Here is a 72,089-nt window from a genome sequence, read left to right as displayed (position 1 = left end):
CGATGTCCAAAATTCCGAACCACCCCTTTAAGCGCCGATTGCTGTTTTCAAACCCTTTTCGAATGTAGTGGTTCACCACATGCAACATCAATATATAGAGGACATGGCTAAGTGCTCCACTGATGTAAGTAATGAGTTAAATCTGCACAAAAAAATAAAATAAATAATATATATATATATATATATATACACACACACATAATTTAAACTTAAACATTACTGCAATGTCATCTATTATTTCTTCTTCTCGAAGTACCCTCTGGGACTGCTCTTCAAAGACGTGAACAAAACGTCAGATTTGGTGGACGTACTTCGCCACCTTCAGAAAGAGTAAGAATATTATCATGCTCCACTGTCACTTTTTTGGCAGGAGAAGGGCTTTATTGCAGCTTATAATTACACCGTTTGCGTGTAATTCATTTAGGTATGTGCCAAAGGGACCAGACGGGGTGTCAAATGTATTAGTAGGAGGTGACCGGCTGACTGAGGGGAACTGCCGAAACATACAGTGGGCCTTCGCAGATGGTTCTACAAAAGAGGGCAGACTGGAAGGTCTCATCTTTAAGTTTGAGGTCTAAAAAATATTGTTGTTAACTCCAATGAATGTATGTACTTTGTGTTGACCATCCTTTCCACAGTCGTTTCACAGAAATGCAGTTCACATGTGTGGATATTTCATGAATTGGGTTATTATGGGATGGGGAACTCAGTCCTGCTATCAGGACAGTAGCCCTGCTGTTCTCTGGGGTGCATTAGTTCAATGAATGCACTGGTATGGTATGTTTTCAACTTAATGCATGTTTTCACTAACTTTGTGTGGGCAGTTGAGGCTTTGTCAAGATGGTTGTTGGTTAGTTTCCGCAGTGCTAAAGAGCACACTGGACACAGAATACTCTTACTGTCCCTGTACAAAAGACTGTTTTTAACACGTTAACGTGTGTGTGTGTGTGTGTGTGTGTGTGTGTGAGAGAGTGTGTATGAGTGAGGCGGTGGTAGCGTAGAGGTTAAGGACCTGGTCGTCATTCAAAATAGTTGTGGGTTCAGTGCACTTATTCAAAACTTTGGATAAAAGCGTCTGCTAAATAAATAAATGTCTGTGAGAGATAGACAGAATAACACTGAGAAAAATATGTCAGCCATTCGCTAAACTTTATATTTCTGTTACATAGGTGCAGCAATGCAAAACAAGGTACCCATGCAGATTACAATGCCTATAAGGAATTTGTGTGTAAGGACACAACTGCACTCTTCCTTGCTGGTGCAATGGAGCACTTTGGGTTGCAGGATGTCACAGGTAAATTGACACTTGGCATCACCTTCAATAGTTGAGAATTAGCATTTATCACATAAATCGTCTCAAGGTCACCATTCTCCAGGATGAGGCTGAGACGTGAAAGCTTGTCGCTGCACAATTCAGGGTTCCCGGAACATAATGGCTCGAAGCGACCTCAGATGCTTCTGACTCCATAAGAGGAGGTGGCGAGCGAGTTGCGTCAACCGGTGAGAGCGTAGACCACCTTGTCGCTAGATGTACGCCACTGTCGCGTTATTGTCTGATTGGACTAGTACGTGCTGGTTCTTGAGCAACACATGGAAGCGGTGCAGAGCGAGACGTACTGCCAGCAACTCGAGGCAATCGACATGCCAAAAGGCGCTGGGGTCTTGTCCAGGAGCACATGGCACCCCAGTCCGTGGAGGAGGCATCTGTTGAGACAACAACATGCCTGGAAAATCGTTCTAAGGGCACTCCGGCCTGTAGAAAGCTGAGGTTCGAAGGCGGAAAGCGGGGTGAAGGTCTGACGGCAGGTCGGAGTAACAGGTACTCGGAGCATGCCTTATTGCCATGCCCACCTTGGGAGTCGATCGCGAAGCCAGAGCTGAAGCGGTCTCATATGAAGCAATCCGAGCGGCATTGCAACTAGGAACAGCCAGTCGTCGAGTATCAGGATGCGAACCCCATGTTGCTGAGCGGCACAAGGGCTGCCTCGACGACCTTCTCGAAGGCACGAGGAGACAGGGCTAGCCCGAATGGGAGAACCACGTACTTGTATGTCCGACTCTCGAAAAGGGAATGGTCTGTGTCAAGGAAGAAAGGAGACATGGAAGTAGGCGTCCTTCAGGTCGATCGCTGCAAACCAATCCTGTGGCCGCACACATTCGAAAATGCGTTTGGCCGTGAGCATCTTGAATGGAAGCCTTTTTAGAAGGGAACGGTTCAAGACGCGCAGGTCCAGGATTGGTCGAACCCACCGGTTTTCTTGGATACAATGAGGTTGGGGCTAAAGAAGCCAGACTTAATTTCAGCTGGAGGGGTGGTCTTGATCGTACCCTTTGCCAGTAGGGTGACGTCCTACGTACGCATGACAGGGGCATTGCCACCCACCACGGTATAGCGGATTCCCCAGAGCGGGGAGGAGACTGTGCGAACTGAATCGCAAAGCCGAGCCTGATGATTCTCATGAGCCAGCGGGACAGATTGGAAGCTCCAAAACTGAACCAGCGGGGTCATGTGAACCATAGACGTACCCACGATGGGGCAGCGAGGCGGAATGACGGGCCCAGACGTGGGAGGCGGAGTGTCCCAATGTGGGGGCACGGTCAAATGCCGCATCCTGACAGAAGTAGGCCAGGGAAGGACCAGCGTTCCACGGGGGCCTGCTCTGTCAGGGGTCTGGCGACAGAGGGGGACGAGAGTGGCGAGGCTCTTAAGCGGCGCGCACTGCCATCAGCGCCCTCTGGGGGCTCAGAGATGGGATCTCACTTCTTTGGAGAAGAGGTTCTCCCCTGGCCCTCCACCGGAGTGGCCCTGCAACCACTTCCTGAAAGAACTGCAACCGACCTCTGAGCTGCCCGTAACGGGAGCGCCGCATCGGCAGGCGTTCGGCAGGCTGCGGGACTGGTACGGGCAGGGGCGTCTTCCTGCGACCACCTGCACATTGCGGCCCGGTGCTGCTGGGGGCGGAAGTCGCAGGAGGGCACGTTCGGTGGCAAGCAGACTGAGGCGTCTGAGCCGGTGGCTGGGTGGCAGAAGCTGGCCGCGGGGTCAGAATATGTTTGGTAGCCTCAGTCTGCTCAGACTCGCGCATATCAACCAGGTTAAGCCAGAGATGTCTGACCACGCATGTGGACATCACCTGACCCAGGGAGCGTGCAGTCACCTTCGTCGCTCGTAGAGTGAGGTCGGTGCCGTCAGTCAGCTCTTGGATGAGCCCTGAATCAGCCCTACCCTCGTGCATGTCATTGAGCACCCTGAAGGATGGCAATAACATGCAGTGAGGCGGCAGCCTGCCCCGCAGCTCTATAGGTCTTTGCCACCGGAGTAGACAAAAAACCTACAGGCATTGGAGGGGTGCTTAGTGTCACCACGCCAGGTGGAGGCGCTGTAGGGACACAGATGTGTTGCCACAAAACACTCCACGGGGGGGACCCCAGTGTACCCTTGGCCACGGCCTCTTCGAGGGCAGAGAAGGCGAAAGAGGCCGCTAAGCAGTCGCGAAAAGTCAAAAAAGATTCCCACGATCTCATGACCTGTTCATGCACGTCCGGGTAGAAAGGATTTGGGTTCGCCTCCCCCAAAAACCAATCATCAGCCTTAAGTGCTCGGGATATGGCGGATGGTTCCACACAAGCCCGATACTCGCGGCAGCCCGGGAAAGCATAGCTGTCAACTCTGGATCAGACTCGTTATGCTAGCACACCCGAGGGTGGCAGCACAGACGAGCCCTCATCTCCAGAGTACTCCAGCTCACCTTGTGATACGGCGATATACATGATTTCATCAGCCGGGGAACCGAATGAGCCGCTGGGCCCGCCGGCGTCCTCTGACACGGCTCTGGTCAGCGAACTCATTCGGAACCGCATGGGTTGCAATGTGAAAGACAGGGTGTGGACCAAGGATATTTTGTCGGTTTAGTTCCAGACCTGCCGTCTTAGGTCACCCTGGCCACCAGGCAAAGTATTCTCTCGCGTTGAGAAAATAGATCGGGGTGTGGATGAGGGGACTCTCGCTCAATTGAGCTCATCGAGTCTCGACCGTTACATTGCGATGGTCATGTTCCCGCTGGGAGAACACTGTCTGAGCGTGATCGAAGCCCAAACACGTCAAAACAGCGCTCGTGCCCATCAGCTGAATCTATCAGAATACCGCACTCAGAAATACACGGCCAGATTGTCTTTAGAAAGACGTGCCGCGTGCACGCTCTTTTTGTGAGAGAAAAGCTCACAGCAGTGCTGTAGCGCCCAGGGAGAAACACACACGCAGTTCAGCAGGCAGGAATGTGAAACTCGCTGGAACACGCCATCACACCAACACCGACTGGAAGCTGCTTGTCTAGAAGATTCTCGAAGATAGTCAGAGAATAGGCTGCAGGAGTGAAGAGAACTTCTTGGCTCCGAAGCAAAAGCATATCTGCATATTGCCAGTATTCTTCCTTTATACCCACGAGGTGGGGTGGAGTCACGCTATGCAAAATCCGCAGACCCATGGCATTTCTTTGCCATTGGCTCGTTTTGTAATACTCGAAGTTGATAGGCTTTCTAAGCGAAACCCCATTCGTCGTCATTCGACGCAACTCGAAGTGACTACGAAAGGGAAACATGTATCTATATGTTACTACTGTGTTATAGTTAAATGTTAAAACTGTAATTCACTTTGATAAAAGTTACCACTCAATATTAGAACCACACCTTCAATCTATGCATTTACACTACTGGTGGTTAGAAGTTAAACATTTTATTCCATGTGCAAAACAGAAATTCCAGATGCGTTTGTCCCAGTGGATGTCAATGATGGATTGCCACAACTGAAGAGGAGCTGGCTGCATGACAAGGTTGGACAGGTTGTGGACACCTTAATCATGCTGACAGACGTCACAGAAGCTGCAAGTCAAAGGCAGGCTTCGACAGAGTGCAGGCAGAGGCGGCAGTTTCCATGTCGTGCGGACAGGTGTGGCAATACACATACGTCAAGGCAAGGGAAACACATGAGAAAAAGAAACACAATCTTGTGGCTCCATCAGACTCTTCTCCAGAACATCAAGAAACCAAGATCACCAAAAAGAACACACAGAAGCCAGACTTGGCTTTGGCTTCTTCCTGCTAAACATGCAGGATGCAGTAAAAGAAGGGGATGGTGAGAGGCTAATGAGACTTTACAAAGTTGCCCTGCTTTTCTATAAAGCATATGGGCACAGCCATTATGCCTATAGCACCTTTCTAGTAACACTGCAGGTTAACGTAACACTGTCCGTAACGGTACCATGCCGTAACGGCATGGCACATAGTGTGATATGGAACAGGTTTTGGAATGGTAGAAGGGGAAAGGGGAAAAATATTCCCCTTGACCTCCACCTAGAACACCTGAACAATTTCTTGAAATCATTTATGAGAGGCTTGGGGCGAAACGTCGGCAGCCAGAATTAGTAAGTCCATTAGCATCCTCAAGGAGCTGTTGGACAAAACAGACACAGAGCTGGGGATGTCAAGGCCAACTGGCATTCACCATGTAGCCCAGGAGGACGTTTTAACCCTCTGGGGTCGGCGGTATCGCCGGCGATACCAGCTCACTTTTTTTCTCATCAGTCCAAAAGAGACTAAAATAACTCTGTCAATTTTTGTGATACAGGCAAGTGTTATACATCATTCAAAACTGTTAAATCTCTACTTTTATTTGTGTACACTAATAATAAAAACAAAATGTTGTGTTTTTCGTAAAATAAAGAAAATAAACATGATGCGCGTTCTGTCGTCTCTCTCAATGTGAAGTTCATTCTGAAACGCAACATAAAATGATCTTTAATTCAGCAAATACTTGCCACCCACACGTGAGAGTTATGTCTTTACAAAGCTTTAAGTCTCCATTTTTAAATGATGTAAATAATACCAAAAACAAATATTCTCTGTTTAAGTAATCCGTATGAAAGCAACGACATGTACAGTTATTCAAAGCTATTCAAATGATCCACGTGAAGGAACGCAACGCCCTCATCACCTCTAAACAAAGAATCGCGACTTCAGTCCTGCTCTGCTTTTCACCGAGTTTGGAAGTGTTTGGTCTGTGCACCTTGGATTTACCTCAGAAGAATTAGAAGAACACGATTTGTTTATGAGAACGATTTTTAAGGTAGGACACATAGGCTAATAAGCGTCTTACGATTGCATAAACTTTACATTGTAGCTACTAGTTAAACTGGAGCCAGACTAAAATGTTATGAAATGAGATTGGAGTGAATATACATGTACACACAAGAATGTTTTTATCTTTGATAATTAAACACAGCATGATATAAAGTAGGCTTATTCTTCAATGATGAATATTATAATGTTTAGACCCATGTTTACTGTTAAATACTGTGTTTGTGGATATCTGCTCACACATAGATATGTATAATGTATCAATAATGTTTCATAGTTTGGAGCGGCTCGATCACTTCAGTAAATGTCCTCTGCACGCGCTGAGTTTGAGTCACTCGCGCTGTGGGTTTGAAAAGCTAAACACGCCAAACATTAGGCTTCATGTTTTTACTCCAATCTCATTTCATAACGAATGGAAACGTTTGAGGTAACATATGATAATCCATATATTTTTGTCTAGTGTAGCGTTACTGAAGTGTTTACTCTTAATGATTTATAGGCTGCCTGCTATCTAGGCCTATCTGTTATTATTTTATGCAGCCCTACACATATAACAATGCACAACAAACTTGCTGTTTATATATACAGGGCTGCCAACTTTTGAGTTCAGCTTAGAGTGAGATTTTGGGGGGCGGGGCTTGCGTTATGGGGGAGGGGCTTATCGAGGGGCGTGGCTTGGTGTGGGGAAAAATACAAACACAAAATCCTTGCATTAGCAGAAGTGTATTAAATATATATTGATTGTCAAAGTATTTGGTATCTGTACAGAATTTCTTGGGAGATTTACATTACATTTAATTTTACATTTAACATTTTAATTGACATTCTGTTCTTAGAAAACAATAATTAACATTAACTACTAGGCATGTCCATATTTGTCATCTGGAAATGCTTTTGTACTGTTTTTATGATAAAGTTATGTAAAATAACTGCTCAGTGCTGCAAAACAAACAACTCTGCTATTGCTAACTTAATTCTATATAAACTATATAACAGGCCTATTACCAGCCTAAACTGGATGGAGACAAGGAGCGCCCTGTAACTCACTGACCTGCCTGCATTCACAATTCACACGGTGCAGATGGGAGGGAGAACGGCTGACTACACAGTTTATGGGAATAAATTGTGTATTTCCCTCACAATTGTCACAAAAAACTCACACTGTCTGTCTGGTCTCCAGAGCCGGTCCGAGCCTTTTGGGGGCCCTACGCAGAATTTGATTTGGGGGCCCCCTCCCACTACGCGAAGTCCCCTGTGCTTGACGATTATTGACACAAATGTCATGCAATAATGATACATTATGAATGAATACAGTAAGGTTATGTATTAATACAAAATAAATAGGCCTACTTAATAAAAAATAGATGCCTACTTAAATAAAAAAGTTTTAACTTTTACTTTACTCTTTTACTAACTCTTTAAAACTTCTTAAAACAAACCGTCTCAAAACATATAAAATAAATGATTTGCTAAAATAATGACAAAACTGATAAATCAGAAATATAATAAGAGCAAGGGTTCAACAATGACAGTTATTGTTGAAAACTGTAAAAAATATTATTATTTCTCAACTGTCTCAATACAGTGTAACTGTCCACTGGGTTGTGTTGCGAAAGACACGCAAGCTCGCTTAATCACCTCTCTGTCGTCGTGCGCGTGCGCGGTTAGGAGCGCGCCGTTAAGAGCTCAACACATCTGTCTCGCATGCACGCTCGCTCGCTATAGATTACAGGATATTTTAACTAATTTGCGGTAAAACTAGTCGATCACGAATGGCTCAACTGGTAGATCTATAGATAAACTTATCTTTCAGGCATTTGACCGACCGGGTTGACACTTCAGCATGAGAAATCGGGGGTGTGGCGTGAGAGCGTGAGAATTGGCTCAATTGCGTGAGTCTCACGGTGAATGCGTGGGAGTTGGCAGACCTGTATATATTTAATAATAATTTTAACCAGAAAAATCTAAAAATGTATTCCCAAAATCGTGCAGCCCTATAGTTTCTCTTGATATCAGCATGTTCACAGGTGTTTATTTATTTTATTTTATTTTTTTACAGGGACCAGATGCCCCACTGATGAGTCCTGCTGACTTCAACATTCACAAGAGACTAGGTACATGAACATGGTTAAGTGAAAAATCAAACACCTTGGAAATGACAGGTATGTAGTATGTTTCAGGGATGGCACAAAGTCGTGTGACTGTTCAAGCCTCTGTCTTTAGATCAATGTGTTTACTAATGTGTTTTTTTGTCCTTTGTTGTGTATCTTTGGATTATGTTGTGTTGTAAATAAACCCAAACAATCTAAAAGCCATTCTTTTTTAAATCTCCTCATTCTTTGTGAAGGCTCCTCATAATGATTGGGCCTGATAGGACCTAATAGGGCCATTAGCAGTAATATTAATGAGATCACGCCTCCTTCGCATAAAGCTTTCTCACACAAAACATGTCTAAGAAATCTAGAATCACTTTATTGTCTTATCTGAATGAGTAGTCGGGATGATTTTCACATAGATTTGGAGCAAATACTCTAGGCTATGTGATACAAAGTCTTGTGAAGAAATAATCAGTATGGGTTTCATGACCTTATTTCAGTGACAATTTTTTTTTCACAAACCACGCATAAACGTCATTATCTCAAAACTACAAACTTTTACATTCATGCTGCTGACATATTACTGTAGCAGAGTTTGTGCTGAATACAATATAATCAGACTCTAGCCATGAAAATGTCATAAGTAACAGAAAAAAGCACAAATCTCAGAGCATGTCAGAACACCTCCAGGACCCAGAAAACACCTCAGACCCCAGAGGGTTAACACTGGTCAACGTTTTAAGGCAGGCTAAACTTTTCCAAAATCAGCCAGGCAGACAGTTTAGTTTCACGCATTCCCAAATTTCAGAAAAAACTATTGGTAAAGCTGAAATACTGGTAATTATGAAAGTAGATGAAGTCCAAAATAATGGACTGGAGAAATGTCCCTATTTAAACAATTATGGCGATGGCATTACATTTGTAAATACCTTTTTTTGTAAGGGACAATAAATAAATTTGTTTTTACAATATTTGTTTAATATAATTGTAAAGGATCCACTGAAGGCAAGTTGTAGAGAAGAACCCAAGTGCAGTTTATTACAAACAAAACTAAACATGAAACAAAAACATGGCTTGAACTCAAAACAAAAAAATGAATGTGACGCTTACCAACAGTGGTTACAGGTAACTACACATTTTAGTCTTGGCCTTTTATTGTGGCCAGCCTAAGGCACACCTGTGCAATAATCATGCCGTCTAATCAGCATCCTGTGAGGTGGATGGATTATCTCGGCAAAGGAGAAGTGCTCACTAACACAGAATTGTGAACAATATTTGAGAGAAATAGGCCTTTTGTGTACATAGAAAAAGTCTTAGATCTTTTGAGTTGAGATCATGAAAAATGGGGGCAAAAACAAAAGTGTTGTGTTTAATTTTGTTAAGTACTTATAATTTATTCTTATTATATAATTTATTTTATTTATGTATGTTTTTGTGCACTAAAACTTAATTAATTTGAACTTAATTTGATAGTCTAGATTATTGATGACCTGTGTATACATCATTTTTTTATTTTTTTTTATAGAAGTGCTCTGACTGGAGAGGCTTATGTTGTTCCATAAATGTTTAATTTAAGCAATTTTCTGTATCACTTTTTATTAACTAATTCACTAATTTTATTAGATTAAAAAAGGGAAATCAGCCCCCAAAAAAAATCGGCATTATATATTGGCCATCGGCTGCCCCGATTTCTAAATATCGGGATCGGTCAAACTCTAGTATGGAGTACCACAAGGCTCAGTACTAGGATCGTTGCTGTTCACTCTGTAAATGCTACCCTTGGGAGATATCATTAGGAAGCATAGCATTAGTTTTCACTGTTATGCTGATAATCCTCCCAATTCACAAAATTAATGGAATGCATAGCTGTTATAAAAATTGGATGATTAGTAATTTCCTACTACTTAATTTTGAAAATTCTGGCTTTTTAATTATTGGACAAAAAACCTCTGCATATATTAACCTAGAATACTGTCTAACACTTGATGGCTTCCCTGAAAAATCTTCTTCGTCAGTTTAGAACCTGGGTGTGCTCTTTGATACCAATCTTTCATTTGAAGGCTACGTTTCTACCATCTGTAAAACTGTATTCTTCCATCTTAAAAAATGTATCTAAATTACAACATATGCTCTCAATGACAAATGCGGAACAGATAGTTTATACGTTCATAACCTCAAGGCTAGATTATTATTGTAATACTCTACTGGGTGGTTGCCCTGCACGCTTAATAAACAAACTCCAGCTGGTCCAAAACGCAGCAGCTTGAGTTCTTAATAGAACCAGGAAGTATGACCATATCAGCTCGGTTCTGTCAACACTGAATTGGCTCCATATTTAACTTTGTACACGACAATTCACCATGTCACAATAGTAATAGACGTTCTTCCGGGTGGCAAAAGCCGAAGCGTTCCTATGGCAACGCTAGTAAATTGCTTGGAAGGGAGACCCACCGTCGACTGTATAAATGTAATAAAAATAAAAAATGTAATTAAATATAATGCGTTTTTTATCATAATAACAACTGTGTTTAATGATGTAAGTAAAAAAATATAATAAATATGTAATATAGTAGGCCTACACATTATTAGCAAAATACTAGCTCTTTTTTCTAGCCAAAATAACGTGCTATATATACAGGTCCTTCTCAAAAAATTAGCATATTGTGATAAAGTTCATTATTTTCCATAATGTAATGATAAAGATTAAACTTTCATATATTTTAGATTCATTGCACACCAACTGAAATATTTCAGGTCTTTTATTGTTTTAATACTGATGATTTTGGCATACAGCTCATGAAAACCCAAAATTCCTGTCTCAAAAAATTAGCATATCATGAAAAGGGTCCCTAAACGAGCTATTAACCTAATCATCTGAATCAACTAATTAACTCTAAACACCTGCAAAAGATTTCTGAGGCTTTTAAAAACTCCCAGCCTGTTTCATTACTCAAAACCGCAAACATGGGTAAGACTGCTGACCTGACTGCTGTCCAGAAGGCCATCATTGACACCCTCAAGCAAGAGGGTAAGACAGAAAGAAATTTCTGAACAAATAGGCTGTTCCCAGAGTGCTGTATCAAGGCACCTCAGTGGGAAGTCTGTGGGAAGGAAAAAGTGTGGCAAAAAGCGCTGCACAACGAGAAGAGGTGACCGGACCCTGAGGAAGATTGCGGAGAAGGACCGATTCCAGACCTTGGGGGACCTGCGGAAGCAGTGGACTGAGTCTGGAGTAGAAACATCCAGAGCCACCGTGCACAGGCGTGTGCAGGAAATGGGCTACAGGTGCCGCATTCCCCAGGTCAAGCCACTTTTGAACCAGAAACAGCGGCAGAAGCGCCTGACCTGGGCTACAGAGAAGCAGCACTGGACTGTTGCTTAGTTTTGCATGTCATTCGGAAATCAAGGTGCCAGAGTCTGGAGGAAGACTGGGGAGAAGGAAATGCCAAAATGCCTGAAGTCCAGTGTCAAGTACCCACAGTCAGTGATGGTCTGGGGTGCCATGTCAGCTGCTGGTGTTGGTGCACTGTGTTTTATCAAGGGCAGGGTCAATGCAGCTAGCTATCAGAAGATTTTGGAGCACTTCATGCTTCCATCTGCTGAAAAGCTTTATGGAGATGAAGATTTCATTTTTCAGCACGACCTGGCACCTGCTCACAGTGCCAAAACCACTGGTAAATGGTTTACTGACCATGGTATTACTGTGCTCAATTGGCCTGCCAACTCTCCTGACCTGAACCCCATAGAGAATCTGTGGGATATTGTGAAGAGAAAGTTGAGAGACGCAAGACCCAACACTCTGGATGAGCTTAAGGTCGCTATCGAAGCATCCTGGGCCTCCATAACACCTCAGCAGTGCCACAGGCTGATTGCCTCCATGCCACGCCGCATTGAAGCAGTCATTTCTGCAAAAGGATTCCCGACCAAGTATTGACTATTGAGTGCATAACTGAACATAATTATTTGAAGGTTGACTTTTTTTTGTATTAAAAACACTTCTTTTATTGGTCGGATGAAATATGCTAATTTTTTTAAACAGGAATTTTGGGTTTTCATGAGCTGTATGCCAAAATCATCCGTATTAAAACAATAAAAGACCTGAAATATTTCAGTTGGTGTGCAATGAATCTAAAATATATGAAAGTTTAATTTTTATCATTACATTATGGAAAATAATGAACTTTATCACAATATGCTAATTTTTTTTAGAAGGACCTGTGTATATATATATATATATATATATACACTCACCTAAAGGATTATTACGTTCAATTTCTCATTAATGCAATTATCTAATCAACCAATCACATGGCAGTTGCTTCAATGCATTTAGGGGCGTGGTCCTGGTCAAGACAATCTCCTGAACTCCAAACTGAATGTCAGAATGGGAAAGAAAGGTGACTTAAGCAATTTTGAGCGTGGCATGGTTGTTGGTGCCAGACGGGCCGGTCTGAGTATTTCACGATCTGCTCAGTTACTGGGATTTTCACGCACAACCATTTCTAGGGTTTACAAAGAATGGTGTGAAAAGGGAAAAACATCCAGTATGCGACAGTCCTGTGGGCGAAAATGCCTTGTTGATGCTAGAGGTCAGAGGAGAATGGGCCGACTGATTCAAGCTGATAGAAGAGCAACTTTGACTGAAATAACCACTCGTTACAACCGAGGTATGCAGCAAAGCATTTGTGAAGCCACAACACGCACAACCTTGAGGCGGGTGGGCTACAACAGCAGAAGACCCCACCGGGTACCACTCATCTCCACTACAAATAGGAAAAAGAGGCTACAATTTGCAAGAGCTCACCAAAATTGGACAGTTGATGACTGGAAAAATGTTGCCTGGTCTGATGAGTCTCGATTTCTGTTGAGACATTCAGATGGTAGAGTCAGAATTTGGCGTAAACAGAATGAGAACATGGATCCATCATGCCTTGTTACCATTGTGCAGGCTGGTGGTGGTGGTGTAATGGTGTGGGGGATGTTTTCTTGGCACACTTTAGGCCCCTTAGTGCCAATTGGGCATCGTTTAAATGCCACGGCCTACCTGAGCATTGTTTCTGACCATGTCCATCCCTTTATGGCCACCATGTACCCATCCTCTGATGGCTACTTCCAGCAGGATAATGCACCATGTCACAAAGCTCGAATCATTTCAAATTGGTTTTCTTGCACATGACAATGAGTTCACTGTACTAAAATGGCCCCCACAGTCACCAGATCTCAACCCAATAGAGCATCTTTGGGATGTGGTGGAATGGGAGCTTCGTGCCCTGGATGTGCGTCCCACAAATCTCCATCAACTGCAAGATGCTATCCTATCAATATGGGCCAACATTTCTAAAGAATGCTTTCAGCACCTTGTTGAATCAATGCCACGTAGAATTAAGGCAGTTCTGAAGGCGAAGGCTCTAGCCCCAACAACAGGACATCCACCACACAAAAAGAAAAAAAAAAGAAGAAAAAAAAAGGAATTACATAACGTCGCTGTCGGGCGGAAACCTCGTATGTCCAAATTTGGTCAATTTAATATTTTTTCACAAATCGATGCTATTGGTCAGTCTCCACGTGGGTCTGTTATTTTTACAAATTATTAACCAATCGAAAGTGTTGAAAATAGCTTGTGAGCAAACCTCTTAACTCCATTGGACACTTCAACTGTCTGAGAAACCTCGTAACTCCACCCCTTCTTCACTTGGCGCCGCCGCGCTGGACCTTCGCGGCATTTTTTCTCCTCAAGATTGGAAGTCGCAATCCTCGTTGAGCAACACGTCCTCTGAGGTAAATGTCCTTATTCATGATTTAGTTATATAAATTATATAATAATAACAGTTTATATATTATATATAACAGTTTTATCTCGATCGAAGTAATGGTAGTGCTAGTTTAGTGTAATGTATCATTTCTGAGGATGCTAGATTTTTCTTTCTGCTATGTCTTGCATTGGACGGTAAGTTAGCTAAGTTAACTTATCATGTTGATTGAAATCTTCCATGGTTTTGTTTCTGACGAGGACATTTTATTTAAACCGCAAAAATTGCCTGTCGTTGACTTAGTTAGCCGCTATGTAACGTTATTGGTTTTGTCATCATGTTAGGTGAGATAGGTAGCTAACGTGATTTTCGTGGGGCTTAAATAAAAACCTCTCGACCCCCGCTAACGCTAGTTCTGGCACTCATCTGAGGAACAACATAATAATTTAATGTACTATGTCAGTATTGTAGCTTACAATGTCAAGGCATTCCGTCATGTTCAACAAGTAGCTACCTTTTACGTCATGTTCATCACTTTAAGCAAGCTAGCTGGCTTCTTGCCTTGTTATCATACGTAAACATGTCGTATAACTTAGTGAAACGATCATTTGACCTTTATTTATTTTATTTTTTGCAGCAACCATGTCTGTGTCCTTAAAGGAACTCTGTCAGATGGTCAATGTGCCATATGATCAGGCAAGGGCCCTATTAGACAGTGAGAGCTCTGATGGAGAGAGTGTAACGTTAGAGAGAGAGGAAGCAACAGTGGTGGAGGATACAGTGGTGGAGGATACAGTGGTGCATGCTGGTAGAGTGAATTTCTGAGAGATAATCATGATTTCACATGCCAAAATGAATGAGTTTTAATGCAGATGTATTTCACAACAATAGAAATAATAAAAAAATCACACTATTTGTATGATGTGTTTGAAAAGATTTCTCTGGTGGTCTGGAGGAAGAGGAGGCCTCACTGCTGGCTCCAGAGCAGGTGCAGTTTGACACGGGTAAGTTTGATGCTTTTCTACATTTTCTCATTAAATTGGATAAGGTCCTTCAACTATAGCCCTCACTGTTGACAGTTTATAAAGATGTAACTCATTCATGCACGTTTGGTTTGTGTGTGTATTTTGAAGTTTTCCATGGTGGAGGCGATGAGGACTCGGATGCAGAGCATTCATGCTCAGATGCTGAGGAAGACGCACCTCCAAGGAAAAGACTGAGAGCTGAGAACACCTGGAAGAAAGTCATCAACAAGAAAAGAAGAATGGTTGGAAAGTCATACATTGGAAAACAGAAGCAGAAGGAAACAATGAGGGAGCCACGGGCTATGGGGCCTAGATGTTCATCAGCAGCATGTGCCAGGTCAGGTAAACATCACTGCAGTGCAATCGGCGAGCCTGAGAGGAATACGATTTTCAATGACTTTTGGCAACATGTGACCTGGGAGGAGAAGAGAGTGTATGTGCGTGGTCTAATTGATGTGGTCCCCGTGCAAAGGAGAAGGGGGGCTGAAAATTCCCGAAGATCAAATTCGCTGTTGTTTTTTTTACGGGTCAGCGGGCAGAGAAGACGCGTCTGCAAAAGTATGTTTTTGTCTACCCTAGGAATAGGCGAGTGGTCTGCTCTTAACTGGGCAAAGGAGGGACACACGCAAGCAGAGACAGAGGGACAAACACACAGCAATGCACGTCGTTCAGTGGCAGGCCATGAATTCATTTGCAGTTTTTTGCACGACCTCCCAAAGGTGCCCTCACACTATTGCAGATCCACAACATCCAAACAGTATCTGGAACCTGTGTTTCAATCGATGGCTGATCTGTATGCAGTGTATTGTCGTGCTGCTGCAGAGAAGAATGTAACACCTTTGTCAAGGCAAGTGTTCACAAATGAGTTCAAGCGTCTCAACCTAGGCCTTTACCACCCAAAAAAGGACCAGTGCAACATCTGTTGTGCTTTCAAGACCGGCAACTTACCTGATGACGAGTGGCAGCACCATCTCCTTCAAAAAGAAGAGGCCCGCGCCGAAAAGTTGTCCGACAAAAGCAAGGCCAGCAACAACACTATGGTCTTATGTATGGACTTACAAGCCCTCCTTTTGTGCCCAAAGCTAAAAGCCTCTGCCTTGTATTACAAAACAAAGCTTGCTGTTCACAATTTTACCATGTACAACATGCTGACACACAGTGCCACATGTTATGTCTGGCATGAAGGCGAGGGATCCCTGTCTGCCAGTGAGTTTGTTTCATGCATTGTCGACTACCTCTCTGCACACACTGAGCCTGACACATTTATTCTGTGGAGTGACGGCTGCGGGTATCAGAACCGGAATGCAGTTCTAAGCAATGCACTTCTTCTGTTCTCCATGAAGAATAACAAAGTCGTCATTCAGAAGTACCTTGAGAAAGGGCATACTCAGATGGAATGCGACTCCGTTCACAGCGTCATCGAGAGGCGTCTGAGGGACCAGGATGTTTATCTCCCAGCAGAGTATGTTAACCTGATGAAGAGGGCCCGTGTAAAGCCTCATCCATATGAAGTCAAGTACATCGACCACACCTTCTTCCAGGACTTCACCAAGCTGAGGCTCTGCAAGTCTCTGCGCCCTGGAGGAAGACCTGGTGACCCAACTGTCCATGATATCAGAGCCATCAGGTAATTACCAATGCAAATCTTATGTCTTACCAATATACTCATGACATTATGATGTTGCATATTGTTTTATGAATACTTACAGTGATTATGTTGTTGTGTTATATTTTGTGCTATTAGGTACAACAACAATGGAACGATGGACTTCAAAATCAACCACTCTGATGACTGGCATTCACATCCAAGTCACCAACTCCGAAACTCCACCTCAGACAGCCACACAGTCACCCCACTCTATTCAGACCGCCTGAAGATCAAAGAGCTGAAATTCAAACACCTCCAAGACCTGAAGGAAGTCATCCCAAAGGACTTTCACAGCTTTTACGACAATTTACTTCACTAGCTTAATATAGGATGCAGTATTAAAGGAGAACTCCTGCACAAAATGAACCTGGGGTGTAATAACACATTGGTACCGAGTCGACCGTTCTCTGGGATTTGTTTTCATGATAATCGAATGTAAAGAGTTCTATCTCTAAAAACGGTTTAGATTATAATGCTAGTATATGTTGGCATATAATAAGTAAAAAGAAATTGCTAGTTAATACCACTAACAATGCTCAAAATAGCCCCACACTAACACGGTAGCATAATGAGGGTCCAAACCGAAGCACTGAGAACTTTGTAAGTGTACAGACAGTATAAAGTATACAGACTTTATAAAGACAGTACCATCGCGGAGCCATCTTTGGGAAACAGCCTCGACCAGTCGAACCACTAACGCCATGCTAAGTGAGCTGAACTTTGAGATTCCAAGTCACAGTTCAGCTTGTAGCACGGCGTTCGTGGTTCGACTGGTCGAGACTGTTTTCCAAAGATGACTCCGGGATGGTACTGTCTTTATAAAGTATATTATTATTAAACTGTCTGTACACTTAAAAAGTTCTCAGTGCTTCGGTTTGTATGTAGGGACCCTCATTAAGCTACCGTGTTAGTGTGGGGCTATTTTGAGCATTGTTAGTGGTATTAACTAGCGATTTCTTTTTACTTATTAAATTATTTTACTCTTTACACTCGATTATCATGAAAACAAATCCCAGAGAACAGTCGACTCGGTACCAATGTGTTATTGGTGTGTTAATGAACCCCAGGTTCATTTTGCGCCGGAGTTCTCCTTTAAAGGAGAACTCCGGCGCAAAATGAACCTTTGGTCTAATTACACATTGTTACCTAGTCAACCGTTATCTGAGATTTGTTTTCATGATTATCGAATGTAAATAGTTTTATCTCTAAAAACAGTTTAGCCTATAAAGCTAGTATAACGCTAGTATATTGGGCATAGATCAATGACAAATAAAAATCGCTTGTTAATACCACTAACAAGGCTCAAAATAGCCCCACACTAACACGGTAGCATAATGAGGGTCCCTACCTTCAAACCGAAGCATTGAGAACTTTGTCAGTGTCCAGACAGTTTAATAAGAAGATATTTTAAACATACAGTCAACTTCGCGTATACAGGCAGAATCCATCTTTGAAATACAGTCTTTACCAGTCGATCTACGAACGCCGATCCAAGCCTGCTGTTCGCGCTCACCTTATCACAACTTATAGCTCGTTCACATCTCACCAGCGCACTTGGATCGGCGTTCGTAGATCGACTGGTAAAGGCTGTATTTCAAAGATGGATTCTGCCTGTATACGCGAAGTTGACTGTATGTATTAAATATCTTCTTATTAAACTGTCTGGACACTGACAAAGTTCTCAATGCTTCGGTTTGAAGGTAGGGACCCTCATTATGCTACCGTGTTAGTGTGGGGCTATTTTCAGCCTTGTTAGTGGTATTAACAAGCGATTTTTATTTGTCATTACACTATGCCCAATATACTAGCGTTATACTAGCTTTATAGGCTAAACTGTTTTTAGAGATAAAACTATTTACATTCGATAATCATGAAAACAAATCTCAGATAACGGTTGACTAGGTAACAATGTGTAATTAGACCAAAGGTTCATTTTGCGCCGGAGTTCTCCTTTAATACTGGTATGGCAGTAAAATATGATGGCAATGTAATGAATGAATGAATGAATGAGGCATTTATATAGCGCTTTCATATGTACTACTGTACACCCAAAGCGCTTTACAATCATATCAGGGGGTCTCTCCTCAACCAGCACCAGTGTGCAACAACACACACAGAGCCTCACAGATACATGCACACAGACAAGGGCTAACCATACTCACAAACACAAATACACAAGCCTTAACTGTGATTTTATTATATTATAAATATTATTTTATATTAATATTATATTTTTTTTATTGTTAAACTATGATATTAGTTATTGATGTATTTTAAATGTCTACTTATTACTAGGCTTATTATAAATGTGCATTGAAGTTTTAAAATGTATATAATATAATACTTGAATTGAATGTTTTGGATACCACCATTAAATTATTGTTTTTATTATTATTTTACTGACTCAAAGTTCCCTCTCTTGGCACTGTGCATGTAAAATACCCCAATTAGTGTTTTTATGGGAGAAAAAAACGGCTGTCTACTGGCGTCGAGTAAGCCTATCTTTGGATAACTCTGTCTGTTTTTTAGGTAATAACGAGTGAAAATAGTTAGGTTAGATACATTTGAGTAGGCCTGTTTTGTTAAAGATCGAAAGCTGTAATCGAAAGCAGAAGGAAGCCCGTGAGCCACAAAGGTAAGTTTGCGTGCAGATTAGGCTAATTTCCGCCTATTAGACAGCCTAGTCAGCTCGTTTTTTTTGTTGTTGTATTGCATCACTTATAGCTCATAAACTTTTAAAATAGAGTTTAGGAAGATATATGTAACCACAACCATAAGCTTTGATTAGCTCTTAAAGCCTTGTCTCGTCAAAAGGCTCAACGCGACCGCGGACTTTAATGAACAATGCTGGCAGCAGCGAAGTCTGCGTCCGTTCCATTCTTATCAATGACAGCGTAAACTCGTATCTCCCTGCTCCCAAGTCATAAACCTCGTATCTCCGATTAAACATGATTTTGGGGAAATGTTGTGTTAATGTTGGTACACAACAGTATATAATTGCAATATAATGTATAATACCAACTTTAACGATACAATGTTTAATAACTAAAAAAATATGCAGTTTTTTTTATTTCCTGAAAAATAATGGTTTTGGAGATACGAGGATTCCGCCCGACAGCGACGATAAACATATACAATACACCCTTTTTCAAAAAAATCTTAAAAGGCACTCATACCAATGCTTCTATAGGTGTGATTGATATCGGACCGAGCTACACCTGGGACTTGTGAGCCTTACTATAATAAAGTTTCTTGACTCATCAAGTCGACCCATAAACTTAAACATTAGGTTCCTCAAGAGGGCCTGTAAACAGCTTAGCCTCAAGTCACAAAAAAGCTTACTTGCACTGCTGCTCCTGGGCTTCTTCAGCAGTATCCTCAGACAATCATTATATGCTACCTGCAGTTTACGCATTGTCTCCTTTCTGTAGTTGACCCATAATGGGGCTGCATACATAGGGGTACAGTAAGCACGAAACAAGTGCACTTTCACATCATCAGAGCAGTAATGAAATTTCCTGACATGTTCGCTTGTACATACAACATTCGTCTTTGCCTATACATGTCAGCATCATCTTCCATCTTGACAGTAATGATATGCCCAAGATATTTTGTACAGTTAGATACACAGATACATTGCCCTGACAGGTAAAACATAGGAAAGTGCAGCTTCTGATCTTCTCTAGTCCTACAAACCAACACAACACTCTTCCTTGCATTGTACTACAGCATATATCCAACAACTGCTGAAACCCAACAGTACTGGGGGACATAACAACTAAATCATCTGCGTACATCAGGTGGTTTAACAGAGTGTTCCCTATTACACATCCCGTCTTACATATCCCAAACTGCTTTGAGAGGTTATCCATATATAAGTTAAACAGTGCCGGAGACAACTGAATGGTGACGATAAGCTATTTCCCCATTTAACCTGCATGCTTTGTTTTGCATACCAGTAAGCCAGTATACGTATGATGCATGCCGGCACACCCCTAAGCATAAGTTTAGTAAAAAGCTTCTGATGATTTACTCTATCAAATGCCTTGGACGCATCAATAAACCCAATAAACATTGTAGAGCCCTGCCTTCTATAGGATTCAACAGCTTCTTTCAATGCATAGATACATAGATCAGTACTGTGTTTAGACTTAAAGCCAAATTGATTTTCCGTGGTGAAAATGAGCCCACTTAGTCTATATAGTAGCATCTTTTCTAACACCTTTGAAAGAATGCTAGCTAGAGCGATGGGTCTATAGTTATCCATACTCCCTATTTTCCCCGTCTTATCCTTAATGACGGGCACTAATGTGACAGTCATCATGGTCTCTGGCAGGACACCATGAGTCATCAGCCCTGTCAGGCAAATAGATAGAAGGGCTGCCACTCTGGGGCTGGCTAACTTGAGATGCTCCGCAGTGATGTTATCCTTGCCACTAGCTTTGTTATCAGCTAATTGCTCTATAGCATTATAAACCTCATTGGGAGTAAAGTGGATTACATCCTCCTTTAACTCCCCCACACAATAGGGCTTACTTTAAATGCAATTAAACAGAGTTGCATAGTGCTGCATCCACAGCTCTGCTATATTTTCTGCACCAGATACCCTTCAATATGGCAAGGCAATATTGCCTTGGCCCTATTTGTAACTTTCACCTCCTTCCAGAACTCAGTGACATTGTTGCCAATCAAGTTTCCAGCCATAGAGTTAGCTCTTAAGATATTTATATCTAGCCCTGGTTAGTTTTTTATGTTCTAACTCTGCCCCCTGTCTGGGTTTACCAGCTATAACCCAAGACCTATGAGCCATCTTAGCAGGTTCATGGTGGTCAACCACATACTTATTCCAGCCAGGTTTGATATTCTTAACCTTTCTGGGGTGTGTGCGTAGAAGACGACTAGCATCATCTATAGCCCTCATGCTAGTCGTCTACTACGCACACACCCCAGAAAGGTTAAGAATATCAAACCTGGCTGGAATAAGTATGTAGTTGACCACCATGAAGCTGCTAAGATGGCTCATAGGTCTTGGGTTATTGCTGGTAAACCCAGACAGGGGCCAGAGTTAAAACATAAAAGACTAACCAGGGCTAGATATAAATATGCAGTGCGCTTTTTCTCCAGCTGTTATATTAACCTGTTTGCGCGGTTGAAAAACACTGATTGGTCGATATTATGTATGAGGAATATACATTTCGGTAAGTTGCGTGAGAAAATGGATGTGTGGCGTGAGAGCATGTAAAAAGTGCGTGAGTCTCACGGTCAATGCGTGAGAGTGGGCAGCCCTCTTTTACTTCAGGCAGTGACTGGCAATGAGTCTGATCTTCAAAAGAGACAAGTTTACTAATATTAGTCTCGAATTTTCCCGGCTGAAGATAAATGCTCTGCTATAATTTTGTAGATGGACCGTTTTGAGAATACACGAAGCAGAGTTGAAGGGCAAGCAGGGTTGGCAGCAGAAATGTAAACGTTGGATAAAGCATATAATTTAGGGCATCATTAAGATCTCCTACTTTTGACGACACAACGTCCACTCGCTATAACCTCCTCACCCACAAGAAATCGATACAACCCCTACACCTTTTGCTGTATATCTGGCAGTGCAACCCCAAACACAAGACGTTTTCATCATCGTTTCAACCCTGATCAACAACGTGTTTAACTATGTAACCGTTACAGTTGCCAGCTGGATCTTTTCAGTTAGTCAGTAGAAGCCGCTCGCGTTCTGCCACCGGAAGTATCTTGGTGCCTATTGTTTACAAACATTCTGAAATGCCGTATAGATTTTTAAATCTTGCTGATAACTTACAAAGGTTTTATTCCGAGGTTTACTATAGTCAGCCAGATCCAGGCCGTATTCAGATCAGAGGTTGGGCTTGACCCTAACCCTGACCTGTAATGTTGCTGTTCGTTGGCCAGAGGAGAACTGCCCCACCCCCACTTAATATTCACCAATATTATTGATCTGCCTGCATTGACACCAGGGACGTGCACAGGGGGGTTGCTCAGGTTGCCCGGGCAACTGCCCATATGCCCTTCTCACTCAAGTTGCCCTTCCGAGAAAAAAATTAAATCGTACAATGGATGCAGAATTTCACATAGGCCTAGATTAAAAAAAAAATCGCAAAGCCTCATTCACTTCCATTCGGGCACCGAAAGTGAAAGTCAGTATGAAGGGCAAACGCTGCACGCGACCATAGACTGCACGCGACCGGCGTAGGGCCACGCAAATTACTTAAGGCCACGCCTCCATCTCGTGTCATAGTCATAGCGCGCCGTCAAATGTGTAGCTACAACATCCACGACAAAATGAAGCGAAACTTCACGAAAAGAGGAAGAAGAAAAAAACCATGAGAGTGAATTGCGGGAACAACAATCAGGTAAACGTGTGTTCTCTCCTCTCTAAGTTTGATGTCAGCAAAGTTTGATGTTTTTCGGTCTTGCTAACCTAGCTGGGCAGGCAGTGCATCTCTTGAATCACTTTGTGGCTGACAAAAGTGAGAGTAAAATACAATTATTTATTACGTTTGATTTTGATAAACGACAAAGTGCAACGGTGTTTGTTTACTGCAGCTCGGAAAACATAACCGCGTCGCGTGTGTTATCGTGCGTTCAAATGCGCGTGCACGAAATGAAACTCGCATTTTTCAAGCAGAAATATGTGGAGACCAGACATACTGTACAATACATGCACGTGAATGATGGCACTCCCAATCAAAGTACACATTATACTTTTAAAACAAGACACTGATTATCTAGTCTCAGTGTATTTAAAAACTCTAAACAACTGCACTAATTATGCAAGATAGAAAGCAATGTATTGACAATTTGACATTGATTGACTATTGATTTATAGGCTATATTGAATTTAAAATGTTGATTAGCTGGACATGGTCAATATGGATGCACATCCCTCAGTAAATAATAACCATAAATCAATAATTGCTTCAACATGCATAATAAAAAATTAAAAAATCATACTGATGCCGAAAATGCCCAGGCTGTAGAAAGAACCAAAGTTAATCCCAAAAGCCAAAGCTCAGGGTTATAATTTATTATTTTCTTCTTATTTATGTTTACGTTAATATTCACTTACTTAATAATATTCATTTATTATCTTAACATTCTATAGAAAATACTCTATTCAATAAATATTGTGTGTTTGAACCTCATTCTGTTCTATATTGTTGTACTTATTCTTTGACTGTTTTGTTTAAAGGAGGGAGGATTGTATGGGAGCGCTGAAGTGTCAGGTGTGACTGTGGCAATGGCAAATGGTTTACATAGCTCACGACATCACAGGTCAGGTAGAGGCCCCTTAGCAGAATTTTGCTTAGGGCCCCAGGGAGGTCAGGATCGGCACTGGGTGTAGCAGTCGATTCTGTTCCTTACCGGAATTCCTGTTCCCTTTACGCAATCATATTACAAATCATGCGTAGTTGCCCAGATGAGCAAAAAGCACAATTGAATGTACGGGAAGCCAAAAGGTTAAAAAAGGATTGTATTTTTTCCGAAATCTAAGCGTTTTTTTTGTTTTTGTTTTATTAGAAGCGAGTTTTTCCCCATCTGTCAATTCAATCCAGATTATTTATATAAAAAAAAAAATTAAAAAAAAAATCATAATAATAATTAAAAAACAATAATATGAGCAACTCTTTTTCTCATGTGTATTTTGGTGACATTTAACATATTGTTAATACATTTTGTATACTGTTTACAAAGTTGTATATCATAAACCTGTCATCTTTGACGTTTGCAATCTTTATAAATAATAATAAGACCATAATATGAGGCATTGCGTTTGGACATAAACACGATCAGATAAGGCAATTTGTATGGGCAAAATTCAACTGAATATATTCCTTCATATAGCCCGTGAGTTTTGGGGGTAGTGCCCTTTTTTCAGGTCAGAGCAACTGCCCCACAAAATTCCTGTGCACGTCCCTGATTGACACCATTATATGAGAACTGAACAGACCTAGACGATGACATCACTGTTTTCTTCAGAGAGGCTGAATAGATAAATGTAATATATTAAAACTTTTTTACAACAGAAATGAACCATCACTGAACTTAAGCTGGACTATGACACTATTTTCTCTGCAACTGTTGCATTATTTTCCTGTTATCACTTTAAATGTGCTATATAAATGAAGGTGACTTAAATATAAAAATTTTCATATTTACCTTTGTTTGTCTTATATTTGTCATTTGATTGAATAAAATTTGGATCTCACAGCAAAACAACTGTTTGCACTAACACAAACAAACTTACCAGTGTAGCAACTGAAACAGTCTGTGCAATAGGCCTGGTTATACAAACTGTAAACAAGGAAATCTCTTTCTCTGACACTTTGGTTGGCTCTGATGGAGTTTAAAAACATTAAAAAAATGTAGATATTATCTGACTATAACAGATGACACTATCAGATGAGTAAAAAAGCTTGAATTAAACTGGATAATGACACTTATCTTCTGTAGAGCTGCCTTTGAAATCATTTCATAATTGATCTTTACAACATTCACATCAACTGAACTAACCTAATGACACTACGGACTTGTTACTTGACAATATTTACCAGTGCATTCTCTCACTAAAATTTAATCATGTAATGCAGTTCAGAATTTATTATTTCATTTAATCCATGTTTTTATTTGTAATCATTTACAATATGTTAGAAAGGTTGCATCATGCCGGTCTTCGTTCTTTATTGGCAGCACACAAAAACTATCTAAACTGACTTGCCATCAAACACTGTAGTTGTAGCTGAGACCTGGAAGAGTTTGGTTACGGCTGTTTCACACCACAAGCGTGAGCCGCGTGTCAGCGTAACTACAGCGTCGTTATAAGTGAGCAAATCTGTACAAAGACAACTATAAATTTGTTTTTAGAAGTTGGTCATTTATAAAATTGATAGTCTTGAAAGTTTAAGATGGGGAGGTGTACAACATTCGCATGTAAATGGTAAACAACAAAAAACAAGCAAGAAAACAGATACGATCTTGTCGTTTCAGTCATACTTTCGAAATGCTTACAAGACAGCAAACTGCGGATAAAAAAAAAACGCACACTCGGGTTTGATTTGGGTTGTGTTAGCCTATGTAGCTGTCTGTGTATTACATAAACTAAAAGAAAGTTTATATATATTTTTTACTGGCTAGTTTACTTTAGTTTTTTTTTATAATACACCTTACTTTCACCCAAACCTAATAATTAAAAACAAGTTTAAATTGGTGGCCTAAATCTTCTATAAATATTTTTGAGTCTTCATTTTCTTTTCTTGCCTACTCCAGTTCTTGTTAAAACTCACTAGACATGCTTATTCTGTGGATTTTGGGCACTTTTTGTGTGAAATAATATTTAATTTGTCCATCAAAATTGTGCTTTTACTTTAATTAAGTGTGCCTTCTGACAAAAGAGATTGAGAACCACTAAACTACATCAAAGCAGGTGGTCAGGTGCAGCCACAGGAGTTCATATGTACATGACAAAAAAAAAAAAAAATCAAAAAGTCTCAAGGAAAAATTATAGAGGTCAATAATGCAAATGGTCATGAAGGTGGACAAATCAAATCTAGGCCACATTCAGCTGTGGTGTGAACGTAGCCTTAGTTTCACACAGATACGGATTTTCTGGTGCCATTTTAAATGGCCAAGCCATTTAAATCTCTTTCCACACAAAGAACAAAAATACCGTCTGACATCTGCATGACTTTTCAGATGTATCTGTAAGTGTGATAGCAAAAGAAATCTTTTATTACACTGGTCACAATTAAATTGCCTTTTTCCAGAGTTTTTTGGGTGTTTTTTAAAATGGCTCCTTTTTGTAAATCTCTTGCCACTTTCAGAGCCCTGCAATTTCTTTCTAGAATGAGTTTGCAAATGACTTTTCAGGTCTCTTCCATATGTGAAACTCTTCTCACAATGTACACATGGGAAAGGCTTCTCTCCAGTGTGAAGTCTTGTGTGAACATCAAGGCTTACTTTCTGATTGAAACTCTTTCCACAGAGAGAGCAGGTGTAAGGCTTCTCTCCAGTGTGAATTCTCATGTGAGTCTTAAGGTTTCCTTTAAATCTGAAACTCTTTCCACAGTGATCACACATGAATGTCTCTTCTCCAATGTGAATTTTTACATGCTTGTTAAGGCTTTTTTTGTCTGGGAAACTCTGTCCACACCGATGACATTTAAAACATTCCTCTCCAGAGTGATACTTCTTCATGTGGAAATTAAGGGCTCGGTTACGTGTAAAACATTTCCCACACTCAACACACATGAATGGTTTTTCTCCTGTGTGAGATTTCATGTGATACTTAAGATTTCCGTTTTGTGTGAAGCTCTTCCCGCACAGTTTGCAGGTGAAAGGACTCTCTCCGGTGTGAACTCTCATGTGGGCTTTAAAGGTTGATTTGTATGTGAAGCTCTTCCCACACAGTTTGCAGGTGTAAGGATTATCTCCAGTGTGAACTCTCATGTGCGAATCAAGGGTTGATTTATGTCTGAAACTGTTTCCACATTGATCACATTTAAATGGCTTCTCTCCAGTGTGAATTCTCATGTGAGTCTTAAGGCCTCCTTTATGTATGAAGCTATTCCCACACTGTTTGCAGGTGTAAGGCCTCTCTCCAGTGTGACCTCTCATGTGTGAATCAAGTTGTGCTTTATATGTGAAGTTTTTGCCACACTCTTTGCATGTGTAAGGCGTACTTTCAGTGTGAGATATCATGTGCCTTTTGAGGCTATCTTTAGTACTGAAACTCTTTCTACACTGATTACAAGTAAAACGGTTCTCTCCTGAGTGCATCTTCATGTGGTTATTAAGGGTTACTTTACTTTTGAAAAGCTTTCCACACTGATCACATGTGAACGGCTTCTCCTCTGAGTGAATCTTCATGTGGTTTTTAAGGGTTACTTTACGTTTGAAAAGTTTACCACACTGATCACACGTGAAAGGCTTTTCTCCAGTGTGACTTGGCATGTGGGAATTAAGGTTTCCTTTGTGAATGAAACTTTTTCCACAATGCTTGCAGGTGAAAGGCTTCTCTCCAGTGTGAACTCTCATGTGGAGTTCAAGGTTATGTTTTAGTTTGAAACTCTTTCCACACTGACAGCAGGAGAAGGAACTGTTAGATTCTCTCTTCGGAGCTCTTTTTCTTGAGGAAGTCGTTTCAGTTTGTATGTATTTTTCTGTAGTTGTGACATGTTTCTGATATTGATGTTTCTCTTCCATTTCATTCAGTTCTTGACTCGTCTCTTTCAGTCCCACCAGGTCTAAAGCAAAAAATATATATATAAAAAAAATACAAGTTAACATCAGTTTACCATCAAAAACAACAACACGATATCAGATCTTTCGACATAATTCTCAAGCTATTGAAAAGAACATTGTGGTCTATGTTGGCATTTATGTACAAGTGTTGGCATAATTTCGCAGTAAACAATTACAGTCTTTCAACGTTGAAATATGGTTGAAAATAAGTCGGTCCGCCTGGGACTGGTATACGACGTGATTTCACCTAAGTAGTTTTGGCCGGATTGTTTGACTACGTGTTTTCAACTGATCATCTAGGACAGTCAAATAAACCACATGTTTTCACCTGATAATCTAAGACAGGATAAGTCTTATACATGCTAAAATAACAGAGAAATACATACCAAACCATGTTCATTATTATCTCAAATAAATTTAAGGAGTTTTACATATTCCATCAAAGTTGTAAAAAAATACATTGAAACTGTGATTATGAGGCGCGCCAAGCAATGAGGAGATTCATACTTGGAAAGAATTACCACACCCCAGTCCAGCTGGTGGTGGTAATGCACCATTAAAGTAAGTTGCCAACCGCCATAAAACCGAAAGAAGAAGCAGCAATGAGGAGGCACGCCTGCAAACCTGCAGCAATGAGGAGATAGGATCTAGGGTTACTCAGGTTAGAATAAAAAATATATATATATAACAAATATTTTTTTAATAAAACTCATCGTCACCATAATTATTAGACCATAGAATATATACCACCAGGGGGAGCAATAGGATTCCTTAGGGTTAATGCTCCCAGCGGTTGTCCTTAGGTAAGGATAACATCGATTTGGTTCTTGCATTTAACTCTAGAAGGGAAAGCTGGCAGAAGCTTGATGTATCGAACACCTTGTACATTCACCAGCCTGAACACCGACCTAGGCTCTTAAAAATCCGCCAATAGACTGCAGACTCTTTCCGGGTGACCTGGGCAACCTAACGGTGAGGTCACTTGGGAGAGTGGCAAGTATCCAGCCCCCCTGTACCTTCGGGCTTGCACACAGGGAAGGTGACCTGGGGCAAACAGGTCTTAATTAGGTGCCCAGTTTCTTATGGCCATCCAGGCAACTCATACAACAGCACATTGGCACTTCAACACCCCAGAAAAACTGATACTAAAATAGTTAAGACGCTCGGAACGCTTAACATGGAAAACCAAAAAAATTAAATCCTTAAATCATGACGCAGAATCCAACAATAATCAATTGAGATTCTGTTGATACAAGAATTAGAAATTGGCTATGAGACACTCAATGGGAATTGATCAACCAAAGCGGTCCGCCTCAGAGGAGTGTCTGGTTGTTGAAGGTGCCGAAACACTTGATGATCCTGAGGTACACCACTGAAGAAGTGTCTCAAATATTTCTCTCACACTACTAGTTTTGAGAGACTAGAAATTGACTACAAATAATTTTAAGGTAACCACCCATTAGCAACAGACCCAATCTAAATAGCCCTGATGAACTAAAGGAAAAACCACACTCAACCCAGACCCACCCATTCTAAACCAAATAGCAAAAGACCTAATAGCCTCTAGCATAATTCGAATAGCTCTGATAAAATTTGGTCACAGCTAAAGCAACTAAGGTGAACTCACACCAATTTTAAACCTAATAGCAACAAACTTAATAGCTCCAAACCGAACCTAAATAGCCATGGTAAAAACCTAAATCAACGAAGTAGGGTCAACCCACACTCACCCTGAACCTAACCATCTCAAATCTAAAGACAACAGACCTGCTGACTTTAAAAACCCTATCTAAATAAACAAGTAGGAAGCCTAGTCAAATTAACTAAAGGTAAACCCACACCTAACCTAAACCAACCCATCTTAAACCTAATTAACCCTAATAAAGCCTAAATCAACAAACTATGGTCAATCCACAACCACCCTAAAACCTAAGGACAATAGAATCAATGACCACAAAACCTGCAGAAAACCTAACCAAATTAACTAAGGGGAACCCACGCACAACATGCTACATCAGAGACACATATGACTTCATTAACAAAATCAAAACGATACAAACCCCACCAGAAGCCATCCTATTCACAATGGACATAGTCAGTCTATACACAAATATCGAGACTCAATTAGGACTCCAAGCAGTCAGAGAAATTTTTAAGAAAAACGAGGATGTCACAAGACCAGACGAGTCAATTCTCCAACTACTAGAAATTAGCCTAACATGCAACGATTTCGAATTCGCAGGGGAATATTACCTCCAGACAAACGGTACAGCAATGGGCAAAAAATGTCCCCCTTCATACGCCAACATATACATGGCACACTGGGAAGAAACGGCCTTTCCTAAATGTAACGTATTACCATTCAGGTATTACAGGTACCTAGACGATATTTGGGGAATATGGGCACACAGTATAGATAGCTTCGAAGAACTCATACAAAACCTAAACAATCATCATAGACTAATCAAAGTCAAAACAACTGTAAACCCCACTACAGTACACTTACCATTTTTAAAGGTCCAGACTTTGACTCCACACATAAACTAGACTCAAAAGTCTATTTTAAAGAAACAGACACACATGCGCTACTCCGCCATAAAAGTTCCCACCCAAAACATACCTTTGGGGGAATTGTCAGGGCACAACTATTGAGATTCTCTAGAATCTGCACAAGAGAGGAAGATTTCCAGGTAGCCAAACAAATCCTGTTTAGATCCCTCCGTATTAGGGGATATTCAAAATCATAAAACTTAAAAGAATATACAAGGATTATCAGGATAAACGAACAAATCCGGGGGAACAACGAATCCCAGATGAACAAATTGTAGTCCCAGCCGTTTTCACCTACACACCAACTACAAGAAAACTAAAAAAAAAATAAAAACAAAGACAATTTCACAAATCTTTAATACCACACAAAACATCACAATCTTAGCATCATACAAAAGGAACCCCAATCTCAGAGATATCTTAGTTAAAAGTCGACCTTCCTCCAAAAAAACCTCACACACTTAATCCATAAACCCAAAATGGTTAAGCAAGCAGGGAAACCCAGAGCCTACTTTGTACCGAATATACCTCTCAATAACACCAACTGTATATATCTGATAACATACAACAAATGTAAAAAACAATACATCGGACAAACCAAAAATTCCATTAGGAGTCAACACAAATATAACATCCGCACTTCCCCAAAAAACTCAAGGAATGGAATCCTAATTAAACATTTCCAAAGGCATGGTATCCAGAACGTACGCATCCAAGGTATTGAACATAATCCCCACTGGACTGAACAACAAAGAAGAAAAGCAGAATGGCAGTGGATCAAAAAATTAGAAACTAAATTCCCTAAGGGACTTAATGAAAGACTGGAAAAGAAAAAGTACACATTGTTCAATCATGCCAGACATACTTCCAACCAAACAAACACCTGTCTGTAGATGAAAGAATGGTTGCTTCAAAAGCAAGAATAGGACTAAAACAGTACATGAAGGATAAGCCAACAAAATGGGGCTATAAACGCTTTGTGTTGGCAGATTCAATCAGTGGTTACACTTGGAATTTCTTTGTTTATGAAGGAAAGAACTCCATGGCCACTGGTAAAGGCCTTAGCTATGACTCCGTAATGACCCTGATGAATATTCCTCTTCTTGGCATTGGCTACCACATTTTCATGGAAATTTTTTACACAAGTCCAACCCTGCTTTTGGATTTGTTTGGAGAAAAAAAAACCCTCTAGCATGTGGCACCATTTGAGCAAACAGGTTGGGCTTTCCAAAAACAAAAACAAATGACCTCAGCAAGAAAGCCCAGAGAGGAACCATCCGCTGGCTCAGGCAAGGAAAACTCCTATTTGTGAAGTGGATGGATACAAGAGAGGTGGTGATGTGCTCCACAATTCACAAGGCATATGTGGGTGAGACTGTCAACAGGCGTGTGAAGAATGCAGAGGGTGAGTGGAGAATACAACAGATCCCAGTTCCCACAGCAGTCAAAGAATACAACAAATACATGGGTGGAGTTGACTTGTCTGATGCCTTGATTTGTTATTACAATGTTCTTCAAAAAACAAGGAAGTCGTACAAGACCTTGTTTTTCCATTTCTTTGACATTTCTGCAGTAAATAGTTTCATTCTTCACCAGAAACTTTCAAAATCCCACAAAAAGACACCGATGACACAGAAGACATTCAGGAAAACCCTTGTGTCTGAGCTTGCAGACATTGCCACACAGCCCATACCAGCTCCCCCAGAGCCATTCGCAGCTGGTGCAGCTTGTTCATCCACCACCAGCTCAACAACCAGCCACTGCATTCCACAGTACTTTAGCACAGATGCTACAAATAAAAGGAGGCAATGTGTTGTATGCAAAAGGCAAGGAATAATATCAAAGACTCCTGTGTTTTGCTCTGGATGTGGTGCGGCTTTGTGTCCTCACGCAAAGTTACAAAGAATGGCACCAGGAGGGGGACGAACACACCTGAGTAAGTGTGTGTGTGTGTTTTTGTGATTTACGAGGACATTTCATATGAATACACACCACACTATGAGGACATTTTGAATTATGAGGACATGGCCGGTGTCCTCATAATTCCGACAATGTAGAAGTGTTTCTATTGTTAGGGGGAGCTCAAAATCAAAATTTCAGCTCATGTCCCCATAGTTCACAATAACCTGGTTTTGTGTATCAGCTGTGTATCAAGACAGTGCCCCTGTAGGTGGGTCAGTGGTACTGCATCTCCTCATGAATATTCACACAAGTGTATGGAATCGAGGCCTTTGATTGGCTGATCGCAAAAAGTCCTCATAATTTCGGGTTTTGTCAAACCACTGTGTTATTCTAATTGCCACATAAGAAAATTACATCGAATGAAAAAATTATAACAACAATAAAAACTAAAATAAATCAATAAATCAATGAAAAAGGAATAATTACACAACACCAAGCCTTTTTCGATGATCCGGACCTGTCTCCGAGCCACTCCCTGTTGCTGAAACAGCCACATGCGGATCAGTCATCGAGGAGAAGAGACGTCAGGTAAGAGTTGTGATCAAATTCCTAATACCCAGCTACACTTCAAGTCTAAAACGGTATTAATTTTAATTTTATATTGTGTTGGTCGTAGTTTGAAATATTTTTCAGTTAATTTGATCATATTAATGATGCAATTAATTTGCATTAACGTTAGCAGTTATAAGCTAGCTATAAGCTTTGTTGACACGTGTCTGTATTTCACAACGTGTGAGGATTTAATTTTTTATTAAACTAATTATCATATTTATTTCCCGGAACATTTGGGCAGTGTAATGAGGTTGGCATGTGGATCAGTATAACGTTAGTTGGATAAAGTTTTTTTCTAGGTCCCTTTGCAATTTAGGCCTAACAATTATTTAGCACCCCGAGGCATGGTAATGGTTTATAACTGAAACTTTGTTCCTTAGCTAGTCCTTGTTTAAGCTTTTAGTTGCTCGTTTTAGTTAATTAGTAATGTTCCGTAGGTGTCTGTATATATGTTAGTCAAATTATAATGGTTCAATTTAAAGACAACTACAGTGTGTTTGAGAAAAAGAAAAAGCAGCATGTTAAAAAAAAAAAATTAAACACAAGATCCATGTTTTTACCGTTTAAAGGACAACTCCGGTGCAAAATGAACCTCGGGTGTAATAACACATTGGTACAGACTAAATTGTTCCCTGAGATTTGTTTTCATGATAATCGAATGTAAAGAGTTTTATCTCTAAAAACAGTTTAGCTTATAACGCTAGTATATTGGGCATCGAGTAAGCAAAAAGAGATCGCTAGTTAATACCATTAACAAGGCTCAAATTAGCCCCACACTAACACGGCAGCATAATGAGTGTCCTTACATGCAAACCGAAGCATTGAGAACTTTGTAAGTGTATAGACAGTTTAATAAGAAGAAACTTTACACAGACAGTACAGTTAGCACATACAGACAGCAGCCATCTTGGAAAACAGTCTCGATCAGTCAAACCACGAACACGGTGATACGTGAGCTGAACTGTGACTTGGAATCTGATATGGTCCGTTGTTTCCGGAAGAAAGCACTGAGCGCATAAGAGAAGCACTGAACGCAACAGAGAAAATAAAAAAATAAATATAATTTATCTTATCTTCAATATCTACACGTACTGTTCGCTCACCTTCGTGGTTCGATTGATCGAGACTGTTTTCCAAGATGGCTGCTGTCTGTATGTGCTAACTGTACTGTCTGTGTAAAGTATCTTCTTATTAAACTGTCTATACACTTACAAAGTTCTCAATGCTTCGGTTTGCATGTAAGGACACTCATTATGCTGCCGTGTTAGTGTGGGGCTAATTTGAGCCTTGTTAATGGTATTAACTAGCGATCTCTTTTTGCTTACTCGATGCCCAATATACTAGCGTTATAAGCTAAACTGTTTTTAGAGATAAAACTCTTTATATTCGATTATCATGAAAACAAATCTCAGGGAACGACTAAGTCTGTACCAATGTGTTATTACACCCGAGGTTCATTTTGCGCCGGAGTTGTCCTTTAACTAGTAAAACTTCTTAGTATTACATATGTATAATAATTGTTATAGTTAATAATTTCACTGTTCATAACAAATAAAGTTTATGTCAGTGATATCTAAAAGTCATGTTGTAAAGTGATTAAAAACATCATGTGGCCTTTGCAGGAGATGGCAGCTACAAGGTCTCGAATACAGTACAATACCTTCCTTGTCGAATACAGAGGAGAAATCCTGAATAAACAAGCGTATCAAAGGAGGCGCAGTGTTTATCATCGTGCACTTGAAGTATTTTTGTTTGAATTTCGCTATAATGGGAAACAATTATGGTATGTATATTAATGTACCTCACTTACACTGTCGTATTTCAACCAGAGATACAAAGTCAGCTTTTTCTGACTCCATTCCAGTAGCAGTAATGATAACTTAGGGTGAAGACTGGCCGGAAACATGATTGAATTATTCTGTGAAACGTGCAATGACTTGTGTGATTCAGTCAGTGTTACACCATGCAGTTAGCAGTGGCGGATTTAGCAAATTGGGGGCCCAAGGCGAAGGTAGTTTGGGGCCCCCCATCCGATCTTTAAAAGAGAACAAATTTTTTTTTATTTATTTTTTTTATAAACCATTAAATGGCACTTTCTGGAGAGTTTTGTGCAAAGAAATATAGAAAAAAAAGTAGGTCTAGCAAGTCTTATATTTCAGTAATTCACACAGATCAAACACAAATATGCTGACTGAATAGATTGCTAGTTGAGAAACACTGCTTTAATTAATGTTTTTATGATGACTTATGATGAAGGTTAACTAAACAGCATGAGCCGTCTTCCTGCTGGCCAGTAAGTTATTTGGCAAATTTAATTCATACAGATCTGTATTATGCTGTAGTTTTTGATAGTGTTATACATTTCTTACAGATAATCACGATGATCATTGCGTTTGTCTTACCGAATGTGGTAGCTTTATGCAATTACAGTTTGTCTATAAGCTTTTTTTGTATTAATACCGACAGTAAAATGTTGCCAGATATTGCTACGAAAAACAAGAAAAACAAAACAAAATAATAATAATAATCCGAAATAAGTTCAAAGCTTGTGTTTTGGAAATAAGGTTAATATATCACTAACCCTAACATTCAACTTTCCACTTTAATAACTTCCTAAAGTGTCACATTATCAGAAAAACCGGTCCAGGAGACTACTGCCACCTTTCCATTAGTGGATCTGGCAACACGGAGGCTGCACCCGCGCCCTCACTCACAACGCGCTCTCAAGCCCCGTTCACTGCGCTAGCTTCTCGCAGCAACATGAATTTCAAACACTCATATGAGGTGGTTTAAACGGCTGATTAATCATTCAGAGAGCTTGACATTTTATTTTTGAATGTAAAAAAAATTACTTTCGTATTATCTTTCTGTATAGCCTATGTATAATTTTCTTTAGATTTTCTGTCTAAAAGTGACCAAAAAGACATTTAACTCCAGCTCACCATCGGTGTCGCCAAACTGCTCCGTCTCCAAAACGTTCGTACGCATGGGTCAGAGTTTGCGTGCAGGTGCGCACATTTTTCCGTCAAGTTTGTTTTTATAAATCACAACTTATGCGTCGGAAGTGGCGTACGCCTCTTTCAGGGCCTGTTTTGTGCGTACGCAACGGTTATAAATGAGGCCCCTGTTGCTCAGCTGACACTTCATGACCCCTCTCAACAGATAATGTGTTTACCATTGGTAATATGGGTTTATTTCTAAAGTTTTTCAATTGTCAAAGACGTATTGATTTCTAAATCCAATAAGGCTTTGAGTAAATGGTTAGTTATAAGAAATGTTTTATTTAAATTTTGTCATTTCTCAAAGCAGTACACATGATTTTCTGCTCATCTGTGTTTACAAATGTTTGAAAATATTTCATAGGTGATATCTGAGACAGAACAACAGTCCAATGGTTTTGTCAGCTGTGAGGCAGATGATGGATCAGAGATGGTGATTTGGAATTTGTGTGTGTGAATGTAACCTAGAAAGGGTTTGTCTAAGGTACGGGAACCCTGCTCCTGGAGAGGCTCTGCCCAACAGAGTTTAGGTTCCACCCTAATTTAACACTGCTGTTTGAAATGGTCATGTTCACATTAGCTAGACATGTAATCATTTCTATGAGGACTCAGCCAATATGTACAATGGTATTTAGCAAAGTCTCTGCAGATTTTTAAAACATGGCATTAGGCTGAACTTTGTTTATATAAGTTAAAAAAATTAAAGGTGAACTAAGTAACTTTTTTACCTTAACCGAACAGCTTTGGAGTCATTGTAATGTTTATATTACTGATTTCGTGTTGAATGGTGGTCGTCTCGCACCCCCCTGGTGCCTGTGAGCCGCAAAACCACCCTTGCAACTTTGGGCCGGTGGGTGTCGTGTGATATCAGGTCTCGCGAGGTAACGAATTGCTTTACAGCACTGCACGCGTACACGCCCCCATCCATCCAGTATCCGGCTAGCTAAAAGAAAAAGGTAACGCTAGATATTGAATTCTTCAAGTTTTCGTAATGGCTGATGTAAAAAAGAAGAAGAAAGCTCGGAAATCTTTGTCAGTGGACCAAAGAAAGAGGAAACGAGAGACTGACTGAGCGAGAAGTCAGACTAGAGTTAAAGGTGAACTATGCAGGTTTTTTACCTCAACCGAACAGCTTCGGAGTCATTGGAATGGTTATATTACTCTTTTCGGGTTGAATGGTGGTCGTTTCGCACCCCCCTATCGCATGTGAGCGGAAAAAACACACTTGCAACATCAGGAAGTGTCGTGTGATATCAGGTCTCGCGATGTAACGAATTGCTTTACGGCAAAAAGATCTGATAAAATTCTGATAAAATGAGCATCAAACAGAAATAACCCGGCGCCGTATACATGTGGTGTTCGAGGCGCACATACAATACAGACTGCCGACAGTTAAACAGGGCGCGCGCAGCTCTTAAAGGGGCCATACCTTATTTCCACTCGTTACAGCGTCCATCCTACTGAACAGGTACCGGTGTACAGGGGGAGGGGATCCGGCCGTGAGTGCTATTCTATTCTCTAAATAAATAAAAGGAAAGATTGACCATATAGATTATTTCTGTCCATCCATCATAATTTCATTAACACTACCTCTAACACTGCTACTTCAACATTTTCTCTTCCATCTTTATCACACATACTTTTTCCATTACCTTTAGCTTTTGTCTTATATCCATCTATCTGTCATATCATCAGTAACATGCTCTGCCTCTATGGACCTATCACTTGCTTTACAACTATCGCTCTTCTTTTTTCACATTCTGTCCATTCTTTCATTGTGTCTGTTGCTCCATTGTTTAAATGCTATTAAAGGAACACTCCACCGTTTTTTTGAAATTGGGGTTATTCACTGTCTCCCCTACATTTAGATAGGTGGACAAATGCATTTTTGTCTCAGTGCATGCATTGTCTTAGTCTGGCAGCACCGCCGCTAGCTTAGCTTAGCATAATGAATGGAATCCTATGTTGCCAGGTAGCATGTCGTGAGTAAAAGTGATAAAAAAATAAAAATAATTACTTCGTGTGGCCTTATTCACAACGAGTACAAATAGCAATGCAGATTAAGACTAGGTGATTTCCTAGGCAGAGATTGATTTGGGACTATATGGGGGGGAAGCCCAGGCGAAGCACTGCTACTTGGGCGCAGAGATATCACGCAACAGCTGAAATAAAGCTTGCCACAAAGAACCGGCGAAAGTAATGATTATGCATGAAACATTTGAATAGTTGTAAAAATTGATAAAGTTGACGATGTAGACTCGCCATCTTCGCAGTAGTGAACGCGAGAAACGCGCCGGCGCCTCCGTGTCCTGATTATATTGTCCACTATATTTGCTTCTTATTTATTAATCCAGGCAAATTTGTTGATGAAACATTGATTAAAATGAAGATACAATTTATACAAAACGAAATAAAATTTAAAGAAAGGCTTTCTACAAACTTAGTAGATCAAAATCTGACCCATTCCAAATGTTTTCCGATATATTGGTCATCTAATGATCCTATCTTACTCATCTCATGCGGTTCCCTTTTCATATAATCAACATAGATGAAATAAAGAAAATAACACCGGTAAGTGTATTTTATCAAATTCTCCCTAAATGAAATGATTAACCCAAGAATGAACATTTACTAATAATTTTCTCACCCATCAAAGATGTATATGGCTTTTTTGATGAAAAAGAATGTCATGTGCAAATTTGATGGCCAGGCATTGATTCATTTCATTTATTTTTTACTTTTGGGTTAAATTTTCTTTCCTGAAGTTTTTTATTTTTTTGATGTGTAAATAAGTTTTGTTTTTCCACCCAACCCCCATCCCATCCCATCCCATCCCATCCCATCCCATACACCCTGACAGTGATAATGATACACCAGATCTTGGCTGTGATTTAAGGATTTGGACACTCCATGCAACCCCCAAAATCATCGAATGTCTTTCTAAATGTAATGGGCAGTACATTTATTATGGTTTAGAACAAAGATAAGACTAAAGATTGCACAGTGCCAATCCTTTTCACAAAACCTTGAGTTGTGTGAACATTGATGGCATGCCACTTTTTAAATCAAACAGTGTTCAATTTTGGCCCATATTGGCACAGTTTCACAAATTCTATCATTTCATTGTTGCACTTTTCTTTGGAAAAGCGAAGCCAAGTCCTTTGGGCAATTTTGTTAAAGACCTTTTGGAAGAGTTGCAGCATCTCAAAGCTGTTGGGATGGAGTATGAAAATAAAGTTTATGGTATCAGCCTTATGGCCTTTATATGTGATGCACCAGCAAGATCATTTTTAAAGTGCATAAAAAACCACAATGTGTACTTCAGTAATTTTTCTGTTAGACTATATGCATTTGATTTGTTTAGGAGTAGTAAAACGTGTTCTAGTTTTTTGTTTCGGGGTCCGAAAGTGTGCTGGCTATCTGCAAGACAAAAAGATAAGATCTCAGTAAAACTAAACAAGCTGAATGGATTCATGCCAAGTGAGTTTGCAAGTCAGCCCAGGGGTTTGAGTGAACTGGATAGATGGAAAGCCACTATATACTGGACCAACAAACTGTCGAAATTCAGTTTCAAGTGAAGTGTATACTCACTTTTTGACATTGACAGTGGCTCCGTCAATCCTGCTGAGCTCTGATGAGAACACACGGCATTCATATTGCATATGCTGAGAAACTCCTAAAATACTTTGTTAAAAGGTGTGATGACCTTTATGGAAAAACGTTTGCAGTCTGCAATGTGCACTGCCTGTTGCATCTGCATGAAGATGCTTCTCGCTTCAACGGTTCACTAAATGACATCTCATGTTTGCCATTCGAAAATCATCTGCAAGTATTAAACAAATTGGTCAAAAATAGCCACAATCCAATCGCTCAAGTAACAAAGTGGATGAGTGAGATTAAAAAATGCAAAGAAAGGCATCAACAAGCATCAAGAGACAAGGTCATGTTTTTATATATGTACAAAAGGTAATATGCTTTATGCTTCACAATGAAGGTTTTGCATTTGTGAAGGAAAAAAGGCAAGATGGAACTTTGTGCTGTGCTGAGCCAAAAGGACACAAGAGACTTTAAGAAGCCATGTGAGTCAAGGATATTGAATATAGTCTATGTCCAAAGAAAACGGACAAAGACAAAGTTATTGCAATCCGAAGACCTTTACTGGAAGGTTGCTTGTCTCCCTTCTGAATAAGGGCATGTCCTTTTTCCTCTCCACCATGGAATGGAGCTCAGGAAATACAAATAATGTATGTAATATTTACTATTATTCAAAATAGTAGTGCACTGTTAGCATTATGTAGAAAAGGAAATGTGTAGTTCTAAATTAAATAGTCTAATTGTGTTTCAGGCAATGGTAAACGCACGGGCTGTTTGGATGGAGAATGGGCAGCAGATGGAAGGAGTTTTGCCATTGAACTGGTTCGACACAAAGACCAAAGTGGTGCAATGGCCTCTAAAAAACCTTTTACAACCACAGCAGGAGCTTTGAATTTGTTAAAGCCAAAGTGACATCAGGTGATAAAAAATATTTTGAATGTTATTTCTGGCACGTTTGTACAATTTATTTTTCAGTTAAAATACTATAACACCATAAAACGCATTACTATCGCTAGTAGTGTTTGTTTTCATTCTTGATTTTTAGTAAGTTGACAGGAGTGTGAAAAACTATTAGCAGGATTGACTGATTCAAAGATTAAGTGTTCAAATGAATCATATATACACACGTCTTTAGAGGGTTTTTTACTTTTAGACTAGTCGGTTACAAAACTTCTGTTTAAATGACTGTCAAATTAGTAGATGCGCAAAGATTTTAAAGGGATGTCGGACAGCAGTGTTAATAAAATAATAGATGCCCCAACCACTTTTAAGTTCAAAGTCTGGATGCACTTTGGCTTTTATACCATTGATTGGACAAACATATTGTAACCAGACATCTTTGACACTCTGCAACGAGCACTTGCACAGACACACACGAGAGCATATGAAAGCATGCGTCTATTTACTTAAAATGTTACATTTAATTTACAGACGGGGAAAAAAATGGTTGTTTTCATACAGTTCGACTTTAATAAAGAGAGAAAACCTGCACTAAACCTTTTTACGGGCATTTTGATTTCATAGTTAGACAGATATCGTGATGTATCATTATAGGATTGTCTAGCAATAGATCAATTAACGCAGAATTGCTGTAGCATGATGATATTATCGGTATCGTATTGTGAGGTACCCTGTGATTCCCATCCCTAGTGAGTATCCTTGGAAACATAGTTGGTTATGTCTTAAGTGAACGTAAACAGTTTACAACTAAAACACGTGTAACATTTTATTTGATCCGTTAATCAAACAACAAAAGACACACAAAAGTCATTCAGCCAAGAGCAGTGAGTGATGTTTTTTTTTTTTTTACTTTAATAAAGATTCATCTATTCATCTACACCCATGGAGGGCCACATAGTATAGTATATGTACAGTGCAACAGCAAAGAGCTTGTTTACATTTTAGACAAGTCGCGATACTGAACGAAACATATAAATGGCAAAAAATAAATAAACCAACTGCCTTGACCTGACTGTTATATGCCTATACAGTTCACACGGATCCATTCAGAATGACTAAACACAGCAACATACAACTGACAAATCAACATGATCCTGCATGTGTGTGGAAACAATATGAAAGTCCTGAAATGTGGTGCATGAAATACAATGTACAGTGTCGACTGCACACAACACATACACGGTTTGTTTGCGCATCAATATAACAGATTCACGCATGCTTGCTTTACAACTCCTGTACGTCACCGCAGTCTTTGAGATACTGGTTTGCTTTATCCAGCAGAGAAACGTAGTTAGCGTATGATAAAGAGAGAAAACCTGCACTAAACCTTTACACGGGCATGTTGTTTTCAAAGTTAGATAGATATCGTTAAAATAGGAGCGTGAAAAAACTTCCGCTACAGACTGTATCAATGGGACTGTTGATTTTTTTTAATGTAAAATTCAGCAGATACTTCTAAAAACCACAGTTTACAATCATTAACTGAGCAAAACAAAGTGTGAAATAAAGAAAACAGGTGTCATGATATTCTGAGGTATATTTCGTGATTTTAAGGGAAGCGCGTAAGCCATACTGTACGTTTATGCGCAATACTTTAGAGTCTGATCAACTTATTTTATTACAGAACTGCAAGAGTGTGATAAAAACAACAGATAACATTAAGAGCATTACAAATAGAAACTTATTGCATTAATCTATAAGGTTGGCATTTATTCATGCACTTACCTTACGATGCAATCATCTATAATTAGATCAAATTTAAGTTGTTTAAATAAAGGTTATTTCATTTTTATTTAAAAAAATATATTTTTCCAGCCCATAGAAGATTATTAAAAAAATAACCAGTTTACAGCACCGGTGTTCTGACAATCAAGTTGCTCAGATGTTACACATTAAAATAAAATGACATGCATGGTAGGGTATCATGCAAGTCTAAAAAAACATTTCATAAGTTAAACTAAATTAGTTTAACTTAACATAAACATAATTAATTTTATTCTCAAAACTGGCGTTCGTCAATTGTCAATAATGCAGGTGGAAATTCCTTTACGCTAATCGGGGAAGGATGTGACGACACACGGATGGATAAAAGCCTATATTATATGCTAATTATTTCCCATCTGCTTTTCTGCGGTAAATAGCGTTCGTCAGCTCCAGTTTGTATCCAGCCTCTCACAGAGACTTCAGATGCCCCAACACCTGCGATGAGATGACTAAACGCCTGTGAAGAGACGACTCGACGCCGGCGATATGTTATGCCCTAAATTAATACATGATTAACTAACTGTATTTTTTCTATGTACATTTCTGAAATGCACTTTCTGTAAAGCTGCTTTGAAACAATATGTATTGTGAAAAGCGCTATACATATACATTTGAATTGAATATAAAAATGTCCAACAAGGAAGGATGAACTTCTCAACAACATTAAAAAGAAAAAACTTTAATTAGGACACTCGTATGACATTCATCAAAAGTATTCTTCATTTCTGTAGAGATGGACATTTTAATAAGGATAAAATGAGTGAGTTCAGCTTTGAGAATGAAACCAACCTGTTTGTTCCTCAGTATCTTCATATTTCACTCTGAATGTTTCTTCAATCTTGAGGTCTTCACTCTCCTCTTTAATAAACGCCATCTTTGTTTGTTCCTCAGTATCTTCTGGTTTCACACTGAATACTTCTTCAATCTTGAGGTCTTCGCTCTCTTCTTTAATAAACGCCATCTTGGTTTGTTCCTCAGTATCTTCTTGTTTCACACTGAATACTTCTTCAATCCTCATTTCTTCACTCTCTTCTTTAATAGACACCATCTTAAATTGTATAGCACATGATTCTCAGTGGCTTAACTGGGAGTTTTTCTGTGTATAAACATATGTCATGTTTAAGATAAGAACAATTACCAGAAAGAAAAATAGATTTACACTAAATCCCTGCGTGTCTCAATCAGCTCTAGTTCAGTACACTGGTAAGAGAAGTCAGTCAGAGTGAGATAATGACCTGAAAAATAGCATTACCAATTAATAAAGACCAACTATACAATTAGTTCCTTATTATTTAGATTTGGTATTTAATGATTAGTGGATCACATTTAATAGATCATTATAGGGTGAATCATTTTTTACAGTTGCCAACTTCAGAAAAGAAAAACAAATTGGACAATAATAATAAAACAATTGGAAAATAATGGATACTCAAAATAGTTGCACACAGTGTCATTTCAGTGTCTGCGGTTAACTTATGTGCATAAAAGGTTGTCAGACAAACATATTTGTTTTGCTTAACGTCTTTATGTACAATTTTACTCTAAAAATTAATTCAAAACGATACACTTATTGTGGTTAAACAATCAATAAATCATCCAAAAGAAATAAAACATCGATACCGTATAATAAACGAGTTTCTAACTCGGAGTTTAAAAGCCCTGTTTCTCCATCATAACTATCCAGTGACCGAATTCGCATTTACAATATCAAGTTGAGTCAGGATATTGGGAGTGGGAGCGAATATAAAACGCACATTTTACACAAATGTACTGTTATGCACTTTTGCGGCTATATGAGCTTTACACATACAAATAACGTTAGATAAACCATTTCTATGTTAGATTCAATATTAATTAGTTCCTTTCACAGTCATTGTAAAAGCTATACAATTGTCTAAGAAGGGGCTTTCATTGATTTAAAAGCATGAAAGCCACAAACCTTTTATCAGCAGAATCACAACAGATCAGATGCAGGAGCGCGACGCAGCCTTATGACGTCTTCTTCGTGCACCCGCTGACGTCATAGCGCCGATCTAAAACAAAAGTCCCATTCGCATGCTGCTGTGTTAAATCCCAAAAGTGCATAGACACAAAGGCGTTCAACCTATGGTGATACAAAAATCAGGAAATAATTTTATTATAATGATAAATTCTGCCAAAAAGAATAGTAGGCTATATGTATAAGAAAATATGTCTTACTTTCTTTATTGTTTATAGGGGCCGCTCACCAAGACTTTAGAGAATCATTTTATAAAGTCAAAATGTTAGCCATTAATGTTTTGTGTGTAAATAAAAATGTAAATAATGTGAGCCTCAATTTCCACTGTAGTAGAAACAACATAAAGACAGTATATTTAAAATAATTGTTTAATGGCATCTGCTTATGAATGAAGGCCAGTATCTCTGATATTAATATAGCTACTGATGTCTCGATGAAAATTATTCTCCCCCCACAAATTTGAAACATTTCTTAGGCTTCAAAAAATATAACAACTTATAATTTAAGTCAACTTAAAACAAACCTCACATAAACGCATAATAACCCTCTGGGGACCAAGAACGCACCCGTGCGTTTTGGCAGATTTTTTTCACATAGCAGAAAAATAGACTTAAACTACTCCATTATTTCTGGTCATACAGAGTTATGAAACATATATTAAAAAAACTGTTAAATGTCTACTTTTTTATGTGCCCACCTACAATCGAAATAAAATATTGTGCTTTTTTAAAATAAAGAAAATAAACAGGGTGTGCGTTCTGCTTCTCCGTGTCCATGAACTTTTTTTCTGGAGCACTAAACTTAAAAAAAAAAAAAAACTCTAATGCTATTCACCCAGACATGAGCAATATGTTTATGATCATTTAAGTTTGTACTTTTAAATTATCTAATTTAAAACTAAAATAAATATTCCCTGTTTATGTAATCTATATAAAAAGAGAGAGGTGTCAGCCATTCTCATTATCGTTCTCGCATCTCATTATTCCGCTAATGTTACACGCCCACGGAGAGCGCGCGCTATTCAAACGCTAATGATCTGAAGCAACACATTGAGACGTGTAAACGCCCACACAAACTCTGTAAACACACTATATTTAGTCAGATTAATGTAGTACTGTCGTCTTGCGCGGCTGTGAGGAATAATCCTGGGACATTTACCTACCTCAGAACAAGTGCTGGTTTATTTTCACTTTGAGGAGCGAGCTGAGCTGTAAGTGTTTTATTCTTGTGGTGTGTTCTAATCGCCTTCGCCTTATTCACCTGGCGGCCATTTTGAAAACGCGAACGTCGTTGAGGGGAACACAAACCCGGAAGTTGACTCCGACGCAGCAGCACCAGCAATGGAGACTCCAGTGTGGACCACCAATCTTTCCTGTCTGCCCGAATTAATTAATTATTAATTATTAATAAGCAGAAACGGAGGTAAATCGGCGTCCATTCATACGTTCAATGTCGTGGATAAAACCTTCGAACCAGTTACTGTATCCCTTAATTAACACAGCCCGGGGGATGTTGCAGTCAGTACTGGCTCACTGCTCCACATTTTGCATCGTTAATTCGGGCAGACAGGAAAGATTGGTGGTCCACACTGGAGTCTCCATTGCTGGTGCTGCTGCGTCGGAGTCAAACTTCTGGGTTTGTGTTCCCCTCAACGGCGTTCGCGTTTTCAAAATGGCCGCCAGGTGAATAAGGCGAATATGATATATAATAACGTTAGTGTCTGTAAACGCAAAAATAGCCTACTGTTTAAATTTGAATCATGTTTCTGTGTGTGTTTGTGTGTGTGTGTGTGTGTGTGTGTGTATGTGTGTGTGTGTGTGTGTGTGTGTGTTTGACTAGTTTAGGATAGATTATAAAGTTTTAACTCTAAAATATCTAATAAGCTTTTGTTAGCAGTTTCTGCTCATATGTTAAATATATAGTATGTTTTGTCAAAAATAAACTTATCAACTGTTATAGTGTTTGTTCCAGCTAGGCTATATCAAAATAATGAATCCTTAACTTTGAAATATGTATAATAAAAATGTATTGGCATACTTTAAAAAATAATACTTTACAAGAGATTTATGGAAAAAGACAATTTTCTTTTCAAGATGTTTCCAACTCTAACTTTGAGCCAATTCTATTGAATGGCCCATATAACCTATTTGCACAGGATTTGTTTCCAGGTATGATTAAAAATGTGCTTTTGACTTTCATTTATATATATATATATGTCTCTGTGTGTGTAATATGACATCAAACATTGATGTCAAAATTACGTCACGAAATAGGTCAAAAATGAAAGTCAAATTGACGACCTCTGCTGATGTAATTTTGATGTCATGCTTTGTTGGCATTTGATGTCAATTCAACATTTATTTGACGTCAAGATGTAATGATGTTGATGTCATTTTAATGCTATTTTGATATCATTCAATATCAAGCTTCGATATCAATTCAACATAAATGTGACATTAAACATTGATGTAAAAATTACATCAATTTATTGACATATTTTGATATAATTTCAATGCCAAGCATCACTCAATTTCAACCTAAATGTACAATGACTGACAACATACACATACTTTGAGATCCGATATGTTTTTTTGTTTTTTTTTGAGCAGTGTAATACAGTGGGGGCGCTATGGATTCACACTTGCAGGGCTCTCAAGTGCCTGTAAAAGGGAACAAGGAAGAACAAGAAAGCAAACATTAAAATGGACCCTGTCCATTAACATAACTAACGCTTAGTACCCATCAGTAGTAGGCTACTCTACAGTATATAGACAACTAAAAGATAATCCACATTATAGCCTAATCACATCGTACTAATATATGATAATGGATCGAGTCAAACCTTTTGTTAATATCTGTTAGGATCTCATTTCACTGCTAGTAATCAGTCCACATTTTGTACTGAATTGTAGAATGTGAACATTCATTCAAAGCCAGAGAGCAGCGATTTCAAAACATCACATTCGTCCGGGCTCTTCCCTATGTAGGCTATTGGTATCTCATTTCCTTTTTTTGGAATACTTTATTTTCAGTTTTTCAGTATACAAAAACAAAAACAGAAGAACAAGTAAAATAAGAAAAAGAAAAACAATCCCCCTCCCCCTCCCCAAAAGGGTGCTCCAATATTCTACAGTAGAAATGTAATGTAACAATGTCTTCGAGGTCAGTCACATTCTAATATCACATTATCCACATGATCTAGATAGGGTCGCCAGATTTTAATAAAAGTATTGTATCCCTTTCTAAGGCTATATGTTATTTTTTCTAATGGCACACATCTATTCATTTCTAAATACCACCTAGTTATAGATAGCGGGGAATCAGACTTCCATGAGACAGCAATGCATTTTCTAGCCACTGCCAGAGCTATCTCCAGAAAATGTTTCTGAAACCTGTTTAATATTTTATCAATTTTCATGAAGTTCCCCAGCAAACAAAACTCTGGGTCAACCGGTAATGAAATTTGTGTAATCTTAGTCAAGACACTACAAAAGTCAATCCAGAAATCTCTTACTTTTACACACGACCAAGTACAGTGTAGGAAGGTGCCCACCTCTATTGTACAGCGGAAGCATGCATCAGATAGCTCAGGTTTGAACTTATGAATCTTCTCCGGAGTTAAATACAACTGATGGAGGAAATTATAGTGGATAAGTCTATACCGTGCATTAATAGTGGCAGATAAACTGTCTTTACACAACTCTGACCAAACTTGGTCTTCAATTGTGGTAACTAAGTCTGATTCCCACTTCCCCTTAGACTTATACAGATCAGGTTTAGGACATTCCGATATCAGCAAAGAGTACACTTTGGAAATAAGCTTACATTGTCCACTTTCTTGCATCAATTTCTCCATTTCCGTGAGCTTGGGCAGAGTCATGCTGTCGTTCAGAGTGCTCCTCAAAAAGGATCGCAATTGAAGGTAACAAAAAAAAGTATTGCTGGGCAGGTTATATTTCCTCCTTAATTGTTCAAAGGACATGAAAAGTCCATCCTCATAACAATCCTCCAACGTATTAATTCCACTGTGATGCCATGCCTCCAGGATCTTGTTATTTACAGTCATCGGGATAAGCTCGTTTTGTTTTAAAGGTGACTTTGGCGACAGTCTTATATCCTTGCCGATGGTCTTATGTACATCATACCAAAGTTTAATAAGGTGTAACAGAATTGGGTTATCAGTTTTCCTTGATAAAATTCGGTAGTTGTATTTGTACACAAATTCGCTAAAGGAGTTATCTTTCAAGGAGTGAAATGCAATATGAACCCAGGATGGAATTGTGTCTTTCTCAGACATAGACCAAAGAAACCTCATTTGGGCAGCAAAATAATATTTCCTAAAATTGGGTAATTGTAGCCCCCCTGACTGATAGTCCCACGTTAATTTCTCCAAAGATATCCTTGGTACCTTGTTGCTCCAAATGAACTGTCTTACATTTTTATTAAGAGTTTTGAAAAAGTTTTGGGGTAATGGAATAGGCAATGATTGGAAAAGATACTGCAATCTTGGTAGAATGTTCATTTTAACGCAATTGATTCTCCCGATCAAAGTAATGGGGAGACTAGTCCATCTGCGCAAATCTTCCTCAATTTTTTTAAGTAGTGGACAATAATTCAACCTATAAAGATTTTTTTAAGTTATTATCCACAACTATACCAAGATATTTTATTCCAGTTAGGGCCCATTTGAATGCGGATGCACCTTGATACCCATGATAATTAAATGTTGTTAAGGGGATTATTTCACTTTTATCATAGTTTATTTTGTATCCTGAAACAATACTATAGGTGTCCAATAGATCTTGTAGTCGAGTGAGAGAGTGAGAAGGGTCTGTTAAATATAAAAGAACATCATCAGCTAATAAATTAATTTTATGGGTTGTCTGTCCGACCTTGAAGCCCTTTATTTCAGGGTCCCTTCTAATTGCTTCCGCCAAAGGTTCAATGGCTAAGGCAAACAGACTCGGAGACAGCGGGCATCCCTGTCTACTGGATCTATGTAATGAAAATGGGGATGAAATTTGTCCATTAGTAGTAATTTTTGCTTTGGGGTTATAATATAGGGTTCTCACCCAGTTAATGAATGTATCTCCAAAACCAAATTGAGCTAATACCTTAAATAAGTAGGGCCATTCCAGCCTATCAAAGGCTTTTTCCGCGTCTAACGCCACAGCCACTGTGTGGTCCGGCCTTGATTTTGCTAAATGAATTATATTGAAGAACCTACTTAAGTTATTGGCAGATAGTCGTTTTTGGATGAAGCCGCTCTGATCTGGATTAATTATTTTTGGTAATACTAGGCTAAGCCTGTTTGCTAACACTTTAGAGATCAATTTATAATCTGAGTTCAGTAATGAAATAGGCCTGTAAGAGGCGCATTTTAGTGGATCTTTATCTTTTTTTAATATAACTGTGATTATAGCAGTCGTAGATGATTCTGGAAGCCTATGCGTCTTAGATGAAAGATTTATTACATCCATAATCAGTGGTGTGAGTAAATCTTTGAATTCCTTATAGAATTCAGGTGGGAAACCATCCTCTCCTGGGGATTTATTAGACTGAAGTGAATTGAGAGCTTTTATTATTTCTGCCTGCGTGAAGGGGAGGTCCACATTTTTTTTATCTTCTTCACTAATTTTTTGTAATTCGATTCTAGATAGAAAATTGTCTATATGGGTCAAATCTTTAGGCAGCTCTGATTTGTACAAATTTGAATAAAAGTGTTTAACCTCTTAACCTTCTCCAGAGCGTCGGCGCACTGAAGCGTTTTTTTTTTTATTTAGTTCAAATATACTATCAGATTTAATGTTATACCTTGACAAACTATACATCATTAAAAAGATATAAGACTCAAGATTCAGTATTTGACCACTATTGTATTCTGAGAAACTTATAGTGACAGTTATGTCTTAATTTGTGTCAGGAGTTATGAAATGAAAAAAATGAGTCGATACCTTTAATATGAATTATGAGCGTCAGCTGGTCCATTCATAAAAAACACTCCGTGCTGTCGTCATGATAGCGATTCACAAAACAACGTCCCTGAGGGCTTTTAGCTCAACAATGTGCAGATGTGGAGAAATATTGATATATTCTCATAGATTCACATCATATTTCTATAGACAGGAATAATATTTATTGAATTTATACCCAAATGCGTCGATGTAATCATAATGATCGCTTCTTACTGAGATGTGCTGTGTTTTCCATTCATACCAATAGCATGGGGGCGCTATTATGTCCAATAAAAGTCCATATATGGATCATGAAGAAGACCCATAGTCATGTGACATTCCAGGACGTCACTGAGTGATACAGAAAGTACAGAGATCGCTGTAACATGCAGATAAAGATGTTTTGAAGACAATAAACATGATTGCAATGATATTTGAGTTACCTGTGTTCTTCAAGCCATGCCAGGTATTTCATAATAATAGATTATATTTATAATGTAATGCTAATCGATATAGATTTCATCATCGTTCAGAACACTAAATAATACATTTTCTGTCTGATTTTTTTTTTTATCTGAAGCCAAGTTAGATCACAGAAGATTATTTAAAACACTAGACTTGCGTTATATAGTGAGTTTGGAGCGCAAACATAGTTTTAATCTCATAAATGGTCGTGTATTGATGGTGTGCTAAGCTAACATGCTAGCGAGCCCAGGCGCACCTGCCACGAGCAGTTATTGTTTTATGATTTTTTTCTAAATAGGAATGCTTACTGAAATGTTTCAGTGCATTTGATACCAGTTTCAAATATTTAGTGAGAACTTTGATAAAAGAAATTAGGGTTTGAAACCCTATGAATAGCTTGTGAATAGCCAGTCGTTAGTAGCTATAATGCAGACAAAAGAAATGCATATTTAGAGCCATAATAACCAGTCTGGAGAGGTGTAAATGTGTGCAGGGGAGACTGAGACTGAATGGGGCACCACAAAACAATAGAGACAATAGACTGAATAGATGACTCAGAAGATGACTAAACATCAGTTTGCTAATAGAGTCTAATCAAAATAAAGTAATTTGACATGATCTTGAAAAACATTGAACTAAATACAGAGCTTTATACTTATCATTTTCAGATTTTAAATATAAAATGGTCAGACATGTGGCTTTAGCTGCAGTGCATTTCTAGATTGCTCCAGGGCCAACTTCAATTTTATTTTCATGAAGATGTTTCATAAAAATAAATTTCTAATAACTTTACAAAACTTTGAAGCTATTTAAAATTGTTTTTTTCATTATGACAATAATTAATTCTACATTTACAATAAACAACCAGGTGTCAGCTTTCAAATGAGATCATACTTGTGCTTTTAGTGCAAAGGGTTCATGAACTGTATCTGTTTTAGTTTGGGTATGTCATTTCTGGGGATTTTTCAAAAGTGGGCTTGAAGCTTAACAGATTAAATGTATCATTAATTTCTGTTGGACTATATGAGATCGAGCCTGTTTCAGTTTGAATAGCATTAATACTTCTATTGTTTTCCTCTGTCTTCAGTTGCCAGGATAATATTTTATGTGCTTTCTCTCCCAATTCATAATACCTCTGTCTAGTTCTTAAAATGGCTCTTTCAATTTTGTAAGTGTCTAATGTATTGTATTGGAGTTTTTTCTGAACTAAGGATTGATATGTGTCAGAAGAACCATTTCTTTGATAATCTTTTTCTAGGGATAATATTTCTTTTTCTAATTTGTCAATATCTTCTGTATATTGCCTTTTCAGGCCTTTTGTATAGGAGATTATTTGCCCTCTCAAATAGGCTTTCAGCGTATCCCATAAAATAAAACTATCGGGGGAGGAAGCACAGTTTGTTTCACAAAAGAACTTAATCTGGTCTCTTATAAATGTGCAAAATTCAGTTCTTTGTAGAAAAGTGGGATTAAGGCGCCACCTATATGCTGTTTTAGGTTTATCTGGAAACAAGATGGACAAAGTCAGTGCCGAATGATCCGATAACGTTCTAGATAAATAATCAGAGTCTAATACTCTATGGAATAATTGGGTGGATAATAGGAATAAATCAATTCTAGTATGGGATTTATGAGGGCATGAATAAAAGGAATAATCCCGAGTCTGAGGGTGCATCCGCCTCCAGATATCTATTAAATTTAGATCTTTCATATATGTTTGAGTGGTCTTGGCTGCTTTTGAATTTGAAATGGTCTTTGTCGATTTGTCCATTATAGGATCTAAGCAAAAGTTAAAGTCCCCTCCTATAAGTATATTTTGTTGCCCCCCCGCAGCCTTTAGAAACATATTTTGCATGAACAATTCATCATCATAATTCGGTGCATATAAATTTAGGAGTGACCATTGTTCTGAGAATATTCTACAATTAACAAAAACATATCGTCCTGAGGAGTCAATATCAGTATCAAGTATTTCCAAAGGTGTATTTTTATTTATTAAGATGGCTACTCCTCTGGCTCTTGAATTGAATGAGGATGACACTACCTGCCCCACCCATTCTCTCTTTAATTTTTTGTGTTCCTGCGCAGTGAGGTGAGTTTCTTGTAGGAAAACTAAATCTACTTTTAACTTTTTAAGGTATGCCAAAACCCTTTTCCTTTTAATCGGCCCATTCAATCCATTAACATTAAAACTGACAAATTTCAATACTCTATCCACTAAGTTCTTTCTTATTTATGAGCTTCATTCGACCTCTCACAATATTACCATAAACAGAGCATATGTAAACATGTAAGCAACAAATAAATGGAGCACCCAAACAAAAATTACCCCAAAAAACACATAAAGAACCCCCTAGCGCCATCTTCAAAAAGTGTGGCACACTTCCCTTCCTCTAGAAAGGTCTTGTATCCGTGAACAACTATTCTAACTTAAACTTAAAGATATTCTGCCCCCCAGGGGCTCTCCGCTATATAATATAGAATATTATATGAAACACTCTAAAATAGAACTGACTGTAATAAGATAACCACTCAAGTAGGTGAACAATATCGTAAAATTGTGGTGTCTTAACGTTACAGTTTGCACAATGGTTGAGATTAAGAAGGTGCGTCAGGTCATTTGTTTACACTTCTCTTCCATTTTCAAGTGTTCTCTCTCACAAATGCTGCTGCTTCTCTTGGCGTTTTAAATGTTTTCTTTTTCCCATCTGAGAGCGTTACCCTCAACGTAGCGGGATAAAGTAAAGCAAACTGGATACCTTTGGACTTCAGCTCTTTCTTTACCCGATCATATTCCTTTCGGCGCTTCACCAAATTGGCACTCAGGTCAGGAAAAAACATAACCGGCGCATTCTCGTACAATATGGGACCGTTGCTTTCCCTGGACAATTTTGCTGCCGTACGAAGTATCTTCTCCCGGTCCTGATATTTCAGCAGACGTATCAACACAGCCCTCGGCCTTTCCTCCGCGGATGGTCTTGGCGCGGGCGTCCGATGTGCTCGCTCTATTATCAGCGGCTCGGGAAAGTGCTCTTGACCCAATACAGTCGGAAGCCAATCGGCGAAAAAAGTGACCGGGTCACTCCCCTCACACCCTTCACGCACGTTGAGAACGCGGATATTATTGCGTCTGCTGTAGTTCTCAAGTGACTCAACTTTCTCCATCAAATATTAATACCCCCCCCCCCCCGTTCCTTGTTTCCATTTCAGAAAGTTGGCAACCCTAAGTTGAACACCGTCATTAGAACTCTATAACCGCCAAAACCGTGCTATTAAAATATTTTTTACAAACATTATTTATCATAGAGAATGTTTAAATACTAATATCAGCTTAAGAGGGAAATGGAGGCTGCTACTGCTGGAGATGATTCGGGAGAGGTCTGTGCCCCTTTACGGATCAGAGCGCGCGCGCTGACATGGAGTAAGGGCCGTTACATAGTCAACGCAAGCAAGCTACGCGAGTTACGCGCTCCCTTTCATAGTCATAATAGTAGAAGCAAGCGTCACTGGCGATGCGTCAAATGCAATACACCGCTCACGCAACAGGGGGTAGTAGATTCTTTATTTATAGGGTGATGTAGTAGAATCGGGTCACGTCATTTTCAGATTAAAATGGCAACTGAAGAGGAGTGCATATTGCTGATATTACTTAGGCGGCAACAAAGAGAGTGCAGAGATAGGCAGTGGTATGTTCGCCCTTTAAATCAAAGAAGAGATCAGGATGGGGAGTTTATGTCTCTGGTGCTTCCCATGCGAAGCCTGGACGAGGAGAGACATTTCCAGTATTTTAGGATGTCGGCGCCAAAATTCGATCAACTGCTCTCACAAGTCGTCCGCTTTCTCCCGGACACTCACCAAAATCACCGCAACCCGATTGGAGCTTCGCAAAGGCTTGCAGTGACTTAGCGGTACCTTACGACAGGCATCAGCCTGCAGGCACTTTCTGCCAGCTACAAAATGGGCACCAGCACTGTTTCGGGCATTGTTGATGTGTTGTGCCATCTGGAATGCCCTTCAGGGGGAGTTCATGGCCTTTCCTTCGCGCAGTCAGTGGCAGGACATAGCGGAGGACTTTTGGAGACAGTGGCAGTTTCCCCTATGTGTCGGAGCGATTGATGGGAAGCATGTTCGCATCAGAGCACCACCACGATCAGGCAGCGACTTCTACAATTACAAAGGTTTTTTTTCTATTATCCTAATGGCAGCTGCTGATGCGAACTATAGATTTATTTACGTCGATGTTGGCGCATTCGGGCGTGAGAGCGATGGAGGTGTTTTGGGCCGCAGTGCGTTTGGATCCAGACTGGCAGAGGGAAAGCTCAATCTACCTGCTCCTGCTGTCCTACCGGGCACCACAACGCCCAGTCCTTTTTTTTTCCTGGGGGATGAGGCATTTCCCTTACAGGAGAACCTGATGCGACCCTATCCAGGTGAGAATAAAAATAATTGATAGCAGACCTGCTCAATAAAATAGCCCAGAAGCAATGAAAAAGAGAGCGCGCACTGGTCTTAGCTCGTTTATAGATTGTTCTGTGCCATTACGCACAGTGTGCGTAATTGGCGTCAGCCAAGTCATCTGTTCTGTCTAGTTACTGCACTTACACTTATTTTTTTTTTTATTAAGGCACGAACCTGCAGGATAGGAAGCGAATTTACAATTACCGACAGGCCAGGGCGAGACGCGTGGTGGAGAATGCCTTCGGTATATTGGCTGCGCGCTTCCGAATTATCAGCCGCCCGATTGACTGCAAACCTGAAAAAGCGGTGAAGCTCGTGAAGGCGTGCGTGGCTCTCCACAACTTTCTGGCATCCACTGAACGTGCCAGATACATGCCCGCCACCTTTGTGGATGCGACGTCTGACACCGGAGAGGTCCAGCCTGGAGAGTGGAGGCAGCACGTTGTGGGGGACCAGAACATGGTCGACGGACCACGGTGTTCGGTCGGCAGCAGCAGACCCTCCCGGAAAGCGGCACTTGTCAGGGAGCAGCTGGCTGATTACTTTTTATCAGATGCTGGCGTGTTTCCCCACCAGTACAGTGTGCTACGATTGGGTACCACTGACCAATAAATTGATAAAATGTCGCTTTGAAGCATGAGTTTTTTTATTATTTAACACTTTACACATTTTAACTTATTTGGTATTATGTGAAAACCATTACACATTTTTTATAATTTGGTATTATGTAAATTATGTAAAAACCATTACACATTTTAACTAATTTGGTATTTTAATTCATATCCATAAACCATTAATTCATATCCATATAAAATTAGGCCTTCTGAATGTAAAGCCTATTGAAATGGTGACGGTGTAATTAATTTTCATAGGCTACTGAACTTTGTTAACATGTTTCACACAGAACACGACCTAACAAATGTAACATATCAGTAACAGCATGTAGCCTACAATATTGGTAGACAAATTGTCCAATTAAAAGGGCTCATACTGCCGCATGAGCTGTTTGATGTCGCGCATCAAAATTGCGCTTTGTTCCTGTGGGAGATTTTGAAGAAAATGGGACAGGTAATTACAAAAAGTGGAGTGTATGTCCCTCTTTTCGCTTTCCCGTACCCTCTCCTTCTCCCTCTCTCTCTCTCTATCACTCTCTCTCTCCCACTCTCTCTCTCCTGCCTTATTTCCTGCAGCCTGTCGAGGAGCGTACGCTCACATGGATCCATCGGCCTGTGGCTTTTGCGCTTCCTTTTACCGCCACGGGAGGCTGATGATGTCGGGGTGGTAGGGGGATGAGATGGTGTAGAAACGGTCGAACCCACTAGTGTCGGGGTGGTGGGAGGGTCAGATATAAGTGGGGAACACTGGGATATGGATGAGTCGGGATTGGGGGTTGATGGAGGTGGCTGATCTCCCTGCGCAATAATGCTTTCCTCCTCTTCATCATCATCGTCGCCCTTACCGTCTCCCACACCTGCCTATACAGAAATAAAATGTAGGCCTACTCCTGTTTCAAACGTCCTGACCAAATCGGTAGCCTACCATTCTCAGTAAATAACAGTTATAAAGACATATAAATAATAAAATATTAAACCATAACTTAAATTTAAATGTACAAATTGAATGGATTTGTATACACACACATCTCTCTCTCTCTCCTGCTGTAGGCTATTTCAGCTTCTCGTCTCTAGAAGGGAACACAGCATTGACTTCTAGATAGGCTACACACACAACATTGTTTACATACCGAAAAATTTGACTCTGTAGTCCTTTGTGTCACAAGGTGACGAACCAGCAGCGGAACTATATATTCCACGGAGGAATGTTTCCGCCCGGAGCGCTTTCGACGCAACACCCAGCCAGCCTGGTATGCGTCGCTGCCATGGCAACAGCAGCCGCTGATGACAGAGTGACAGCAGGTGCGGCGCATCAAGGGGCTGTTTGGTGATTGGGACACACAGCGTCTTGAAACAGATAAAAACCAAGCTTTGGGAGACCAATGTAGTTCAGTGCAGTGTTCTGTGTTCGGTGTTCGGGTGCTGTGTCCTGACTTTGTTCCGTCGAGGAGGGCTGAGAGTTTCTGTGGGACAAATTGACTGGTGAGATCGACCCGCGGAAGGGAGTCCGCTACGAAAGATTGGGTGGTGTGGAACAGAGAAGCAGAGGAGAAGTCGCCTTGGAGATATCAAGTCCCCTTCTTGGGTAGAGATAAGTGCAAACCTTCTACTGGCCGTCTGGTATGCGATTTATACACCAAGATACTGTATATGAAGAGAAGCGATCTAGGAACAGGAGTCTAGACACCGTAATGAGAAGACAGCTGTTGTGATGCATGATTGAGGTCGCTATATATTCTTTCGTCTTACTGTCCCTGCTGTTCAGAACAAGGAGGTGGGCTGTGGCCTTATATTTCACAGAGTGGTTGAGAGTGACGTGAGTTGATGCTGTGCCCCACCGTGTGTGTTTGAAGTGAAGTTACTGCATGCTTACTATACCGAATTCTGTCACGTGCCTATCGGCCTTGCCCTGTGTTGCAGTTTGGGGCTGCTGAAGAAGAGATTGAGTGACGGTGGAATTTAAAGCTTGCTGTGTTCTGATTCATCATTGATGCTGTCTTGGAGAACGGAGGAAAACCAGTTATCTGCTGTTCTGAGTGTCCCCCAGCTAAAGCTGCTTGTATACTGTCCCATCCTCACTGTCGTGGAGAGCGGAGAAAACCCAGTTATCTGTTGTTCTGAGTGTTGTACATTCCAGGCCTGCTGTGTTCTGATTCATCATTGATGCTGTCCTGGAGAACGGAGGAAATCCAGTTATCTGCTGTTCTGAGTGTCCCCCAGCTAAAGCCGCTTGCATACTGTTCCATCCTCACTGTCGTGGAGAGCGGAGGAAATCCAGTTATCTGTTGTTCGGAGTGTTGTACATTCCAAGCTTGCTGTGTTCTGATTCATCATTGATGCTGTCCTGGAGAACGGAGGAAATCCAGTTATCTGTTGTTCTAAGTGTCGTACATTCCAAGCCGGCTGTGTACTGATTCATCATCGATGCTGTCTTGGAGAACGGAGGAAAACCAGTTATCTGCTGTTCTGAGTGTCCCCCAGCTAAAGCCGCTTGTAGACTGTCCCATCCTCACTGTCGTGGAGAGCGGAGAAAACCCAGGTATCTGTTGTTTTGAGTGTTGTACATTCCAAGCCTGCTGTGTTCTGATTCATCATTGATGCTATCTTGGAGAACGGAGGAAAACCAGTTATCTGTTGTTCTGAGTGTCCCCCAGCTAAAGCCGCTTGCATACTGTTCGATCCTCACTGTCGTGGAGAGTGGAGAAAACCCAGGTATCTGTTGTTCTGAGTATTGTACATTCCAAGCCTGCTGTGTTCTGATTCATCATTGACGCTGTCCTGGAGAACGGAGGAAATCCAGTTATCTGCTGTTCTGAGTGTCCCCCATCTAAAGCCGCTTGCATTCTGTGTCATCAACACTGCCGTGGGCTTTCCGTATCCCCTGTATAGGGAAGAACCAACCGTACTCGAAGTACCCACCTGCTGTCTAGTCGACGCCCCTTTCACAGCCGTAAGCTTTCTGCATCCCCTGTATAAGGAAGAACCAACCGTACTCGAAGTACCCACCTGCTGTCTAGTCGACGCCCCTTTCACAGCCGTAAGCTTCCTGCATCCCCTGTATAGGGAAGAACCAACCGTACTCGAAGTACCCACCTGCTGTCTAGTCGACGCCCCTTTCACAGCCGTAAGCTTTCTGCATCCCCTGTATAGGGAAGAACCAACCGTACTCGAAGTACCCACCTGCTGTCTAGTCGACGCCCCTTTCACAGCCGTAAGCTTTCTGCATCCCCTGTATAGGGAAGAACCAACCGTACTCGAAGTACCCACCTGCTGTCTAGTCGGCGCCCCTTCCACAGCCGTAAGCTTCCTGCATCCCCTGTATAGGGAAGAACCAACCGTACTCGAAGTACCCACCTGCTGTCTAGTCGACGCCCCTTCACAGCCGTAAGCTTTCTGCATCCCCTGTATAGGGAAGAACCAACCGTACTCGAAGTACCCACTTGCTGTCTAGTCGACGCCCCTTCACAGCCGTAAGCTTTCTGCATCCCCTGTATAGGGAAGAACCAACCGTACTCGAAGTACCCACCTGCTGTCTAGTCGACGCCCCTTTCACAGCCGTAAGCTTCCTGCATCCCCTGTATAGGGAAGAACCAACCGTACTCGAAGTACCCACCTGCTGTCTAGTCGACGCCCCTTTCACAGCCGTAAGCTTTCTGCATCCCCTGTATAGGGAAGAACCAACCGTACTCGAAGTACCCACCTGCTGTCTAGTCGACGCCCCTCTTCACCGCTGTAAACTTCTGTACTTGGGAGATCGAGAAGAGTACAGTCCGCTCAGAGCCCGAGAAGGATAAGCCGTGCTTAGAGTACTTACCTGCTGGTCAAATCCGCGTCCCCTCCATAGCCGAGAGCCTCGGCACCCGAAGAGTCTGAGGGGTTGAGTGGACCGAGTCCCCGCCTGTTGTCCAGCCGACGTCCCGGCGGCCACTGGATGCTGGGGAGGAAGGAGGAGTTTTAATTAGGATATACAAATTCTTTTAATCAATAAAGCCTGTTACATTTTACTTTCCTTGTCCGCCTGGTTTCTGGTTTGCTCCTCAGTGGTACATTCTAAAGGGAGGGGGTAGACCCAGTCGACTCTCCCGACCTGTGACAGATTATTGGCGTAGTCGGCAGGGTTACCACTGAGTTGAGCCACCAGAAGCCGTTATGGCAGATGAAGAGGCACCGGGAGCACGAAGACAAGCCATGCCCATATTCATGGGAGCCCCGTGGGCCCAGAAGTACCAAGGTCCGGGATCGGAGATGAGTCTGTCGACATGGAGGGCCCAGGTCGAATATTTAGTCGGGCTCCAGGGTTTGGACGCCCCTCAGGGAGTGCAGTTCATCTTAAATTCCTTGGAAGGAGAAGCACTGAGGGAAGTGCGAGCAGCGCCAGAAGCGAACCGTACCACGGCTCAAGCTATCTTTGACTTCCTTTCGGGGCAATACGGCGATACCACTCCCGTAGCCGTTCTGCGAACACAGTTCTTCAACTGCAAACAAGGGCCGCGACAGACCATCCGGGCATTCACGCTACAGCTAAGAGAGCAGTTCGCTAGGCTAAGGGGAAGGCAAGACCATGGTCTAGGGGGTGAAGAGAGTCTGCTGCGAGACCAATTCCTCCTGGGGCTACGGGAAGGCCCCGTACGCCAAAGCCTGCGAATACAAGTCCGCCGGAACCCGGACTCGTCTTTTGACGAACTGAGGCAAGAGGCTTTGGCCTTGGAACGGGATCACACGGTAGAGCCCTCAACGTGCATGGCTGCGAGCGCACCCGTCGACCCCCCACGCCCGGTTGAAGCGGAATGGAGACGTGTGTTACGAGAGGAGTTGAAAAAGGACGTCCAGGAACAGCTGGCCGAGCTATCCAATTCCTTCAGAGAAGAGCTCCGGCGTGAACGTTCCAGTCCATTGCTCCGAGAGCGGACCTATTCAGCTGGGAGCCGATTCCCAGAACGACGCCCAGCTAGGCCGATGGGGCCACGGTTCAGGTGGGACGAACAGGGACGCCCCATTTGTCATGGTTGTGGAGAGCCGGGTCACTACTTCCGCCAGTGCCGCTCCCGTCGGGGATCACAGGAGGATTTTTAGAGTTGCCGGCCACTGTGGGTCAAGTGGCCGGGACTCCCATGGTAGACCCCCTATTGATTACGAAGTCCAGAGCATGTTTGGTGGGGCATTGCCCCATTGTAGTGGCCCAGGTCAACGGCTTGGAAGTACAGTGCCTGTTAGACACTGGGTCACAAGTCACTCTGTTCTCTGAGAGCCTGTCACGAGAGCTATTTAAGGGCCAGGATTGTCCCACCTCGGAAGTCCCCTGGTTGACGCTACGGGGAGCCAACGGTCTGGACATCCCATACGTGGGATACCTGGTGACTGACTTGAAGATCCATGGAGTCGTTGTCCCCCAGAAGGGGGTGGTGATCGTTCGTGACGCCTGCCTAGGAAACCATCGCGCATTGTTGGGCATGAAAGTTATAGCAGAATGTTGGGAGGAACTGTTCCGAAGTGTACTAAAGCAGACGGCCTCGACCTCGGAAAGTCAAGAGTGGGACCGGATTAAGGCCGATTGTCGGCGGGTTCGCCTTGCCGAGACGCGAGGAGATCGAGAGGGCACTGGGAGGACGGCTTGCCGATACGCGTTGTCCATTCCCGCTCAGAGTGAGGCTGTGGTTTGGGCCAGGCTCCCCTCGCAACTCTATGGCCCGGGAGAGTGGGTATTGGTGGAACCCCATCTGGACGGCCCAAACCTTGAGGTAGCTCGGGGGCTAGCCACAGCACGGCGGGGGAGGATTTCTGTGAAGGTACGGAACGTGAATGCGTTCCCCGTCCTGTTGCATCGACATCAGTGTCTGGCCCGAGTTACAGGGGTGTGCCCGCAACAAGTGAGAGAGCCGGGTGAAGTGCAGTTTAACCGGGTAAGCCCCTCCGTAGTGGAAGTTGCCCTGACCCGAACTGGACCGCCGGTGGGTAGTGAGGGAGAGGAATTGCCAAACCACCTCCAGGGAGGGTCACTACGCGGTGAAGGACTGGGAGAGGAACAGACTGGGCGGCTCCAGGATTTCCTGCTCAAATGGCAGCACTTGTTCTCGACTCATGACGAGGACTATGGCCGGACGGACATTGTAAAACATCAGATTCCGACCGGGGACGCCGCCCCGAGTAGAGAACGTTATCGACCAGTGCCCCCGACCCTGTATTCTGAGGTCCGCACCCTCCTGCGAGGAATGTTGGACAAGGGAATTATCCGGGAAAGTAGTAGCCCTTGGGCAGCCCCTATCGTACTGGTGCGCAAGAAAAATGGTTCCTGGAGATTCTGTGTGGATTACCGTAAGCTGAACCAGGTGACTAAGCGGGATGCTTTTCCCCTGCCCCGAGTAGAGGACTCACTCACCAGTCTTACACAGTCTGCATGGTATTCTACTCTCGACTTGGCCAGTGGGTACTGGCAGGTGCAGGTGGACGAGCGGGACAGGGAGAAGACAGCCTTCACGACCCCTTTCGGGTTATACGAGTGGGAACGGATGCCGTTTGGCCTTTGCAACGCCCCAGCCACGTTCCAGCGGCTTATGCAGCGGTGCCTGGGAGGTCAGTTAACGGAAACCACGCTGGTCTACCTCGATGATGTCATCGTCTATTCGCCGGACTTTGAGTCTCACCTCCAACATCTGGAGCAAGCTTTCCGCGCCCTGGACAAATACGGGCTAAAACTGCAACCTGACAAGTGTCAGCTTTTCCGGAAAGAGGTGAAGTTTCTGGGCCATGTGGTGAGTGCAGCTGGGATCGCTGTGGACCCAGAGAAGGTGTCGGCTGTGCAAGGGTGGGAGGCGCCGAAGACTGTGCGACAGGTCAGATCCTTCCTGGGCTTTGTCGGATATTACCGGCGGTTCATTCAGGACTTCTCTAAAATCGCCAAGCCCATTAACCAGCTGCTCGGGGGCACGGGACGTTCGAGGGGCCGGGGATCTCCCGCGGTTCAGTGGGACCAGGCATGTGAGGCTGCATTCCGGAGGCTTAAACAGGAACTACTGCAGGCCCCGATTCTGGCCTATGCAGACTTCTCCCAGCCTTTCATCTTGTACACTGATGCCAGCCATCTCGGCCTGGGTGCCGTGCTAGCCCAAAAACAGCAGGGGAAGGAGAGGGTGATTGCATACGCCAGCCGAAGCTTACACCCGACAGAGAGGATCGATGCTAACTATAGTTCCTTCAAACTTGAGTTGTTGGCCATGAAGTGGGCAATGAGCGAAAAGTTCAAGGACTACCTGTGGGGGACCAAGGTTCTGGTAGTAACTGACAACAACCCTCTGGTACATCTTTAGACGGCAAGGCTGGGGGCTGTCGAACAGAGATGGGTGGCACAACTGGCGAATTTCGACTACCAGCTGAAGTATCGACCAGGGAAAGAGCATACGAACGCTGATGTGCTGTCGAGGTTTCCGGTGGCAGGTCCAGTAGTTCAGGGGCCCAACTCTAGCTCCGAGGAGGAGGAAGGAGCGATGGTGGGGATCGTGGAAGCGCCTGGATCATCGCAGGAAGAGGCCCCCAATGGTTGGGGCTGGGACCCACAGTGTTGGAGGTCGAGACAAGCGGAGGATGAAGGGTTGCGGACGGTACGAGAGTGGGTCCAGACTGGGAAATGGCCAGAGGCCAGAGAACGCCGGGCTCAGACTCAGGCAGTCCGAGGGTTGCTAGGACAATGGGGAAGGTTGGCCTTGAGGGAGGGGGTGCTCTGTCGCTCCATCCAGGACCCTAACCTGGGCGAGAAGATCTGGCAAACAGTAGTTCCGGAGGGGCAACATCGGTCCCTGCTACAGGCCTATCACACCCAGTTGGGCCATCAGGGCCTGGAGAAGACGATCTCGCTATTGCGACGCCAGTTCTATTGGCCTGGGATGGAGAGGATTACCAAGGCCTACCTTCAGGGATGCCCCCGGTGCACCCTGTTTAAGACCAGGAAGGAGACCCGAGCCCCATTGGTCCCGATTCAGGCAAAGGCTCCCATGCACATGGTCGCCATGGACTATCTGACGCTGGGAAGGCCGGTGGACCGGATCCAGAACATCTTGGTGGTGACAGACCTATTCACCAAATATGCCTGGGCCATTCCCACCTTGGACCAAACTGCTATCACCACCGCAAATGCCTTGTGGAAGGCTGTGATTCAGCCTTTTGGGTGCCCTGAAATATTCCACTCAGACCAGGGGCCGAACTTTGAGTCCAGGGTGGTCCATGAGTTGTGCCTGCTGTACGGGGGTAGGAAGACCCACACGACACCGTACCATCCCCAAGGGAATGGAGGATGCGAGAGGTTTAACCAAACATTGCTGAGCCTGTTGGGAACGCTAGAGATGGATCAGCAGGGCCATTGGGCGGATACGCTTCCGGCACTGATCCAAGCATATAACAACAGCGTGCATAGCACCACTGGGTATGCTCCAACATATCTAATGTTTGGAAGACACGTGCGGCTACCAGCCGACTTAGTAGCGGGGGCTGCTACCCAAGTGGAGGAAGGGAGCTTGTCAGACTGGGTGGCGAGGCACCACCAGCGACTCCACTGGGCGTATGGCCGGGTCTCGGACCGGATTAACCAGGCGGGGGCAAAGAGCAAGAGACTGTACGACCGAACGGCTCGGGAAGCCCCACTGCTCCCAGGAGAGAGAGTCTTGGTGAGGGATAATCGTCGCCAGGGGAAGGGTAAGCTGAGCGATCGGTGGGAGCCTCGGCCCTATGTGGTCTTACGACAACCACGCCCAGATCAACCCGTGTATGCTATCCGGCCCGAGGGGAGAGCGGGCCCAGAACGGGTGCTCCACCGGAATCTGATTCGCCCTTGCCCGAATTACCCAAATCCCATAGAGGAAGCCCCCCCGGTTGTGGCAGCACCAGGACCGTTACTGGTAGGATGGGGAGTGGTCCCCAGGGGCTTGGGCCCAGCACCGGGACCGGTGAGACCCGAGTCTCCGCCGAGGCGGTCCCAGAGGGAGAACCGAGGTCAACCCCCGGTGAGGTACGGAGACTGGGAGAGCGGAACCCGTTCTCGGGACTAGAACGGATTGGCGGGGGAGTATGTCACAAGGTGACGAACCAGCAGCGGAACTATATATTCCACGGAGGAATGTTTCCGCCCGGAGCGCTTTCGACGCAACACCCAGCCAGCCTGGTATGCGTCGCTGCCATGGCAACAGCAGCCGCTGATGACAGAGTGACAGCAGGTGCGGCGCATCAAGGGGCTGTTTGGTGATTGGGACACACAGCGTCTTGAAACAGATAAAAACCAAGCTTTGGGAGACCAATGTAGTTCAGTGCAGTGTTCTGTGTTCGGTGTTCGGGTGCTGTGTCCTGACTTTGTTCCGTCGAGGAGGGCTGAGAGTTTCTGTGGGACAAATTGACTGGTGAGATCGACCCGCGGAAGGGAGTCCGCTACGAAAGATTGGGTGGTGTGGAACAGAGAAGCAGAGGAGAAGTCGCCTTGGAGATATCAAGTCCCCTTCTTGGGTAGAGATAAGTGCAAACCTTCTACTGGCCGTCTGGTATGCGATTTATACACCAAGATACTGTATATGAAGAGAAGCGATCTAGGAACAGGAGTCTAGACACCGTAATGAGAAGACAGCTGTTGTGATGCATGATTGAGGTCGCTATATATTCTTCCGTCTTACTGTCCCTGCTGTTCAGAACAAGGAGGTGGGCTGTGGCCTTATATTTCACAGAGTGGTTGAGAGTGACGTGAGTTGATGCTGTGCCCCACCGTGTGTGTTTGAAGTGAAGTTACTGCATGCTTACTATACCGAATTCTGTCACGTGCCTATCGGCCTTGCCCTGTGTTGCAGTTTGGGGCTGCTGAAGAAGAGATTGAGTGACGGTGGAATTTAAAGCTTGCTGTGTTCTGATTCATCATTGATGCTGTCTTGGAGAACGGAGGAAAACCAGTTATCTGCTGTTCTGAGTGTCCCCCAGCTAAAGCCGCTTGTATACTGTCCCATCCTCACTGTCATGGAGAGCGGAGAAAACCCAGTTATCTGTTGTTCTGAGTGTTGTACATTCCAGGCCTGCTGTGTTCTGATTCATCATTGATGCTGTCCTGGAGAACGGAGGAAATCCAGTTATCTGCTGTTCTGAGTGTCCCCCAGCTAAAGCCGCTTGCATACTGTTCCATCCTCACTGTCGTGGAGAGCGGAGGAAATCCAGTTATCTGTTGTTCGGAGTGTTGTACATTCCAAGCTTGCTGTGTTCTGATTCATCATTGATGCTGTCCTGGAGAACGGAGGAAATCCAGTTATCTGTTGTTCTAAGTGTCGTACATTCCAAGCCGGCTGTGTACTGATTCATCATCGATGCTGTCTTGGAGAACGGAGGAAAACCAGTTATCTGCTGTTCTGAGTGTCCCCCAGCTAAAGCCGCTTGTAGACTGTCCCATCCTCACTGTCGTGGAGAGCGGAGAAAACCCAGGTATCTGTTGTTTTGAGTGTTGTACATTCCAAGCCTGCTGTGTTCTGATTCATCATTGATGCTGTCTTGGAGAACGGAGGAAAACCAGTTATCTGTTGTTCTGAGTGTCCCCCAGCTAAAGCCGCTTGCATACTGTTCGATCCTCACTGTCGTGGAGAGCGGAGAAAACCCAGGTATCTGTTGTTCTGAGTATTGTACATTCCAAGCCTGCTGTGTTCTGATTCATCATTGACGCTGTCCTGGAGAACGGAGGAAATCCAGTTATCTGCTGTTCTGAGTGTCCCCCATCTAAAGCCGCTTGCATTCTGTGTCATCAACACTGCCGTGGGCTTTCCGTATCCCCTGTATAGGGAAGAACCAACCGTACTCGAAGTACCCACCTGCTGTCTAGTCGACGCCCTTTCACAGCCGTAAGCTTTCTGCATCCCCTGTATAAGGAAGAACCAACCGTACTCGAAGTACCCACCTGCTGTCTAGTCGACGCCCCTTTCACAGCCGTAAGCTTCCTGCATCCCCTGTATAGGGAAGAACCAACCGTACTCGAAGTACCCACCTGCTGTCTAGTCGACGCCCCTTTCACAGCCGTAAGCTTTCTGCATCCCCTGTATAGGGAAGAACCAACCGTACTCGAAGTACCCACCTGCTGTCTAGTCGACGCCCCTTTCACAGCCGTAAGCTTTCTGCATCCCCTGTATAGGGAAGAACCAACCGTACTCGAAGTACCCACCTGCTGTCTAGTCGACGCCCCTTCCACAGCCGTAAGCTTCCTGCATCCCCTGTATAGGGAAGAACCAACCGTACTCGAAGTACCCACTTGCTGTCTAGTCGACGCCCCTTCACAGCCGTAAGCTTTCTGCATCCCCTGTATAGGGAAGAACCAACCGTACTCGAAGTACCCACCTGCTGTCTAGTCGACGCCCCTTTCACAGCCGTAAGCTTCCTGCATCCCCTGTATAGGGAAGAACCAACCGTACTCGAAGTACCCACCTGCTGTCTAGTCGACGCCCCTTTCACAGCCGTAAGCTTTCTGCATCCCCTGTATAGGGAAGAACCAACCGTACTCGAAGTACCCACCTGCTGTCTAGTCGACGCCCCTCTTCACCGCTGTAAACTTCTGTACTTGGGAGATCGAGAAGAGTACAGTCCGCTCAGAGCCCGAGAAGGATAAGCCGTGCTTAGAGTACTTACCTGCTGGTCAAATCCGCGTCCCCTCCATAGCCGAGAGCCTCGGCACCCGAAGAGTCTGAGGGGTTGAGTGGACCGAGTCCCCGCCTGTTGTCCAGCCGACGTCCCGGCGGCCACTGGATGCTGGGGAGGAAGGAGGAGTTTTAATTAGGATATACAAATTCTTTTAATCAATAAAGCCTGTTACATTTTACTTTCCTTGTCCGCCTGGTTTCTGGTTTGCTCCTCAGTGGTACATTCTAAAGGGAGGGGGTAGACCCAGTCGACTCTCCCGACCTGTGACATTTGTTTTATGAATTCACTCAACCAGCCAAGTTGAGTCAATACTTTTGGGTAGCCGAAACTTAGCTGCCCCGCGCCACTTCTGCACGCCACCTTCCACTTTTTGTGTGCCCTGGTAAATTTGTCACGGGCACTTTTCCAGTCCGTTTTCACCTGATTAACTGTCTTTCCCATCGCGATTGCAACCTCTCTCCAGGCATTTTCCAACGCAATTTTATTTGAGTGTAATTGTGATGAACTGTCGTATAAATGCGGATGAACACGTATAAGCTCGCATAATTTTTCCTCCTCGCCCGCCATTGTATTAAAATCTTCTTCTGTATACATAATATATTTGAATTAATGTACAATTCTTGCAATGTCGCCCCCACCGATAACGCATAGTATTGCGTGCATCAGTGCGTCGCGTATCAAAAACTAGGATGACACATTTGGCTACGCATCGACGCATAATGGCGGCCAAAGCGTAGCGATGTGTAGCCTTGCGCACGCGTATGCGTACCGATGCGTTGACTATGTAAGGGCCCTAAAGCCTTGTTTATACTCGACGCGTCCGCACTCCGCACGATCGCGAAGGTGCGCACGGCGAAAATGACGCGTTCGGTGCGCAAGACCCCATTTGGCTTGGCTGTGTGCACGGCTTTTTTTTTGTAACAGCGCGCGCGGCGCCGCGTCCGAGGATGACCGACTTCAAGCCGAATCTGCCCGAGCATGCACGTCTCACCGCACCGGCACGCAGTTTGCGCGCCTAAATTGCAAAGTTCATTCCAAAGTTTTTTCGTTAAGGTTTTGTTTACTGTGTGTGATTTATAAAAAAAAAAAAGCACGTTCATTGCAACGTTTGTTTGTTTTGTTAGTTAAGGATTTGTTTACTGTGTGATACATTTAATGGAAAGCACATTCACTTCTAGTTGTCTTGCTGTTCATGTTAAATAAACTTAGAGCCAGTAGCTAATCAGTGTCTGCTTGTTTATTCAAACTAAGTTGTCCTGCTATAACAGACGAACAGTTATTCAACCCCCCCCCCAACGACGGTTATGTTACGAACCGTCACATTTGACTCACGTCATAACCGTCATCACCAATTCTGAAACCGGCACACCCCTACTGGGCGGTCAACTTCTCTTCAGTTACTCACAGTTTTTAATAAATGGTCACAAGCTTTGGATAGAGGACAAACAGTGGATTGTATTTATCTGGACTTTCAAAAAGCCTTTGATACTGTCCCTTTTAAAAGACTACTATCAAAGTTAAAATCCTATTGTTTAGACAACAGAGTTATTTTTTGGATACAGGATTTTTTGCGCAATAGAAAACAACAGGTGGTAGTGAATGGTGCTGCCTCAGATTGGAAACTGGTGACATCTGGGGTCCCACAGGGGTCAGTCTTGGGCCCTGTTTTATTTGTAATATATATAAACGATCTGCCAGATGTGATACAATCTGATGTTTACCTTTTTGCGGATGATACTAAAATTTTCAGAATAATAACAAGTGACACAGACCGAGCCCATCTTCAAGAAGATCTATGTAGCATGAGCAAATGGTGTGATCAGTGGCTATTAAAGATGAATCCCGAAAAATGTAAACATTTACATATTGGGAGAAAAAATGACACTGTAGCCAACTATGTAGTTGGGGATTTAGTGGTTAATCCTGTACATGAGGAGAGGGACGTAGGTGTTGTGGTGGATGGATCACTTGAATTCCACACACATATTTCTGAAAAAGTTAAAAAAGCAACATCTATGATGGCAATAATAATAAGAACTTTTCAAAATTTAGGTAAGGATATATTTTTTACCATTGTATAAATCCCTGGTAAGATCACATCTTGAATATGCAAGCTCAGTATGGTGCCCATATAAATTAAAATATGTAGAAAAAAATGAAAGGGTTCAGAGAAGAGCCACTAAATTAATTCCAGGAATGAAAAATATGTCGTATGAAGATAGATTGAGGGAATTAAGTTTACCAACTCTCAAATTTAGGAGGTATAGAGGAGATATGATTCAGGTATATAAGCTTGTACAGGGATTATACGATGTAACATTGTTCCAAAACTGAAAGATAGGTTCAACTATGTACGAGACACGAGGGAATTCTTTAAAACTCTACCCTAGAACATGTCTGCCTGAAAAGAGAAAGAACTTTTTTACACTCCGTGTGGTAAAATCATGGAATGAACTTCCTGAAGAAGTGGTGTGTTCCCCTTCTATTAATTCCTTTAAGAACAGGTTGGATGCATTTTGCCTGTCAAAAGGTGTTATGTATAATTATAAAGCTTGTCAGTAACTAATGTAATTAATTTTATGTCATTTATTTATGATTGTTAAAAAAAAAACTTCAATTATGAAATTAATGTGTTTTTATAAAATGTTAAAATGTGAATTTATATGTAAATATATATTTGTTGTGTTTTTTAGAGTCTGGAATAGAGGATAGTATATCCTGTACCAGAAATCTTTTCAATAAATTTAAATAAATTTAAACAAAGTTATACATGCTGTACAGCAAGAAATGTGAAATAATGTCAGGGCTCACAATTTCGCTAGCCCGACGTCCCGGGGCTATTGTGTTTTCCAGTCGGGCTACCAAAATGCATAACTGGCCTGCCCGACGGGCTCTCTGAAATAGTGTAATCAAATTCCCCTAAACTTCTGCCTCGCCCCCCTAAAAAATTGTGATTAAGTGTAAGCTATACAAATTCGTGTTCGCTTCAGTCTTGTTATAATCAGATTCAGCGCGTTATTCATCTTCTAAAATGTCATGGGACAGTATATGTCATGGGACAGTATATGGATGGCTGCCATTGCAACTTACCTCTAATTTAAATCTGTGACAGCTTCCAGTGCTGGTACGCTTTGCTTTTCAAATATTGAAAATATTTCATATGGGATGGGAGCGACAATTTATTCCCGTGTCCCTAATGTGAACAACCAATGTTCGCACACACACATTTCATAAAAATGGATAATTTCTTGAATTTTCTAAAAAATGACATTTACTTGTATCTTTAAAGCCCATTTTTTTTGGCAGGAAAAAGCTCAGTATAATATAATAAGCAAAAAAAGACTTCACATTTAAAAAATAAATATAGGCTAGCCTAAAACAAAAAAACATTTAAAAAACTGTAAAATCTTAGGTTATATAAAAATAAAACATTAATAAATTATTTTATGATAAACATATTACTGCCTTAAGTGAACTCATTTATATAACTCAGTTATAAACGCAAATAATTTTTTATTAGCTTACATTTAGGCTAGAAGACGCTTTTATACAAAAAAGGAACACAGCAGTTCGTCAAATGTCAGTAATAATACTGGTTAGACAATAATAATACAGGGCTAAGATTATTACAAATAAACAAAAGATTTTGACGCAAGTGTGTGTGCAGAGTGTGGAGCACGCACTGGATGGCAGGGAGGCGCGGGCGCGAACACTTGCGTTTTCCTATCAACAGTGGAAACAACTTAAAATACTCGATCATTTCTGGTCATACAGAACATAAAAAAAATACATCATTCGCAACTACTTTTAATTGTGTAAACTCACTATAACAAGAAAACGTTGTGCTTTTGTAAAATAAAATAAAACAATCAGGCGCGCTTTATGGTCTCCGTGAACTGGATCGCGTCTCAAAAATGAACTGAAACAAAATATAGCCCATGTAACGTTAGGCTAAAGCTTGAAATGTACACTTTTAAACGAACAAATTAGAATCGAAAGCAAATATAGTCTGATTATGTAACTTAACGTTAATCCATTCGAATTTCTCAGAATTCGAGCTTCACAGCGGAGATGGAGATATGTTTCCAGCTGATTTAAAAAATACTAGTTTAATAATAAACAATTAAAATGCAACGTTACTTTTTCAGACACATTTATTATTATTAGCCTTTAAATCATATAGCCTAATTAAATCACCAGCTCTCAGATTTCATCAAAAATATCTTAATTCGTGTTCCGAAGATGAACGAAGGTCTTACGGGGTTGGAACAACATGAGGGTGAGTAAATACTGACAGAATTTGCATTTTTGGGTGAACTATCCCTTTAAAGGTGGGGTATGTGATTTTCTTTTCGTACCACACCCCCCTCCCCCCAGCGCGCTTGACCCCCTTCGTGCGCATACTCAAAGCTCGTGACCCAGTCACAGTAAGTGCAAGTCGCCCGGTACAGAGAGAGAGAGAGAGTAATAGGCTTTATGCCGAGCGTCACGTGACCAAGCCGGAAAACAGGTCACATCGCTTCCGATTCAGGTCTTTTGTATGTGCTTCATGAAATTTTTTGCGGTTTTACTCAAGATAACTTAAAAGGAGCACGCAAAAATGAGCACAACCAATGTCCCTCGCATGTGCAGATTGATATTTAAAAGTTTTTTAATTTTTCT

The 72,089-nt window shown here is 41.7% G+C and overlaps 2 protein-coding genes across 3 annotated transcripts; one reads left to right on the top strand and one right to left on the bottom strand.

Moving 5' to 3' along the window:
- Window positions 1–25,725: 25,725 nt before the first annotated feature.
- On the bottom strand, window positions 25,726–44,281 carry LOC130073222 (gastrula zinc finger protein XlCGF26.1-like). Of its 2 annotated transcripts, XM_056238689.1 has the most exons (3): window positions 44,240–44,281; window positions 43,090–43,396; window positions 25,726–27,921 (listed from the first exon to the last, which is right to left on the bottom strand). In XM_056238689.1, the coding sequence occupies exons 2-3, from the start codon at window positions 43,346–43,348 to the stop codon at window positions 26,237–26,239; spliced, it is 1,944 nt and encodes a 647-aa protein (XP_056094664.1). In that variant the 5' UTR covers window positions 43,349–43,396; window positions 44,240–44,281; the 3' UTR covers window positions 25,726–26,236. The 2 variants fall into 2 exon arrangements, with proteins under 2 accessions (XP_056094664.1, XP_056094665.1); XM_056238690.1 differs by lacking the exons at window positions 43,090–43,396; window positions 44,240–44,281 and adding an exon at window positions 28,096–28,206.
- Window positions 44,282–54,343: 10,062 nt separating this feature from the next.
- On the top strand, window positions 54,344–55,788 carry LOC130073198 (putative nuclease HARBI1). Its single transcript, XM_056238668.1, has 2 exons — window positions 54,344–55,148; window positions 55,343–55,788. The coding sequence occupies exons 1-2, from the start codon at window positions 54,707–54,709 to the stop codon at window positions 55,786–55,788; spliced, it is 888 nt and encodes a 295-aa protein (XP_056094643.1). The 5' UTR covers window positions 54,344–54,706.
- Window positions 55,789–72,089: the final 16,301 nt, after the last annotated feature.

This window comes from Rhinichthys klamathensis, unplaced genomic scaffold (assembly GCF_029890125.1).
Source record: "Rhinichthys klamathensis goyatoka isolate OS25496 unplaced genomic scaffold, OSU_Roscu_1.1 h1tg000530l_1, whole genome shotgun sequence".
In the NCBI taxonomy this organism is placed as follows: domain Eukaryota; kingdom Metazoa; phylum Chordata; class Actinopteri; order Cypriniformes; family Leuciscidae; genus Rhinichthys; species Rhinichthys klamathensis.
Note: the sequence above shows the minus strand (reverse complement) of the source record. Positions and strands in the feature narration are given on the sequence as shown.

Excerpts from the sequence above, each read along its gene's own strand:
- LOC130073198 (XM_056238668.1), top strand. The coding sequence starts at position 54,707 with ATGTGTTGTGCCATCTGGAATGCCCTTCAGGGGGAGTTCATGGCCTTT. Across the intron at positions 55,149-55,342 it reads CCTGATGCGACCCTATCCAG|GCACGAACCTGCAGGATAGG; the intron begins GTGAGAATAAAA and ends TTTTTTATTAAG.
- LOC130073222 (XM_056238689.1), bottom strand. The coding sequence starts at position 43,348 with ATGGTGTCTATTAAAGAAGAGAGTGAAGAAATGAGGATTGAAGAAGTA. Across the intron at positions 27,922-43,089 it reads AGATACTGAGGAACAAACAG|ACCTGGTGGGACTGAAAGAG; the intron begins GTTGGTTTCATT and ends TTTTTGCTTTAG.